The sequence below is a fragment of the Rhinichthys klamathensis genome, unplaced genomic scaffold (genome assembly GCF_029890125.1).
Source record: "Rhinichthys klamathensis goyatoka isolate OS25496 unplaced genomic scaffold, OSU_Roscu_1.1 h1tg000422l_1, whole genome shotgun sequence".
NCBI lineage: Eukaryota > Metazoa > Chordata > Actinopteri > Cypriniformes > Leuciscidae > Rhinichthys > Rhinichthys klamathensis.
The window spans coordinates 1117521-1175485 of record NW_026606920.1 but is presented as its reverse complement, the minus strand read 5'-3'; the positions used below and the strand labels follow the sequence as shown (position 1 = coordinate 1175485).

The 57965-nt window shown below is 39.7% G+C and overlaps 1 protein-coding gene across 5 annotated transcripts; it reads right to left on the bottom strand.

The window, feature by feature from the left end:
* Positions 1-32516: 32516 nt before the first annotated feature.
* Positions 32517-57696, bottom strand: slc12a7a (solute carrier family 12 member 7a). Of its 5 annotated transcripts, none has more exons than XM_056235467.1 (26): positions 57275-57695; positions 51741-51826; positions 51447-51578; positions 51158-51304; positions 49766-49820; positions 49542-49672; positions 49106-49335; positions 47610-47821; positions 47221-47394; positions 43916-44014; positions 43747-43804; positions 43419-43593; positions 43090-43208; positions 41354-41452; positions 40993-41112; positions 40796-40900; positions 40537-40705; positions 38764-38959; positions 38085-38254; positions 37859-37990; positions 37607-37714; positions 37261-37368; positions 35139-35308; positions 35011-35025; positions 33473-33606; positions 32517-33274 (listed from the first exon to the last, which is right to left on the bottom strand). In XM_056235467.1, exons 1-26 carry the CDS (start codon positions 57396-57398, stop codon positions 33183-33185), a joined length of 3360 nt encoding a protein of 1119 aa, XP_056091442.1. In that variant the 5' UTR covers positions 57399-57695; the 3' UTR covers positions 32517-33182. The 5 variants fall into 5 exon arrangements, with proteins under 5 accessions (XP_056091442.1, XP_056091444.1, XP_056091443.1 ...); XM_056235469.1 differs by lacking the exon at positions 57275-57695 and adding an exon at positions 52805-52954; XM_056235468.1 differs by lacking the exon at positions 35011-35025 and having other exon boundaries at positions 57275-57696.
* Positions 57697-57965: the final 269 nt, after the last annotated feature.

The following is a 57965-nucleotide window of genomic DNA, read 5'->3' as shown; positions in this document are numbered from 1 at the left end:
GAACGGAATGAACCCTTTCAACAATCAAACTGACTAGCATGTGTCAGAAACCTTGTAAGATTACAAACAGTGATCATCCAGCTCTCTCTAGTGGTGAATTACAGAAACTCACCACTAAAGATCTACCACGTCACTCAAACAGACTCACTGAAACGACACAAAATGTGTCAGGAAATCCCACAGACATGTATAAATAATGCAAATCGTATGAAGACATAAACAATGCTAAAGATGTGTCACTCATTTTACATCAAAACATATTTCGATGTAGAAACACACATATTCCATAGTTTGAACCCTGCACTGGCTCAAGTATCAGTGTGGTGGTCCGTCATGTCAACTGATTGGTTGTAAGTGCATGTGAGGGTCTTAGTACTGAGGGATTAGCATCAGCGCTAGTGAGAGAACAGGAGCTGACAGTAGTCGGGCTTCAGTAATCAATTAGCAAAATGAAGGAGGCTTTGTGGGTGAACAAAAACAGTGCTTAGCCACATTAAATCAAAATCACACTCCAGAGGCTTTTCAGTAAAATCTGCACTTGTCTGGTTTTTAGTGACTCCATGGGCTTACTCAAGGGCAGTAGCATACTTGATGTCAGACAGCATTTTGTGGCCTGTTGTCTGATTAGTTCAGTTGTTTAAATCTTCATCTCCAACTGTTTAAGAATAGAAACCCCACACTGTAAATTTTGAGATTTTAACGGAAAAATACTGTTAATTGGTTAACAGAAAGTTTCCGTACTATATGCGGTGAATAACTGTGATAGATCTAACCGTACATTTTACAGTTAAACCGTTAAATTTACAGTTACCATTAAATTGACAGTTTTTGGATGTGAAAAAGAACAAATCATTGTATAATTTACAGTGAAAAAACGTAAATTGACATTCCCACAATTCCCTGTGACACTCCACATTTTATGTATTTTTGTTGAAATAACTGTTTCTTCATAGTTTTTCTGTTACATTTAATGTTCTTAAATGAATGTTTATTGCATTTTTAAAATGTTATGCGTGTTACCATGATGGTGTTTAGTGTTTGTGTGAATGAGACTGCGCAGCTTAATTATTATTAACTTTCTAAACTTGTAGAAAAGTTGCTTTTGATGAGTTCAGATTCATCATGTGACTCTAATCACAACTGTGATTGATGGTTGTCAGTGTATTACAATGGTACAAAACAGATATTAGTGTCACGGTTGATCAATTCACCGTCTCTCTCTCGTCCTGCGTGCTGTTGCGTGTGTGTGGGTGTGGCCGCTGATCATCCTTGATTAGCGGCGCCAGCTGGTTCCACTTGTTTGTCCCTTTATATGTCAGTAACTGCTGTCTCATGTTGTCAGATCGTTGTTTGGTATCCCTGGCGTGTTCCTGTTCCTGTTCCCGTGTCTGTCTTCCTGGATCGTGGATTTCCCTGTGTTTCTCGTCGTGTCGGGTTGTTTGTATTCCTTCACCTTCACTGGACCACAGAGCACCTTATTGGGATTACCACCGGATCACAGAGCACCATCGTTGGATCACCGAGCACCATCACCAGTTGTCCACCGAGGTCCCTGCGTCACCTCTCATCCTGCGCTGGTGTCCGCTCGACCATTCCTCTGTGTTGTGTTCCCTGTGTGTTTGTACTTTTCTGACCTTTTGAGATAATAAATAGCGTTCTTTGCAATTGCATCCTGCCTTTGTCGTTCCGTAACAGAACGATCTGACCACATCATGGATGCAGCAAGCGCTACGAGCTGGGATGACTTTGCCGCCATGAGCATCTCGAGAATGGATCAACAACAAGAGTCGATCGCCAACACTGGTCGGACGGTCCAAGCGCTTGTGACGCAGGTGTCCGAGCTCACCCAACAGCTTCAACAACTTAGAGATCCCACTGCGCCGCCCACACCGCCCGTTCAACCCATTCCACCGGAGCCGCATCATCAGCGAGAGCCACGACTTCCCACACCTGAAGGGTATGCAGGTGAACCTGAATATTGCAGAGCTTTCCTGACTCGTTGCTCCATGCATTTTGCCTTACAGCCCCAGACGTTCAGTCAAGAACAATCGAAGGTGGCGTTTGTGATCACTCTGCTCTCTGGCAAAGCGGCTCTTTGGGGAACGGCGGTGTGGGAGAATCAAGACCCATGCTGCGCCTCGTTCCAGGCACTCTCCGAGGAGATGAGGAGGGTTTTCGATCGCGCGGTAGCGGGTAGGGAGGCAGCCAGACTACTCACTGATCTCCGCCAAGGTAACGGCTCGGTGTCGGAATATTCCATCCGGTTCCGCACCCTGGCTGCAGAGTGCCGATGGAACGAGGAGGCGCAGTGGGATAGTTTCCTGCATGGGTTGGCTGACCGTGTCCAACGAGAGATTTACATGCTGGATCTGCCACCTCGACTTAATGGACTCATTGAACTGGCATTGAGAGTGGATGCACGCCTGAGTAGGATGGGTCGCGTCCTACAGAACCAGCCATTTCGTGGCGCGGAGGGTTCGCGCGCTGATTACGTGGACACGGTCAGCCCCGTCTCCGATCCCGAGCCCATGCAGGTGGGTAGAGCTCGGCTTTCCCGGGAGGAGAGAGAACGGCGGAGATCCCAGGGACTGTGTTTATACTGCGGGAAGATGGGGCACTTTATTCACTCGTGCCCAGTAAAAGATCAAGCCCGGTAGTAACAATGAGGCTACTATCGGGTGGGATCTCCGCCAGGAAGACCTCATCACCATCATCATCTACCCTCCTCCCGGTAAGACTTAGGTGGGCAACTCACACGCACGACACTAAGGCTTTACTGGACTCGGGGGCAGAAGGTAATTTTATGGACTCTGGACTGGCACAACGTCTTCACATTCCTGTTTCTACTCTCACGCACAAGATCGCCGTCAATGCTCTCAATGGACAACAACTTCCTAGCATTTCACATACCACTGAACCCATCACTCTCATTACATCTGGCAATCACACTGAGACAATAACATTCCTCCTCATGGACTCTCCACTTACACCCATTGTACTTGGTCACCCGTGGCTCACACAACACAATCCCAGAGTCGATTGGGGTCACAACTCCGTATCTATGTGGAGTAATATGTGTCATGAGTCATGTCTAGTGTCTGCGTGTTCGTCTGTACCAGTCTCTGTGTTCCAGGAGGAGGCGGTGAATTTGTCGAACGTGCCCGAGGAGTACCAGGACCTGAGGGAAGTGTTCAGTAAGTCTCGTGCTGCTTCTCTTCCTCCGCATCGTCCCTATGACTGTGCCATAGATTTAGTGCCAGGTAAGTCTCCGCCTAAGGGCAAATTATATTCACTTTCTGTCCCAGAGAGGGAGGCTATGGAGAAATATATTTCTGATTCTCTGGCATCCAGGTTCATTCGCCCTTCCTCATCTCCTGCGGGGGCGGGGTTCTTTTTTGTGGGGAAGAAGGATGGATCTCTGCGACCGTGTATTGATTACCGGGGGTTGAACAACATCACGGTAAAGAATACTTATCCTTTGCCGTTGATGTCTTCAGCCTTCGAGCGGTTACAGGGAGCATCCATCTTCACAAAACTGGATTTACGTAACGCTTATCATTTGGTTCGCATAAGGAAGGGCGATGAATGGAAGACCGCGTTCAATACCCCTAGGGGGCACTTTGAATACTTGGTCATGCCGTTCGGGCTGTCCAACTCCCCGGCGGTCTTCCAGGCACTCGTCAATGACGTGTTGAGAGATATGGTCGACCAATTCATATATGTTTACCTGGATGACATATTGATTTTTTCATCTTCTCTCCAGGAACACGTTCAGCACGTCAGACGAGTGCTTCAGAGGTTGTTAGAGAATGGGCTTTTTGTCAAGGCGGAGAAATGCATGTTTCATGTACAGTCTGTTCCTTTCCTAGGGTACATCGTCTCGTCTGAGGGAATGCGTATGGATCCTGACAAGGTTAAGGCTGTGATTGATTGGCCAAGTCCAGATTCCCGTAAGGCCCTACAGAGGTTCCTGGGGTTCGCCAATTTTTATCGGCGTTTTATTCGCAACTTCAGCCAACTAGCCGCACCTCTGACTGCCTTGACCTCCCCCAGAACGACGTTCAGGTGGTCCGATACAGCCGAGGCTGTATTCGCTAAACTTAAGAGCCGCTTCGTTTCGGCTCCCATCCTCGTTGCCCCTGATCCATCACGTCAGTTCGTGGTGGAGGTCAACGCGTCAGAGGTGGGGGTAGGAGCAGTTCTTTCCCAACGCTCTTCCACAGACGACAAGATGCACCCTTGCGCGTTTTTGTCCCATCGTTTGTCACCTGCCGAGAGTAACTATGACATTGGTAACAGAGAGCTGTTGGCAGTCAAGTTAGCGCTGGAGGAATGGCGTCACTGGTTAGAAGGGTCAGGGGTCCCTTTTATCGTATGGACCGATCACAAGAATCTAGAGTATATTAGAACCGCCAAAAGACTCAACTCTAGGCAGGCTCGATGGGCACTTTTTTTCGGACGTTTTGACTTTTCTCTTTCGTACCGCCCGGGTTCCAAGAACATCAAACCCGATTCTTTATCTCGTATTTTTGACCAATCCGAACGCCCGTCCACTCCCGAGTGTATTTTACCCGAGACTTTAGTCGTCTCCACTCTTAGATGGGAGGTCGAATCGAAGGTCATGAAGGCCTTAGAAGGGGTAACGCCTCCGCCCGATTGCCCATCGAATCGCTTATTTGTGCCAGAAGAGTGTCGGTCCGACGTTATTCAGTGGGGGCATTGTTCCAGCGTGGCCTGTCATCCAGGAGCTAATCGCACCAGTTTTTTGGTAAGGCAACGATTCTGGTGGCCACTTATGGCTCGTGACATCCGCAGTTTTGTCTTGGCTTGCTCGGTTTGTGCCACTGGTAAATCCTCCAATCGACCCCCAGATGGGTTACTCCAACCGCTGTCTGTCCCTTCGAGACCCTGGTCCCACATTGCGCTAGATTTTATCACCGCCCTCCCGCCCTCCCAGGGCAAGACAGTCGTTTTGACTGTCGTGGACCGGTTCTCGAAGGCGGCTCACTTTATTCCCTTGCCTAAATTACCCTCCGCCAAGGAGACAGCGGTAACTGTCATTGATCACGTCTTTCGCTTACATGGCCTCCCGATGGACGTGGTTTCTGACAGGGGTCCCCAATTTGTGTCCAAATTTTGGCAAGAGTTTTGTAAATTGCTGGGGGCGACTGTCAGTCTTTCTTCGGGGTTCCATCCCCAAAGCAATGGCCAAACCGAGAGAGCCAACCAAGATTTGGAGAGAGTGTTGCGATGTTTGGTTTCCAAGAATCCTTCCTCCTGGAGCCAACAACTTTCTATGGTGGAGTACGCACACAACTCATTACCAGTGTCATCCACGGGCCTCACACCGTTCGAAGCTAGTTTAGGTTACCAGCCACCAGTTTTTGCCAGTACGGAATCCGAGATCGCGGTCCCCTCTGCTCACGCCTTCGTCCAGAGGTGCCGCCACACTTGGACTAGAGCCCGTGAGACTCTTCTCCAAGTGGGGGCGCGCACCAAGGCTAAGGCCGATCGCCACCGGTCGAAGCCTCCGATATACGTCGTTGGTCAAAAAGTGTGGCTTTCTACTAAGAACATTCCTCTCCGATCCGTGTCTAACAAGCTTGCTCCTAAATTTATTGGCCCATTCCCTGTCACCAAGATCATTAGTCCGGTGACAGTCCGACTCAAACTTCCTCCCGCGTACAGGATAATTCATCCCGCCTTCCATGTGTCCAAAATTAAACCTGTGTTTCATGCACCCATTAATCCGCCGGTCCCGGTTCCCCCTCCGCCGCGACTCGTAGATGGGGAACCATCTTATTCGGTTAATCGCATTCTGGACTCGAGAAGGAGGGGACGCGGATTCCAGTACCTGGTGGATTGGGAGGGTTACGGTCCGGAGGAGAGAAGTTGGGTTCCTGCTAGGGACATTCTGGATCACTCCCTGATCGATGATTACAATCGACAGGTAAGTCCGTCGAGGATCGCCAGGAGGCGTTCCTAGGGGAGGGGGTACTGTCACGGTTGATCAATTCACCGTCTCTCTCTCGTCCTGCGTGCTGTTGCGTGTGTGTGGGTGTGGCCGCTGATCATCCTTGATTAGCGGCGCCAGCTGGTTCCACTTGTTTGTCCCTTTATATGTCAGTAACTGCTGTCTCATGTTGTCAGATCGTTGTTTGGTATCCCTGGCGTGTTCCTGTTCCCGTGTCTGTCTTCCTGGATCGTGGATTTCCCTGTGTTTCTCGTCGTGTCGGGTTGTTTGGATTCCTTCACCTTCACTGGACCACAGAGCACCTTATTGGGATTACCACCGGATCACAGAGCACCATCGTTGGATCACCGAGCACCATCACCAGTTGTCCACCGAGGTCCCTGCGTCACCTCTCATCCTGCGCTGGTGTCCGCTCGACCATTCCTCTGTGTTGTGTTCCCTGTGTGTTTGTACTTTTCTGACCTTTTGAGATAATAAATAGCGTTCTTTGCAATTGCATCCTGCCTTTGTCGTTCCGTAACAATTAGTACTTTAATGTATCGGTAAATTAACATTACATCAGATAATGAAATGTTTTTTACTGTAAATTTAAGTTGTCTGTAAAACCTAAAATGTTGCTACCGTATTTTTTTACGGTAAATGTCTGGCAACCACAGCTGATGTTTGAGCTTTTCTCACAACTAACTTCACTTTCTGAGCCTTTTTTGCTATGACTTTTAAGCAACTGGTTTCAATGTGATATTAAGTCAGTTCCTCTCATTTTCACACAGGTGTCCTAACAGAGTAACCAAATCCCCAAAAGTCTCTCTTTGGTTTAATTTTTGTTCTCTCAAAAAAACTCTTGTTTGTGAAGTGCTTTTAAAGTGTACTTTTTAACTCATTCTTTAATAAATGAAAGAAATACTAAAAACACTATAAAATACTAAAAATAAATAAATAAACAAATAAAAAGTAACTTCAGATGTACTGTTTTATAACACAGGCAAATTCAAGCATTAACTGAATCAGAAATAAGTAGCTAATGCATCCACCCACCTAGTACAGTTACAGTAAATTCCTCCTCATAGCCAGTGTAAGCACTGCCCTTTACTCTGAACTTATTTAAGTGAAATAACTTTCACTTAAATAATGTGCCATGAGATGAATCCTTTACCAGGTAAACAGATATTTGGACACCGTCAAAACGGGCACCTCCACACTAAAGTGAGAATCTTGCCAAATAATTTGGTAGTCAAGCCAATCTTTAGCTTGCAGCAATATGTATTTGTGGGTGTTTTCTTTGGTACCATGACATAAGGCACAGCGTGACATCACAGAAAGTAATTTTTTTTAACCAATCAGATTGAGCTTGTGGGTGAGAAGGAGGAACTGTGTCCGAGCAGACAGTGGCCTAGTGTTCTTCACTCTGACTCAGGTCATTATAACCTCCTCACACACCTATAAGAGTAGAAAGAAGCTCAAACTCAATGCTGCTTCTGTGTAAATTATGTTTCCATTACGGCAACATTCCCCACCCGCTTTTTTCTTGTTGTATACATATGCAAGTAAGCACAGCTTGTTGAGAGCAGGAAATGTTCAGTTTTATGCGTGTTTACAGTGACCAATCCATTCCTTTTACATTTAACTGCTTAACTTTCCTTATTAAACTATGAAACATTTCAAATAACACTGAACCACTAGATAACTGTTTGCCATACATGGATGGTGTAGCATCAGAAAGTTACACCTTGTTATACAAATATAAACAGGAGTTCAGCATGAATGTGGCAACAGCAGGACATGTTATACATTATAACTCCCTCTTATGACTGAGTACCAGTGAAGTCTTAACTCACCAGGTATTGTTTTAAAGGGATAGTTCACTTTGAAATTAATTTTTTATATGTTTTAGCTTACCTCAAGGGCATCCAAGATGTAGGTGTCTTTGTTTCCGCAGTAGTTTCAATTTTGATATTTTTAGGTCAAACCGTTCTTGTCTGTCAGCCATATAATGCAGGTCTATGGTCACCACCTCAAAGAGCATGCACAGAGAAGTCCAAATTAAACATGATTTAATGACTCGTAAATGTAAGTACACATTGATGGCCTAAGACACGAAACGAGCGGTTTGTGTGAGAAAACGAACAGTATTATTTATATTGTTTTTACCTCTTGTAACCACAGCCACGTCCAAGTGATCTGAGGGCGCAGGCGCTTCGGTCTGCGCAAGCGCCAGAAAGCTCCGGAAGTGATTTCTCGCACGGTTGCGAAAAAAATTCAACGTTGTCTGTTGATATATCGAAATCGTCTTCCATTGCGATTTCCTGTATATGTCACATGTCTGTCCTGTCTTGTGATGCACATGGGTGTTTTGTTATTTTGGGCCATGTGCTTTTGTCATTGTCTGGTCCCTCCCCCTTGTTATCTGATTATTGGTTTATTTGTCCCACCTGTCCTCCTCGTTACCCTCCTTTGTTTGCCTCCCTATTTAGTCTACCTGTGTTTGCTGTCCTGTGCTCGTTCGTTGTTATTGTTACGTGTGTTAGTCGCGTGGAGTTCTGTGCCTGTCCTGTCCTGCCATGTCTGTGTTGGATTAAGTTCTGAGACCTTGGATTTCTTTTGTTGGTTTGTTTATTTTATGTTTTATCTTTATTAAACCTCTTCATTTCACTCCGCACTTGAGTCCTCTTTTCCATTCTCCACTACCCACAGTGACAGTATATCTAAATATGTTTAGATCTTCACAGTGAAAGGTAACACTTCCGAAATCTCTGTGTAAACAATGAGTGACGTACACGCGCGAGAGATCACTTCCGGCGCTTTCCGGCGCTTGCGCAGACCGAAGCGCCCGCGCCCTCAGATCACTTGGACGTGGCTGTGGTTACAAGAGGTAAAAACGATATAAATACTGTTCGGTTTCTCACACAAACTGCTCGTTTCGTGTCTTAGGCCATCAATGTGTACTTACATTTACGAGTCATTAAATCATGTTTAATTTGGACTTCTCTGTGCATGCTCTTTGAGGTGGTGACCATAGACCTGCATTATATGACTGACAGACAAGAACGGTTTGACCTAAAAATATCAAAATTGAAACTACTGCGGAAACAAAGACACCTACATCTTGAATGCCCTTGAGGTAACCTAAAACATATCAAAAATTAACTTCAAAGTGAACTATCCCTTTAAGGGAGTTTACCATGCTCATTGTAATACAGAGTTCCTAAGGGTCAGTGATAGGCTCGACTCCTGGGCAGAGAATGATAGGAATGTCCAGGCCCCCAAGTTCTGTCCAACCTAAATCTTTCAATCACCCACCTGGAGGTCACAGTTGATTGACAATAGAGGAGGAGGCTCCCCAAAAGTAATTACAAACCTGCATGGAGAAGGAGAGCAAGGCAAAGAATATTCACAGAGAGAGAAAAGGTGGCCCTCAAAAGGTTTTTTGGGTTGGTCACTGATTTAAAATATATTAAATAAATAAACAGCTTCCATGTTTATATATTGAATGGACATAATGTCTTGATCTATATTTGGTTTATTATTCTTTCTTTCTTCTTTGTAAGTTCCTCTGTGGGAGGACAGATGTGAAGTGTAGCACTTTTATGTGATGCTTCATGTTGAAATTAATTCTGGGAAATTGGGTTTGTGACTGGATCAACCGAGACGGATGTTAATTACAGGGTGTTAATATCAAAATGCTAAGTTAACATTAGAGTCTGAAGTGTGCATATGATGGAGACTTTACTATCCCATGAGGCCACAGGAGAGGAATTATGAATGGCAGTGAAATGACGTAACTGACGCTGGTAGGTCGTATGATAATGACAACATGGCGAATGTAGTATGTTCAGATTACATTCATACTACACACACTCATACTATATAGAACATACTTTTTTAGTGGACGTAAAGTAATTACAACTAAAAATACCTACAGTACTCAAGAGAGTATGTGGTTTCGGACGCTGCCAATGACTTGATCTCTTTGAAAAAGTCCGCTAGATAGTGCACACGTGCCGAATGAGTCTCTGCGCTCACAGACAAAGGAGTATTTGAAAGGCTGTGCATGAAATGGAGCGGAACAGGGAAAATTAAGTATATGATGGTTGGGCTTAAGCTTTGAATGTTTAAATATAGTTTAAGTGGAGCAAATTGTAACACTCCTAATGCACAATTTTTATTTTTCATTATTATATTTATTTTGTACTTTTATAACACAAGATTCAGCTTTTCAGTTTTGTAGCTTATTGTGACCAAATAGCTTTTGTTTTTCAGCCCTGCGAGGAAACCTATGCAAAATATATATATAATAGATATATAGATATATAGATATAGATAGCGAGTCTACTCATTGTGACTTCACATTCAAACACACGTATAAACTCACACTTTTCTTAGACTCATTATTATTATATAAAGTAAAATCATTTATTTATTTACTAGCGATTCTACTCCCCATTGAAACACATATACATATACAAACACATATACATATACAAACACAATTGCAAACTCAGACTAACATGCATACCTTTATTTACAGGACTATTAGAAATTAGGTTATTATAAACCAGCACACTGTAGACAAGGAAGAAAGCACAACAGTGGGCAACGGCTATCCATTCAGACCATTCTCAAACTCAGTCTGACCCTTACCCAGACTTCCCTGGGAAAGATGAGTTTGATGGGGTGGGGGGCTGGAGGGGTGATGTGTTTTTTCCATGCTGTGTATTTTCCGATGTGTGTAATATATCACTGTAAGGGCTAAATGGATGTATTGTATATCAGAAAAACTGCAGAGCGGAACTTCCTTGTAAAATGATGATGTCACTTTTAGGGTCAATGTGCTTTTTCAGCATATTACAGTATCTGACTCCTTTGAAAGAAACAAAGGAAAGATGCAACTAATTAACTTCTAAGGTGATCTGTCTGCTGCAGTGTTGTGGCCAGACAGATCCATGAACAGGGCCATTTAAACTCAACAGAGCAAAGTGTGACAAGAATAAGCAACAGACCACAATGAACACATTGGTGACAATCGGTTCAAAACGGACAAAAGCATTATATTTTATATTTCTATAATCACTTGGCTAAAAATGACACATTCTACATGACAGCTTTGCTATATTTAGAGGACTTCCCAGGCAGGTGTTATCACAGCAGGAAAGAGAACAAAGATATTGGGCTATCGTGAGTGTTTGATTAAAGCTGAATTTGATTAATGCTCAATGCTGGTTTTAGGGGGTTCCTTCCTCTCAATGTGAAGAATTCAGAAATACAGTGAAGACCCCCAGCAAATATGATGCTATAAATTATGCCAACAAATCCCAAACAAGCCACGGTAAAAGCATACAGATGACCATCTTTACACAACTTACTGCATCAGCTAGAGGACAAAGCCATGTATAACATGCAGAGTGCAGAAATGAATCAAAGTGCAGCAGCAGCACCAGCCTTCACTTCAACAATCTCTGTATGAAATTGAAGTCAGGCTGAAAAGAATATGTGGACCAGTGAGAAAATGTCAAGAGACCGTTTTACTAGTGGAACAGTGGCTAAAAAGAGTGTCTGATCTCTCCTCAGACAGCTTCACTGCTGAAGCGGAACTTAAAACACAACATTCAAAAGCCTCTCTTTTATTGGCTCAAATTCCACAAATAATATGAAACAACTCAACTCATCTTCATGCGATATCACAGGAAAACGATCAGTAGTTAGTGAATGTTATCTTAACCAAGTTAGTAGTTAGACAATTCCAGACAAATGACACGGATATTCTATATTATTATCTACAAAAATATTCTGCCACTACTATACTAATACATGTAACCCTCATTATAAGGTGAATGGGAGAGATCAACCCATGTACGATATAACAAACTTAATATGAAAAGTTTTTTAATCAATTAAGAACTAAATGTTTTGATTAGAGTGTGTATTAAAGGCACCCAGAAAATTAAACATCTAAATAATATTCAATATAACCAGATTGGAGAAGTACAATTAGCTTTCTAAAATAATGCACAGAATGAGGAACCGCATCTCACACTCTCTTTCTCTCAGTGTTCACTTACTTCAACAAATATTAAACAGATGTTCAGCTGCTTGTTTAAAATGGCTAATTTTCTCACTCATTAATTTTTGTCTTTTTCATCTGAGGATTAAATCAATGATCTGAAACAGTAAAACTATTTTTTGCAGCATCAAATGCAATTTACAATCTATTTTTGTGTCATCCATACTTGAAAGCCACATATTGCCATCGCAATACTTCTATGTCAACATTTTTATTTAACACAAAAGACACAAAACACTAACAATACTTTTTACAGCATTACACTTGTAAATGTTTAATTCTACGCTACAGTTCAAAATGTGGGGACAGTAAGATTATTTTTTCTTTTTTGAAAGAAATTAATACTTTTATTTTGCAAGGACTCATTAAATTGATCAAATGTTTTAGTCAAGACATTTATAATGTTAAAACTATTTCTATTCAAATAAATGCTGTTCTTCTTAACTTTCTATTTATCAAAGAATCCTAAAAATGCATATCAAGGTTTCCACAAAAATATTAAGCAGCACGACTCTTTTCAACATTAATAAGAAATGTTTCTTGAGCATCAAATCAGCATATTAGGATGATTTCTGAAGGATCTGTGACACTGAAGACTGAGGACAACTTTGCCATCACATAAATAAATTATATTTTAAAAAAAATAAAACAAATAGAAAACAATTATTTTAAATAATAACTTTTCACAATATTACTGTCTTTACAGTTTTTTTTTTTTTATCAAATAAATGCAGTCTTGGTGACCATAAGAGACATCACAAAAACCTTACTGACCCCAAACTTTGAATAGTAGCCAATACAATTTTTATTTTATTTTTTTTGACAGTTGCGAACATTGCAATTAGTTGAAGTAATGAAGTTGTCACGGTCATGTCTAGTTTCATTGTCTTGTTTAGTTTCTAGTTATGGTTTTATTTGTCACTTGAGCCGTTTACACGACACCATTTTCAACTAAAACCAGAAAACTTTTTATGTGTTAGCCATTCATTTACACAACAATGGCATTTGGGGATCTGAAAAAAAAACTTTTGAAAACTTTTCAAAGTGCAGGTTTTTGAAAAGGATACCGTTATTGTCTCCGTGTAAACTAACTGTGACGTCGTGCGTTGTCATGCATAATACAGCATTTTAATCGGTTTTGCAGATCAGTATGAACAGGGATCCTTTTGACAACGTTGTCATCTGTACATGAAAAACAAACAAAAAACTTTTCCATTTTTAGTACATTTTCTTTTCATGTAAACATACCCTCTGTTTTGCCTGTTTTCTAGTTCCTTATTAGTCGTCATGTTTTCTGATGAGTACACACCTGCTCCCTGTTCTGTATCTTCCATTGTTTATTTAAATCCTCAGTTCTAATTAATGTGGTGTTGAATGTGTAGCTTCTGATATATCTTCGTGTTCATTAAAAGTTGCTTGTTATTCGTTCATTTTGCGTCACGCATTGTCTGTTGAGCTTAAACTACACACACTCTGAAAGAAGTGATATGATCTAACAATGAGCAATAACATTAACAGGATTAATAAATGTTCAAAAACGGTATTGTGAATTCATGATACTTAATCCAATAACTAATATTAACAAGTAAAACCTTATTATAAAGTGCTGAAAAATGTTTAGACATTTATTACTTAACATTACTGAGGATTTTAAAAGTGCTAGCAATTAAAAGAGATAAAAAGTCAGACTGATAAGGTTCTTCAGGTCAGCGGAGAGCATCTAAAGTTACACGGCTGTTTGGATGATTGCCTTTTGAAGACAGTGAGCTCTTTAACTAACCTGCAGAGAGAGGATATGGAGGATTTACTTTATTCTGATAGTTTATCCCTCAATTTTTGGCCACTCTAGATGTATGAGCACATAATTGTGTTGAAAAAAGTAGGCCGTGATACTATTCCAAGCTTTGGACAGCAATGGAAGCATATGCAAAAATATCTAAAAGAGAGGTCACCTGCCTTCTACGAACAGGTCTATAGGTGCTGTCAGAAACTGACATCAGACATCAGACACCACATAAAACCTGATGACAAGCAGACACACATAGACACTTTGTTTTCTATACGAAATATGATGTTAAATGGTTGGTGGGGCACTGGACTGATACGCAGGGACAGATTATGATGCTGTCGTAACGGACCTGTCTAAAGGCTCTCTGGCGCTCCGACGATTTTTTTGAAGTAATGGGGTAGGGAGATGCGGTGTTGTGCGGCGCTCCGATTTCTTGTTGCGTACGTGTTTAGCTAAGCGGAGCTCTGATTTCTCATCTCAGCTTGTCTGGGCCCTCCTCTGGTCTAGTGCCCTGGGCACGTGCCCGGTAGGCCCGTGCATTAATCCATCTGACCATGATGCACTATAACCTCTGCAAGTGCTTCCATAACACACATACAAAGTTTCTTGTAACTTAAATATTTACAGTACCATTTTTTTGTATTAATCATTAAAATATGGTGTAATCACAATGTCTAGGCGTGGAGAACAGAACAAAACAACTTTTTTTTTTTTTTTTTTTTTGGGTTAAGCAAACATAGATAAATACCTACAAAAAATAATATAACAGAAGCATTTGCTTTATAATACAAATACAATACTGGACAAATACCCAAAAGAGACATCTATCTAGATTTAAAATCACATGCATGTCTAGGAGTTCAATAAAGTTATTGATCTAGGATTTTAAGATCTGAATTTTCAATTTTGCCAAGTGTCCATATGTGAGATTCATTAGAACTAACTGATGTAGCATCTCTTTCTTTCTCACTCACACAAAACACACACACACACCAGCCAAAATGTCCTCACTTTACTCTCTTTGTCTCCGATGGTCCAAAACTCAAACCGGTCCTCACAAAGATTGTACAAGTACACACAAAAACCCACGCACACACACACACTCATTAAAGCTTAAGCATGGCTGGTTTCGTTTGATTGATTATATCTATTCTAAATCATCAGTACAAATTATAAGTAAAATAAATAAATCATATCAAGTATGCATGGTGACCTCAGTCATCATCTTACCTGTCTACAACAAAAGGCCTACAGGTGTTGGATTTGCCAGTTTTTCTGTAAAATCTACCACAGTCTGATTTCCCATTAACACACTGTAAAACTTTGTCAAAAACCTAGAATATACTTCATGTTTGATATATTTGATATATATACTTCATGTCAAATAAATTATTTAATATGACTAAATCCACCAAAATATATATTGTACAACATCATTAAAAGTTATTTTAACGGTCACATGGGGTAAAAATAGTTTAGTAGGCTATAACTACTGTAGGCTATTTACTTTTTACAGACAAAATGCTGAAAAAGTTCAACGCTGTGATCTACATGATAAATGTGCACTTAAATTTGTTTTTTAAAATATATTTAAAAGCATTCACCTACCTTCCATCACATGAAGCGCAGATGAGAGACAACTCAAGGCGAGATGCGCAGCAACGAGCCACGACAGGAGGCTAAACGAATGCAGTGATGTTAAACGCAAATACAATATACATATCTGTTTGCATGATGAATTATATATTCATCCCATCAACTTACCGAAGATTCATTTTCTTCAGAAGTATGAGCATAATATTAGCGCAAGAACGTGGATATCAACACTTCCAGAGTGTTGTCACCCACTCTCTCACTCTCTCACTTCTCTCCTCCTGACTGACTCTCCAGTCTCTCACTTCAGACTGGCTGAACAAAGACTGCCTCAGTCTCCGCACTATACAGCGCTACGGACTGCTGAAATCCGACCCCGAAAATTCTCCAAGAAGCGACGGTCTCCACTCTTTCAAATCCGTTTTAGTGCAGTGACCCCATAAACAGCTCGGCTGTTCAATCCCTTTACAAATATGTTTTTTTTCTTCTTCCAATCATCCTTGGCTGTCAGAACACGCGTCGGCGTCGGTGTTGCTCACGAATTTTCTCATGTGGCACCGCTGAGGAAAATATTAATTGTTTTTTTTTTTTTTTGGAAAAATTGGTGGTGATTATCGACGAAATGCTCAAATCTACAATAAATATCTACAATACTCTTTAGGGAAACAAAACACGCATTTTGTTGCGTTGTCAAGCAACGCCAAAATAGGCCAAACCGGAAATAAAGTTTTTTTTAGGCTGATTAGTCTAGTAGGTAAACTCAATTCCTTGTGGCCTAGTTGTAGTAGGCAATATTTACACTACTATACCGTTCAAAAGTTTGGAGTCTGTAGATTTTCTGCAAAGGAAAGCTGAATTTTCATCATCATCACACAGTATTCAGTGTCACATGATCCTTCAGATATAGGCCTACTACATCGATGCTGAGTTTGTGCTTAAGAAACATTTTTTATTATTATCAATGTTGAAAACAGTTGTGCTGCTTAATATTTTATATCTATACATATGTAGTCTACTTTTTAGGATAATTTGATAAATAGAAAGTTCAAAATAACATTTATTTGAAATAGAAATCTAACATTATAAATGTAGGCCTTTACTGTCCCTTTCGGCTATGCTTTTGGCCTATAATTTAATGCATCCTCCTTGCTGAATAAAAGTATTACTTTCTTTCTAAAATTGATTTTGAACAGTAGTGTATGTTTACATGAACAACAGACCTAATTGCATTTTGTAGATGCTTTTAACAACTTGCATTACATTCAAGATAAACTTTTTTCAATTCATGCATTTCATGAGAATCGAACAATGACCAATGGAGTTTTATTTATTTCACTCATAAATAAAACTGCTATTCCAAAAACCCATTGGAAATTCCCTGGCTCGAAAATGCTAATTCCCTTCAGGGTTTAAGGACTGCCGTTTCTTAGAAACCTTAATTTTTGTATTCATCTTAAACATTTCAAAATGTGGAAGTTACAGAAGTTAATATTTTGAGTTATTGGCCTAAAGTTAATATTTTCCATTAAGATGCAAGAACAAATATCTATTGATTTATCAAACAAGAGTTTAACTAAAGTTAAAATGATTTCCTCTTTATTCCCTGGTGCTTTTAAGACAAGAGTACATACTCAGGGAATCCATGTAGCAACCATACTGAGCAAACTGCTGAGAGACCTACTTAAAAAAACTGTAGATAATGTCCATGAAGGACCACCTAAGCAAAAGTTTTTTTTTAACTTTCACCAGGGGATTTTAAACCCCATACTGTCCCTCAGAGACTTGCAGAGCTGCCTCAAGGCACTCATACCTCTCTCTGCAATGCAAGAAATCAGGGACACAGATCCGGTGTCAGACAAAACATCTTTGGAAGTCCTTGGTCCCGAACAAAAGATCCTGCTCCACAAGAGACCTTCCTATTCTTCACCAGCACACTCTTTTTGTTATCATCACAAGAGTCCTCATCCCGGTACGGTTAAGCTCTCACATTTCAGCCCACAAAAGTCTACACGATAAAGCGTTTTGTTAAGGTGATAAATTAACGGGTGATTATTGTCAACAACTTGCAATTAGCTAGTCTTGAAATGATACTGGTTTTGTGGGAAAGCCTTTGAAATCCTGGAGAATGCAGATGACCTGACATGACCCAGCACTAATAGGAGCACTAACTCATGCTCTGAGAATGAACAATTCCTGTGTTACACATTCAGTTTTATTTGTTCTTAGTTTCGTTTTCATGGAGTTTTAGTTTGTATTCGGTAGTTCCTGTCTACCTTTGTTTCAGTTTCCCACTTCTCATTTGTTGTCGTGGACATTCATTAATCTTCACAGGTGTTAATCATTAGTTCCCTCATTTGCCCTGCTCTGTTCTACTCTTCAGTTGTTGTTTGTGTTATGTGCACTCTGTTACACCTTCTGGATTTACCTGAGTTTATTTCATTGGTTAATCAATCGTATTAGAACCAATTGACTCTTCTTCATCTTTGGACCTTTATCTTTGTAACAGAACAACCAACCTTATAATAGAATATACAACAAAGTTTGCTGCCATGGTTCATATGAGCCACAATTTACTGGATTTCATGGAATCTTTCTGCGATGACGAGACCCTGAAATCATTGTTCTGGATCTGGGTGTACTACCACTACCCAAGCGACCATCAGGTGTCTGAAGAGCAGGAAACAGGTGTCTGTCCCCGATCCAGGACACAGCCAGAACCAAAGCCCAACCTACCACAACCCTCGGTCGCAGAGAATTTGCTAGAGCCTCCCGCAGATGGAGAACGACCACCCGCTGTGATGAGTGAGCCAGAGCCAGAAGAGGAAGGGACAGTGCCGTCCATCGCGCCGGATCCACAGCCCCAGAGTGAGTCTGACTAGGAGTGTGAGCCAGTTACATTAGCAGTGTTGGGGGTAACTCATTACAAGTAAATGGCCACGGACTCCGCAGCTCTGGTTGAGTTGGGCAGATCATTCCACCAGCATGGAACAGACCAGAAAAATTTCAGAGAAAGAGATTTTGTGCCTCTTTGAGATGGCACCACAAGACTGCGTTCACTTGCAGAGTGCAAGTTTCTGGATGGCACGTAAGTCTGAAGTAATGAGTTTAGGTAGGAGGGAGCAGAGCCAGTGGTTGTTCTGTATAGGCAAAAGTCAGTGACTTGAATTTGATGCGAGCGGCAACTGGCAACCAGTGCAATTTTGTGAGGAAAGGAGTGAAGTGTGCTCTCTTCAGCTTGTTAAAGACCTCTCTAGCTGCAGCATTTTGGATCAGTTGCAGAGGTTTGACAGTGCAAGCTGGTAGACCTGCTTGGAGAGCATTACAATAGTCCAGTCTGGATAGAACAAGTGCTTGGACAAGGAGTTGTTTAGCATGCTCTGATAGGAAGGGCCGGCCTGGTCCTCCTAATGTTGTATAAGGAAAATCTGCAGGACCGGGCAGTTCTAGCAATGTGGTCTATAAAGTTCAATTGATCATCTATCACAACTCCAAGGTTCCTGGCTGACCTTGATGGAGTTATGGATGATGGACCTAGCTGAATGGAGAAGTTGTGTAGTGAAGGACTATAGATTGTTTTGTTTTTATTGGTAAAGTGAGTGTTTAACTTTTTTTCTCCTGCATCCTATTCTTCCGTTATCCAGAATGGCAGCAAAGCTGAAAGGTTTGCTTAAGGTGCGCCCTCTACTGTGCACGTGTGAATTTGCATTTCCTTCAGCCTAAAGCTTATGTCCCTTTTGGTGTGAAAGGGTCTTTACATTTGTCAAAAAATATAACCTTTTTGTTATAAAAGAATTGGAACCTGGGAAAAAAGTAACGCAAAAGTAATGTAACGCATTACTTTTCTAAATAAGTAACGCAATTAGTTACTTTTTAAGGGAGTAACGTAATATTGTAATGCATTACTTTCAAAGTAACTTTCCCCAACACTGGACATCAGTGGCAGAGGGAATTCTGGTGGAATTGGACAACGAAGACTGGCTGATGGATTTGGACACGGAGGTACTGCCTCCCACCCGGTATTCTGTTTGTTCTGAATCATTGCTTTTTCAAGACAGCACTGACACCGTTTGGTTGACCTGTTGGGAACTGGAATTACCGTTATTGATTGCGTCAAGCTTACCTCTTACAGCAAAGCTCCTCCAGACCCACCTCTGATGGATGCCTGCAGCCCTTTGTCTTCCCCGGGAACGCCTTGCTGCGACGTGAAGCCTCAGTTCTTGCAACCACCAGCCTCGCCCGAGCAAGAGGATCCTGTGGCTCCGCCTCTGATCCCTTCGCTCTACCTCGGCGCCACCTTCGGCTCCACCAGAGACCCTCGACCTTGCGTCTCCACCGGGTTCCAGTCGTCACTCTACTTCTGCCACGGACTTGCGAACCTTCCACTGTGCTCAGTCTCTCCACCCCTACGACTACAGTGGATTCCTCTTTCCCTCTGGCTCCGCCTCTGTCCTCGGGCACTCTGGCTCCGCCTCAGATGCTCATCGCGTAGATCTCCAGTTCCAGCAGTGTCGCTCAGTATCATCGGCTCTCCGACTGCACCCAGGGATCCATCAGCTCCTTCTCTGTCGGTCGTCGCACGGACGTCTTCGGACCCATCTACACCTTGGATCCTCCCACCCTCGATTCCGCAGTGGGCTGTCTCTGCCATGCTCTGGGTCTTTGTCAGCGGGCATGTTCCATCTTCACAGCCGGGGTTTCGTCGTCCTCATGTCACCATTTCCTCGTCCTCCTCCGAAGCAGTCTCCTTCTCCTCTTTATGTCGCACACATCTTCAGTTGTTTGTTAATTTCGTTTTCATGGACTTTTTTTAGTTTTTATTCGGTAGTTCCTGTCTTCTTTTGTTTCAGTTTCCCGCTTCTCAGTTGTTGTCATGGACATTCATTAATCTTCACAGGAGTTCCCTCATTTGCCCTGTATAGTTGCTCTGTTTTACTTTTCAGTTGTTTGTCATGTGCACTCTGTTATGCCTTCTGGATTTACCTGAGTTTATTATTAATATTATTATTATTATTTTTGGTTGCCCACTGAAGCTAAGCAGGGCTGAGCCTGGTTAGTACCTGGATGGGAGACCTTCTGAGAAAACCAGGTTGCTGCTGGAAGAGGTGTTAGTGAGGCCAGCAGGGGGTGCTCACCCTGTGGTCTGTGTTGGTCCTAACGCCCCAGTATAGTAATGCGGACACTATACTGTCAAAGAGCACCGGATGAGACGTTAAACCGAGGCCCTGACTCTCTGTGGTCACAAAAAATCCCAGGATGTCTTTCGAAAGAGTAGGGGTGTAACCCCGGCATCCTGGCCAAATTTGCCCAGTGGCCTCTGTCCATCATGGCCTCCTAACCATCCCCATATATATATACCAATTGGCTTACTATGTCTCCTCTCCACCAGTAAGCTGGTGTGTGGTGGGCGTTCTGGCGCAATATGGCTGCCTTCGCATCATCCAGGTGGATGCTGCACATTGACATTGGTGGTGGTTGAGCTATGTAAAGCGCTTTGAGTGCCAAGAAAAGCGATATGTAAATGTAATGAATTATTATTATTATTATTATTATTATTAAAACCAGTTGACTCTTCTTCATCTTTGGACCTTTATCTTTGTAACACCCTGTAGATTTTTTTTTTAATGATTTTGTGATATTTTATGATTGTGAAGCTGGAGGATTTGCCTGAAAGATTTGCCTGAAGTTGAGAATAAACTGTTAAGAGCAGCTAAAGTGTTTTGCATTTAGACAATGATATGGACATGGCAGTAAAAAATATTTTTAGAAGTAAACTAAGATTGTTGGAATGGTTTACAAGAAAAAAGTACATGCATGTTTTACTTGCCGTTTTTTTAACTTGTGAAATTTAGCAATTTCTAAGGGAATTTTTTTTGATCAGATCAAAATCAGATCAAAAATCAGATCAAAATCAGATCTGAATTTGATCAGATCAAAATCAGATCAGTATTGAGGGGAACAGTTAATCCACAATATTAAAGTCTTTATTTACCCATATTTTGATTTTCCCAAGTTCAGTGTCTAGCATAAACATTATGTAGATTAGTGGAACAAAATGGGAAAGTCTGGTCTCAGATAGCAGTCAGTTCCTGTATTTGTTATAGAAAACTCTTGTTTTCATTAATGTAAACAAACAAATTCTGATGGATGTGTTTCCCAGCCTCCTGATGACTCAGTATGTTTGATGAGACTAATATGAGATTGTTTAAATATTTTTGATGTTGATATGTTCTCTGATCAACTTCCACATCTTCAAAGTCAGTGTCTCTCATCTAAACATGGGAAACCGATGTTTTCCTTGTTCTCATAAGTCTTTATTGACTAACTAACTATTGAAAGCTTTGACGTGGTTTTCATTTTTTTTTCATTAAATTCATCAGCTTCAGAAATTAATTCAAACTTAAGTCTCATAAATGGATGCCGGGTATTTAGGCATTCAGTGTTGACATTATATTTCATACTCTTAACACACACGTATGTATTGGTGCATATATCATTATGAGGACAATACATTGTATTGTTTTTATACAGTACAAACTGTATATTCTATCCCCCTACTACCTACCCATCACAAAAAAATGTTCTATTTTTACGTTTAATAAAACATTTAGTATGTTTTTTTATACCATTTTAATTTTGAGGACTCAGGAAATGTCCTCATAAACCACGTTTACATTGTACAGTAAGTCTAATACCCATGTCATTATACAAATCATATTTGTGTCCTTATAAATCATATGAACAAGCACACACACACACACACACACACACACACACACACACACACACACACAAATTCTAATTATTGATTAATCCTTTAACACTAAATGTTTGTCGTTTAATAAGACATAATGTCGTGCCTTTATTGGGCTGTTTTTTTAATGAAGAACACATTATGATTTCTGTCAAAGTCTGACAAACACATGCACAACAAGAACGTCTATTAAATAAAATTGTCTTAAAGATTTATCATAATGTTAAATTGGACTCTCATTATTTTAGGTGTCTAGGTTATTCTTTAGATACACTAAACCGCACAAGTATGAGGTCGGTAAGGTTTTTTGTCATAGATTTTCTACAAGGATGCATAAATCTTACCATAAATGTAAAATGTATCACGGTTTCCACAAAAAATAAACCAGCACAACTGTTATCAACATTGATAATAATAATAATAAATGTTTCTTGAGCAGCAAATCGATATATTAGAATGATTTCTGAAGGATCATGTGACACTGAAGACTGGAGCAATGATGCTGAAAATTCAGCTTTTCCATCAAAGGAATATGACAGTTATTTTAATTTGAAATAATGTTTCACAATATTACTGTTTATTTACAGTATATTTAATTAAGTAAATGCAGCTGTAAGACTGGAAAAACTGGAAGAACTGGTTGAGGCTGAAAATTAACATTTGAACTCCCCCTCGTGCACCATTGAGACGAAGGTCTCACCTCACTCAGCCTAATCTACATTTCTCCCCCTCATCCCCCATGCGAAGATCACCAAAAACTCACCCCAGAATCTAAATGGTTTAATGAGAATGATTATCATCGAGTATTATACATGTTTAGTATAATTCGAAATGTCTCAATGCGACTGGTACAAATGTCTCATTTCCAAATAAGTAAAACAAAAGGTAATAAGGTTTTTAAGAGTTTAGGGATAACTGGCACACAAAGGAATGTGGTCTCTAGACTAACGGTCTCCTACCTCCAAAAGGTGTAACTTATGAATGCAAATATCCATTGTTAGCCTATATAATGAAATGCAGCAAGGGGCTCGGGGCCTTTCTGTATCTCAGATCAGCCCGTGAATGCTGAGAGCCGGTGGGACTCTCAGCTTCGTGTAATTCCTAATGTCGGGTTAGTATCTCATTTGATGTTTTGTATTGATTATCTTTGAACTGATTATACATTTACCTGACATAATAAATTGTTACATTTGGTTATTCTAACTGACTTTTGACATTATATTTTCATTAGAGTTAAAAGGAATAGTCAAACTTTCGCTTATATTTAATGATGCACAGATAAAAATGTATGGAGTCAGATGAAATAACGAGAGAATACATATGAGAAAATGTATTGCATTTGTAGCAAATTAGCTCTATGAAATATTAATAATCAATCATAACTTGTTATAATTGATTATGAATATTTGGATCAGTTAATCAGGTTAACTTGATGTAGCTACATTAACATTACAACCAATTACTTGGTTCATCCCATGAACACTCAATATTGGTTATTAATTGATTAATAGAAATGTACATTTCCATGGCATGGGAAATGTCTTACTAAGTACTACTAAAAGCAAGTAGTCAAGATCTATGATGAGTGACTCCAGATATGAGCTTCAGACACGGACAACTTTACGCGTGACATGAACAAGATTTTATTAACTAGACTAAACATTTAAACTACTCTAACATACACATACATACATGCATACAGTTTCCCAAGGGAAAGAGAGCTGAAGCAGAATACAGGAAAGCAAGAAGTTATAGCATTGTTTGATGTTCAGCAGATCAACAGCCTGAGCAAACCATCAGTTTAGTTCCAACACGCCCTTCTTAAAAAGGGGTAAGGATACTTAATGTGTCAAATAATGAGACTAGGTTTGATACTTGCATGTTTTGCCCATTTGAATTAAACTTTCCTGATGCAATTTGTTTAGGCTCCAGTTGATCTTTGCTGATGTGGTCTTGATGAGAGAGAACCAATGGGAGTCAGAGGATCTTTGGTGAATGGAAAGTCAAGGCCGCAGCCTGGCGCAAGCTTGGGGGTCCTTGGGGAACTTCTAGTTCAGCCTCATCTTCACATTAGGACTTCTCAGGAAGGACCAAGAGAGTAAGAGAGCAAGAGGCTAAGAGAGCAAAAGGCTATGGCCCCATCCACACTACTGCCTTTTCGTTTAAAAACGGAGACCTTTTGCTACGTTTGCACCTCCCGTCCACACTAAAACGGCAAAAACGGAGACCCAAAACGGAGAAGTTTAGAAACGCTGCCAATCCGTTTTTCGTTCTGAATCTCCGGAGGGCGTTTTAGTGTAGACGGGTCAAAACGGAGAACTTTAGAAACGATGAAGTAGTAGAGGCTCACGCTCGGCTCTATGATTGGGTGTCATCAGTCATGGCGTATATCTTTGCTAGCAGCTGTTGTACAAGTAAATTATGCATTTTACAACGCTATAACTGCCTACATGCGCCGGAGTCAAGCTATTATTCGAGCGATCTGTGACAATTCCCGTGTGCAGCGGCGGCATTGACCATACACGGAGCGTCGGTTTGAGGTTAACCCAGAGCATGGTGGGATAATTTTATCAATGAAGTTGTGTTTACACCGGGACGCGCATGCCCAGTGTTGGTGAATGGTCACGTGATCCGCGTTTTCAGTCGTTTTAATGTGGACGGAGATCAATTCTAATTACGCAGCTAAAACGCTGGTGTGTGTGGACGGAGATCGTATTCGTTTTAATTATCCGTTTCTAAACTAAAACGCAGTAGTGTGGATGGGGCCTAAGAGAGCTAATCTTGTGATCAGTGATTTTTAAAGCGAAGATGTCACACCCTCTGGAGGTGCGTGAGCCAATACGAAGCAGTAGAGTTGGGGTACTCGAACTCGGACTCGGACTCGAGTCCGGACTCGAGTCCAATTTTGAATGAACTCGGACTTGTCACGCACTTGGATGAATTTGTACTCGGACTTGACACGGACTCGGACATTTTAGACTCGGAAAAATGTCCGAGTCCGGGCACTGGAGGACACAATGCGTCCCAATGTGCATACTATCCATCCTAAATAGTATGTGACATTAGTAATTTTCAATACTATTTAGGGCGTAGTATGCGGGACGCAGCTAATATTATTCAAAAACGAAACGAAACTACTTGTGTTGTTTCCGCGTTGAGCATTGTAACCAATCACAGACATGTATATTAAGTGCATGAACACAGTGGCAAATCAGAGGCGTTTTAGTCAACATGCGGAGAATTCGCTCTAAATGTATGTTCAGAATCAGCACGAGCTTCATCCCTTCGCAAATCCCCTTATAATCAACAAAGTCTAGACGCGATATAAATGAGAGATTCACTGTGCAGTGCGGACAACTTCAGTGTTTATGACGAGAGTTTTAGGGAGAGTGCAGAACGCGGTAAGTAAGTGATGGCTTTAAGGGAGCGCTATTGACAATCTAAATAATAGTTTTGTTTTTCGTGCTTCTAGAGGACCAGTGGTTACGTTCACACAGTAAATTATAAAGAGTGATAAATGCATTTAAATGTGGGAGTGAATCCGCAAAATTGTAGTCATGTGAGTCATGAAATTGCGATGATTGACATAGTAACCATAGCAACATTTTGGCGTCTAATAGTTTTATGATTTTTGTTACATTTACACTTTAGTTTACATACACCTTTCAGAATCTCCAAAATGTAATTTTTATTTTTATTTATAAGAAAGGATCATAAACACATTGTTTCTGTTTAGTACTGCACTGAAAAAGCTTTTTCACATAACTGATGTTTAATAGCCTAGTCCACAAGACAAAATACAAACACAAAATACAAGACAAATTACTTGATTTTTATAGTGTGTGTCATTACCTGAATGATCCACAACTGTTTTTTTTTTGTGTGTGTGTTTTTTTGTTTTTGTAATGGTTGTTCATGAGGAAAAATCCTCCAGCTCCTGCACATTTTTTTGCTTTTCCAGCATCTTCTTCATATTTGACTCCTTACTAGCAGTGACTATGATTGTGAGATCCATCTTTTCGCACTGGTGACAACTGAGGGACTCACACACAACTATTACAAACCCTGCAAACATTTAGTGATGCTCAAGAAGGAAGCATCTGTTAAGAGCCAGGGGGTGTAAACGCATTGTCAGTGTCCTCTTTGCTCCGCAATATATTTTTCACTGTGTGAGAACATGTGAAGTGAGAGCGGAATAGCTTATCGGACGTAGCAACAGTAACTAAGAGGGGCGGGTCTTTGTGAAAGGTCAATTTCAAATCATTTAAATCTTTGTGGACTCGGCCGGACTCGACTCGGACTCGGATGTTAAGGACTCGGACTCAAGTCCGACTCGGCCCTCTTTGGACTCGGACTTGGACTCGGACTCGATTGTTAAGGACTTGGACTTGACTCGGACTCGACAAAGGTGGACTCGGACCCAACTCTACGAAGCAGTCCCTTTGGAGGGAGTTTTTACGACCCATTGTGTTCTAGCAGGGCATTTGAATGTGTAATTTCATTGGGTGTTTAAGAAAAGAATCTTCAAGATTCTTATAATACTAATACGTCACAAAGTTAGCAAAATGTAATGTAAATTAACAAATGGGGGACTGTAACGAAGAGGCAGAGTCGTGCGGATCCATTCGCAGTAACTTTATTAAACAGAAAAGCACACAGAGAGAAAACAGGAAAACCCGGGATACTTGGAAATGTCTGCAGGGCAAAACAAGACTTTGCAATGGACACAGGGATAACTCAGGCTTAAGACAGGTGCGCTAAACAAGATAATAAAACACAGGTGCATAAAATCAACCATGATCAGTGCAGGGTAAAACATAATGGAAATAATAAACTAGGAAGGAGTGCCCCCCAGAGGCTCAAGCGGGCACTCCAGCCGCAGATCATCACATAGCCCCCCCTCAAAGGAGCGGCTTCCAGACGCTCCTAAGAGCTCCGGGGGGAGGTCAACGGGGGCTGGGATGGAGGGCCAGGCCCGTGCAGGGGAACGGGACCAGGAAGTAGCCCAGGCGGGCCTGGGCCGCAGAGCTTGGGCGGACCAGACTCGGCCGGTGACCAGGGCGGAGCAGGACGAGACGAAGGCCAGGGCGGAGCAGGACGAGACGAAGACCAGGGCGGAGCCCCCTCAGGCTTCCCTGGGTGTGAAGACCTCTCGAGCCTCCATGGCAGATAAGACCCCTCGGGAGACCATATCAGCACGACATTCATGGTCCCCTCGTGGAGCCTACTGCCCCCCACAGGCTCTGGGACTGTCTCATGGAGCTTGAGAGACGGGGCCGGCAGGGCGAGGCGCAGAGGCGGGGCCGGCAGGGCGAGGAGTCTGGGTACGCTCACCGGAGCCTGGCGAGCCGAACGAGTCCTCCTTCTCCTCCTGCGACGGCGCGTCACAGGGCTTGATTCACTCGATGCACTTGATTCGGCACTCGATGCACTGGACGATGCACTTTATTCACTGGAAGATGCACTTGTTTCACTGGAAGATGCACTTGACTCGGCGCTTGGCACGCTCGACTCGGGACTCGGTTCACTTGACTCGGGACTCGGTTCACTTGACTCGGGATTCGGTTCACTTGACTCGGGATTCGGTTCACTTGACTCGGGATTCGGTTCACTTGACTCACTTGACTCGGGACTTGACTCACTTGACTCGGGACTTGACTCACTCGACTCGGCGGCACTTGACTCACTCGACTCGGCGGCACTTGACTCACTTGACTCGGCTGGCACGCGCTCAGACTCAGTAGAAAACTCTTGAGGCAGGAATATAACGGAGCTTACGTGAAGTGTTAGAACGTCGGGATTCACATGTTGCGTGGATACGGCGGACCCTTTACGAAGCGCTGGTTCAACTGGGCTTTCATGTAGCGCAAACTCGGCTGTACAGCGGTTGAACCTGCTGTACAGCGCTCAGACCTGCATTGGCTGACTGGGAGGCATACAAGGCTGCTGGATCCTGTTGTGGCGAAGTCTTCTGTAACGAAGAGGCTGAGTCGTGCGGATCCATTCGCAGTAACTTTATTAAACAGAAAAGCACACAGTGAGAAAACAGGCAAAGATCAGGGAACCAGGAAAACCAGGGATACTTGGAAATGTCTGCAGGGCAAAACAAGACTTCGCAATGGACACAGGGATAACTCAGGCTTAAGACAGGTGCGCTAAACAAGATAATAAAACACAGGTGCATAAAATCAACCATGATCAGTTCAGGGTAAAACATAATGGGAATAATAAACTAGGAAGGAGTGCCCCCCAGAGGCTCAAGCGGGCACTCCAGCCGCAGATCATCACAGGGACGAAGATTGGAGTTTATAGAGACCAAATATGCCACACATATGATTTTGGTTAACCATAGTATGCAAAGTCTGAAACATTAACCCATTAGAGTTTACAAGAAAACATAGGCCAAACAACATAAAGGAAAATAATGAGATGGGAAAGTTAGATACATGTATATGCATTTCTCAAGTGGATATACGTATATAGAATAGGCTTAACAGGGTTAATTTCTCCTTCTCAGCGAGAATTAAGTGAGTCGCCACAACTCTCTGGAAATTCGTTTGGGGTCGTAAAACTTGTTATCAGTCTTAATGTGTCCTGTTAACAGGACACCAGATTCTGCCAGTGGGTAGGCTTCATTTGTGATGTTAGTTTTGGGGGAAGTTCCACAGACCTTTGTTGGGAGAGTGAGATTGCTGGATTATTCATGATTTGTGTGTGTCTGATTGGTCCAGATGCTACACATTTAATCAAAAATACTTTGCCATGAGAAAAGACAGTAACACGCAGAGACCTTCACCCGCTGATCGGATGCCTCCATTGGGCCGATCGAGCCGGGCCTTACACAGCCTTGGTGAACATAATACACTTCTTTCAAAAACATTTAAAAAATCCTACCGACCCCAAACTTTTTAGCAGTAGTGTGAAGTCAGTTGCAATTCATATAATGGACTCTAATGGAAACATTAAGTTATTGGTAACACTTTACAATAAGGTTCATTAGTTATGCATGAACTAATAATGAACTGCACTTATACAGCATTTATTCATCTTTGTTAATGTTTATTTCAACATTTACTAATACTTTATTAAAATCTTGTTAACATTAGTTATGTGAACTAACACGAACAAACAATGAACAGCTGTATTTTTATTAAGTAAAGTTATCAAAGAATAATAAATACCGTAACAAATGTATTGCTCATTGTTAGTTCATGTTAGTTAATACATTAACTAATGTTAACTAATGAAACTTATTGTAAAGTGTCACCAAGTCATTTTATTTTCATGCTCCATAACTGCTCTGATGATGTGTAACTCCAAGGAAGCCTTTAGAAACACTGGGATGCTGTTGTGCTGCATAAAGAGCAACATGGTCAGCTAGCTATAGGCTTTGCTGGTGAACCAAATCTAGTCCATCATCAGCGCCAAACCAGCACAAACCCTTCTGGCCCTCTAAGCTGATTTTTTATTTTTTCAGCATTGGATCTGAACATTAAGAGATGTTGTGTACCTTGCACTGTTTACTGCTATAGTAACAAAATAATATCATAAGTTCAGAAGAGGGAACAGACTCTGCATTCACAGGGCTGGAAGCACTGACACAGTGTGACTCGAGAGGAATTTCATTTCGTGGGATGTGACTGTATTAGCTGCATGAGGGCTGCGTAGGGCACCACGGGCACTGGTGAGGATGTCAATTACACAAAATACTGACCTCACGCTTTTCAGCATGCACCATTTATTACAGCAGTCAAGAGTCTGTAATCACAGAGGAGACCTTGTGTCTTTACTGTGAATTAATCTGAAAGAGTGGTCTTAAATTAAAAATTAAGTCAAGACATCAATTGGTGAATGTTGTTCATTGATTGAATCAGAGCTGTTGAGGAATATATCATACCAAAGAATGTAAATGTTTTTTTTGTTGTTGTAAAGTTGTTCGAAAAGCGGTCACAATAGGGAAGCGTTTCTAATGGTGGCATCAGTTTTTCGATTAAGTTATTTCTTAGTCAGAGTACTTATTTTGAATAAGTAATTACTTCACGACCGCTAAAAACTAAAAACGTATGTTTTATATAGGCTTGTATTAGTGTGTAGTATGAGTGTAATCTGGACGTACTACATTTCCCATGTTGTCATTATCATGTGACCTACCAGCGTCAGTTACGTCTCCTCACTGCCATTCACAAATCATCTCCCGTGGCCTCATGGGATAGTAAAGTGTCCATCGTATGCACACTTCAGAATCTCGCCGGAAGTAAGTCATCCGGGTAGGCCTACATTTTGCCTACTCTTTTATGAGTACTGTGAATTCAGATATACTTTTGTCACATACTGTTTTTTAGGGGTGTGCAAAAAAAATCGATTCACATTTGAATCGCGATTCAATCTTTACCGATTCAGAATCGATTCATAGAATTCCAAAAATCGATTCATTTTTTTTATGGCGTGGACGGGCGGAGTGGCAATCGGGTGAGTCGGGACTTTTACCGGTGGTCCAGTAGTGTTTCGAGGCTGCGAGGGCCGGTCTGATAAATAGTTACATTGCAAGTTCTAAACCGCACTCGTATAGTTTTTTCTCTCTCTCATCAAAACCGAATATGTTCATCACGTTTGTGTGCATTGTATTTTGTGATTTCACCGGAGTCTCCACAACGGCAATAGATTGAAGCGCGCGTCCGAGTGAAGACTGCGCGAGCCACACAGACTGTATCCATGACACTGATAGCAGCGGCAACGAGCGCTCAGCTTGATTTAAAAAACAACAGATCTCTTATTTAATAGCGAATTAAATGAATGCTCTGCTAGTTAACTGGAGATACCCGCAAATTACGCCTATGAACGACTTCACTGGATCTAAACAAATCAATCTAACTAGATGCTACCAGTAGCGGTGGCTTTTTAAAATCTATTTAAAATATTTTCGCAAGGGTTATGACAATAGTATATATTTTTAGGAAATTCAATGTGCCCAGTCGAGTTCACATTTCAACAGTCAACCTGGTAGCTGTAGTACTCCTTACACCACATTTAGCATAATTGTTTGTTTGATCTGACTACAGCACTTTAAACCTAAATGTAAAAGCTTTTTATTTAAGTTTTATTTTAAACTTGAATTAAATGTATTTGAAAGCTGGCCAAAGCTTGGCACTTTGCACTTTTTAGTTGCAAAAGTTTTTATTTTTGTATGAAGACATATAAAGTAATATCAAACTACATTTAATTAGTTTGATATTACTTAGTTCTAGTTTGCTCTGTTAGATCTTTTATTTTTAAGACTATTCCACCTACATTTTACCCTAGCATGAAAGAGATGGATTGTTATTATGTTCTGACTTTGTGGACTAGGAGAAAAAAGACATTAATGCTACAGCTAGTGTGTTGACCCTGGTCAAATCTTTAGGATCTTCAGTGTGACATTCACTTGACACCTATACAATTGCTCATTCTCAAGAACATCAAAGAAACGAGGGGAAAGGCACAGAAAATGTGCTAAGATTCCCCTTTCTTTCTTTTTCTTTCTTTCTTTCTTTCTTTCTTTCTTTCTTTCTTTCTTTCTTTCTTTCTTTCTTTCTTTCTTTCTTTCTTTCTTTCTTTCTTTCTTTCTTTCTTTCTTTCTTTTCACCATTTAACTTGATTATTTTGAAATTTTGAACCCTTTGCATGTTCTTGCTGAATACCGCATGAATTAAGAAAGCTCATGTTAAAGATATAACTACCCCATGAAGGCACAGTGAGATACGGATAGCTCGGGATACTGTGTCGTTTTGTACTGGGGTGCACTAGGACTATCTCTATGACTGCAAGCTGTTGAAATAAGTCATTTCAAACCACATGACAAGAAAACTTGCCAAAGGAATTAACTGAAAATAGAGCCTCGTGTGAAACACAAGAAGCATATAAAGCAAGAAGTTAGGGTTTTACAGGGTAAGGTAAAGGGATTAGTTATTCCCTAAAAGTATATTCTTCCATGGTCAGTATTCTTAGACAATATTTTGTGGTTACAATAAATCTTTGATACGGTGTCCAGGACTGCACCCACAGAAAACTAAATATAAAACATATCAAGTATTTCAGTCCTGTCTGTTCAATAGTACTGTCAGCAGAGATGTCACTGTCAAAACAGTGCATCACAATGGGAGTATTTAATGGTTTGTGTTCATCCCCCTCTACTGGAGAGGTGGGTGTGCATTGTATATCAGGCCTGTCTGCAAGAGTTGATTGGAAGGTCCATGTTTGTTGATAAAAAAAAAAAAAAACATTTTCAGAAATTATTCAGCAACACATAGCCTACATTATTTTTTTTTTTATTTACACTTTTTCCGACAAGGAGTGTATTCATGTAAGAGAGTATATGAACTTTGAATTTACCTTTATGACAGACACTTGTGAAAGCCTTTTTAATATAAAATATGTAAAAAAAACATTCATATAAATTATACATATTTGTTTTGAGAAAAATATTGCCAGTGTCATGAAATGAATAGCAAACAATTTAGGGGAAAAAAGTAGTATTAAAACTATGAAATATTCAATACTGACAGATTTAAGGTTTGGCTAATGATAAAATCACTGTAAGCAACACTGATATGAAAACTCAGCAGAAGAATGCGATGAGATGAAAAACTACATATTTAACACATATAAATTACAAATACAAACACTTTAATGATTCAAACACTGTCCCTTAGAGTTACATATCTCAGCAATAAGACAGCTGATGCCACTCTCAAGTCTAATTGGATACATCTAGGTCTTTGGCCTGTCTCTATTTAAATGATTAATATGGATCACATATTACAGCATCCGTTTACACCTGGTATTAAAATGCGTTTTCGTCGATCTGATCACAATTGGACAGCGCTAAATGAGACGGAAATGAGAAGAATCCTCAAATGTGCTGTGCTGGCCTGCAGCTGGAGTGGGACTTCCTGTCATGAGCCCATTTGTACAGTATCTGCAGCTCTGGACAGCTTCTCCTGACAGAAATGCTCTCCTCGGTGTATGTTCCTGCATGATGCTACGAGTAAATGGTGATGACCTCCCTGCCACCACCTCGGACCAGCAGCACCCGCTCCAATCCATCTGTGAGGACCTCCAGGAACTCCATGTCTGAACTCAGAGTGAAGGAAAAGTGTGGAGAACTGCAACTGCTCTGCTGTATATGAAGGTGACATTTAAAGAATAACTCTCAGTCTGAAAGAAAATGACAGACTATGTTATCATGATTCTTTCCATTACCCTTCAGCTATATAACAGCCCGTTTCAGTAGATGTGCCACTGTCTGCATTTCAGCTGATGAAAGGATACAGTTCTCATCCCCGCCCTGGTTTTTGGGTGGTCCTGGCATGTTCAGCAGCACCAGTTGGGCTCCCTGGGATTTGTTAACTACAACCTCATTCAGTTTCACTGCAGTGTGCATTCTTCTCACATTAGTCTGATCCCTGTGAAAAATTCAGTCATTCACATTTAGCATCAAAACTTAGTTTTTAAGACTTTAGACTTTGATAAATATGAGAAATCGTATATAAAGTGTACACTTTATATATGAAAAGACCAATAACAACTCGATATGGAAATAAATATAAGAAAGAAAGAAAGAAAATATTGGTATATGTCATTTAAATATTTTTTACAAGCACCATCATTTAAAAGTTTAGGGTCAGTAAGATTTTTAAATGTTTTTGTAAGAAGTCTCTTATCCTCACTAAAGCTGCATTTATTTGATCAACAATACAGTGAAAAAAGTAATATAATAAAATTTAAAATAACTGTTTTCTATTTTAGTATATTTTAACATTTTATTGATTCCTGTGATGGCAAAGAGGTCCACTTCAGTGTCACATGATCCTTCAGAAATCATTCTAATATGCCGATTTGCCATTCAAGAAACATTTATTATTATTATCAATAGTTGTGTTGCTTAATATTGGTTGTGGAAACTGGTGATTTTATTCTTCTGGATTCTTTGATTAATTGAAAGTTTTTGTTTGAAATATATATTTTTTGCAACATTATAAAAGTGTTGTTACTTTTTATCAATTCAATTCATCCTTGTTAAATAAAAGTATTCATTTCTTAAAATTAGTAATAATATTAAGCCTACTGACCCCAAACTTTAGAATTTTAGTGTATGTTTGTAGTTAGTAGTGTATGTCTGAAGAAATCATTGGTAAAGTTCCTTTAGCAGAGATTCATACTTGTTTGTTTATGATATCAGTGAGCATATTTCTTTGTGTTTCCTTAAAAATGGTTTCAAATATGATGGGTATTCAGTGCTAGGAATGATTGATAACCTCATTGATAGAGATGTGGAGAAGTATTAGACTTTAGAATTCTCCAAGGCCAGTTTTTACAAAGGAATATATGAAGCAACCATCTACTCCTAAATGAGTGAAATGTAAAATAAATGTACAATTCATCTAAATGTTAATATTAAACATGAATTAATAACCAAAAACATCTCAACAGCAAAAAAAACCAACAACATAAAAATGTGTTATTCTTATCATTAATCCAATGAAATGGACTTAGCACTAAAACTAATGAATACCATAATGATAGCTGACTAACTGTAGATGTTATCTCTAAGCACAAAGTTAGTGTTGATACACATGCAGACAGAAACATCTCTGTCACGACTCTTCATGCTGACACATGCCGTGGCTATGACTCACACTGACTTAAGCAGGCCACACACAGAGACACACACCAAACTCATGCTGCATGTTTAGTGTGACACACATGCAACACATCCTGTTTACATCTACTACTGTAATACAGACCAGACAATTAATGCAGACCCTTTAAGCACATCAACCATTTGCATAAGAGTCAAAGGAACTTACAGATTCTCCCACTCTCTGGAAGGACAAAACAAAATATCTTGGTGTGAAAAAAACTAAACCATTTAATTATGAAACATGATAAAACCGTTCAGATAAACTGCAAAAATGGACTTGATCTATGAACTCACGGTTTCATATTGAAGATGTCCCGCACAGTCATGTTGGCCTCCCGAAGGCGGTTGCGCTCACTAATCAGCTTCTCTTTGGTCCAGGTCATATGGACCCGGTCGGACGTGGGTGTGGGCTTGTCGTTCTGAACGGCATGTGATTTAGTGTTCCTGTCATGAATCAGCTGAGGCTGAAAGAGCAAGACACACTGTTTACAACAATAAACTGCATTAACATAAGGTGAAAATGCTGCTGGAAAAGCAGGTTAACAGGACCTAGATAGACAAACTTTGTTAAAAGACTGTGCTGAAAAGATCAGCTTGGGCCAATGTGAATTTCCATGGTGGTCCAGGCTGGTTTATGCTGGTTGCAGATCAAGGTGGTTGACAAAGTAAGTTTTGCTCAATAAGCAATCAGTATTTAAAACCAGTTGTGCTGATCTTTTCAGCAGGGGAATGAGTGTTGCAGGAAGGTTGCGATACCCACAAACACAAGTTATGGATTAGTAACCAGACTGAGAGTCACTGTCAGTTAAGACCAAACACTCTGTACATAATATACAAGTAAATAAATGTATACACTACTAATCAAAAGTTTTGGGGTCATTAGGATCTATTTGAAAGAAATTAATACTTTTATTTGACAAGGATGCATTTAATTGATCAGAAATTACAGTAAAAACAAGTCTTTCAAATAAATGCTGTTCTGTTGAACTTACTATTAATCAAAGAAGAATAATAATAAAAAGTTCACAGTTTCCACAAAAATATTAAGCAGCACAACTGTAATAACAAGAAATGTTTCTTGAGCAGCAAATCAGCATATTTGAAGATTGGAGTACTGGCTGCTGATAGTTCAGCTTTGCTATCACAGGGATAAATCACATTTTAAAATTTGTTCAAATAGAAAACAGTTATTTTAAATTGTAATTATATTTTACAATAATCAAGCGTAGCGTCAGTTCTGGCAGGTCACGTTAGTCAAGCTTGCATCAGCTGACTCTCAGCTGATCCACATCTACCTATAGGAATACGACGCCTATCACTGTATACATATATAAGCTCCTTCAGTATTATCAGCAGCTATATCGCGCTTCTCAGGAGCTTATTCCCCTCCATCCCCAGCTCCTCCTCTCGTCAGTCAGGATTTGACATTCTGATTACCCCTGAATCAGACTAAAATTCTCTAATTATGCTGTACTTTAAAATCCTGAATTAATGATATCTGCAATACATTCATGTTGGTTCTGTTCTGTTTACCCTAAGGGGGGTTATTGCTGCTCTCCCAGCTCTTATACATACTAGGGATCTCGCACAGAACGGAACCATACTGCCAATCCTAACTGTATGCTATTGTCAATCTTATTTGACGATAGTGGTCCTGACAGAATGACTGTTTTACTGTATTTTTGATCAAATAAATGGAGCTCTGGTGAGCATAAGAGACTTCTTTCAAAAACTTTACAAAAAATCTAACCGACCCCAAACTTTTGAATGGTAGTGTAGTTCGATTATAACAAAGCAGTAATAGAGCTGCACGTTGAGCTTCACTCAAAATTCAGAAGACGAGAGACTCTCTTAACTCATGCTCTATAATGACATGCAGACATGCTGTAAACAAATAAAATCTTGACATTTTCAGGGCCACAGTCATTTTCATTGCCCTGCTTTGCTTGTTGCTAAATAATAAGGAATTTTCAAATATATGAGGTGAAAACCATAGCAGAATTATAGTTGCAAAAGGCATCTCCTGATGAAAGCTGTGGCTCTGTCATGTCTCACAATGTGAATGGATTATCACTTTTGGGGCTGGTGCCAGAAGCCATTTCCCAATCTGGAACAGAGCTGCGTTTTAACACACAAAAAAACCCTGATGTACAAATCCTAGTCTCTCGAACAAGAGAACCTGTGATGTCAGTGGGCAGAAATTCCACAGCTCCCAAATCGGTGGAAACACAAGTAATCTCTGAGCAAGTACCAACCCTAGTTGAGCACCGGCTCCAGCTCAGGCACCAGCCCCGGTAAAAAAGAGGTGGTTTGGATGGAGCACTTCAGCAGAGTTATACAGGATGGTTATCTAATGGTAGTAGCCTTGACAGAGAGTGAAAATAGGTGATCGGTAAGAGGTAAACCCCTGAGCTACCTCGTCCAGAATTACAGTTGGCACTTGTGACTTATTCTTGTGAGATGTTTTCTGGCCGCAGGGCTTCCTCCTGATGGAATTCCGGGATTCATCTGAGATGCTTTGAATCTGGCAGTCGCCACAGAGCAAACAATCCAAAATTGTTAAGTAGGAGGAAGAGGCTTTATGTAAAACAGTGCTCTAACTTACTCTAATGCAAGTAATGCCTTAACTTATAAAACTTAAATCTAAAACGTATGATTCTGTGTGAAGTGTATTGAGTGCAACCATAATGATTTATGTCCCGCATAGTCCCATAATAACCTGACAACAATGCCAAAAGAACAGATTGCTCGAGAAATATTACCTCTCTCTCCCGCTCTGTCTTAGAAAGCTGCATCTGCTTCAGCATCTGAGAGCGTTGTTCCATCACAAGGGTCTTCTCATAGGTGAAGGCCGAGATATCGCCTGCATGCTACAGAGATAATGACATAGTGGCCAGTGAAGTCATACCTAAAAGTGCAATTCCAGTATACCTTGCAAACATTCCATCATTATAATATAATATAATAATTAAAACTTTATTAAAACATGATAATGTGTCAAAATTGTATCCCACCATTTCCACAACTTCCACCTTCGCTTCAAGACGCAAGTGGTACAAGAACGTCTGCAGGTCTTTCTTCATCTGGATGCTGTTGTCATCCATCTGAGCCACTGTGAAGATCCTCATCTTACACTTTCTCCAAACCTACATGATTTCAGGGCAGGGAAAAGCACTGTGTGAAATCTATAGTTGAATAAAAGAGCAGCGCTGCTGTATCAGACATTCTGTCGCCTTCTACCTTGTGCTGGCGGAGCAGGAACGGAAGAAGCATGAGTAGACCACCATCATGGACAATCCACCAGACATCAATGGTACCCTCAGCTAACCGGTCCTGGTTTGTGGGAAATGTATCAATGTTTTTCGCCACTAACAGGGCCTGGTGGGCAGCTGTTGTCTCTCTGATGGTTTCTTTTGGGGGGAAAAATTAAATAATTTTTACTATTTTGTCAAACTGATTGATATTTCATGCAATGTTTTTACACCATTGTGAACATAATATTTCACAAACTGATCTGGAATTATTTGAATTACTCCTCTTTAACCAGCTTTTTTTTTTCTCTGTACTTTGAGACCTAAAGCCTTCAACAGTTCGCTCATAATAAAGCTCAGCTACCGTCTCAACTCTTATAATCATCATCAATAATCCCTGACCTCATTGCCTTAAGCCAGGGGTAGGCAAGTTCGTTCCTAGAGAGCCGCTATCCTGCAGAGTTTGGCTCCAACACTGAAAAAACCTCTCCTGCCTATAGCTTAAGTAATCCTGAAGACATTGATTAGCTTGTTCAGGTGTGTTTGATTAGGGTTGGAACTAAATTCTGCAGGACAGCGGCTCTCTAGGACCGAACTTGCCTACCCCTGCCTTAAGCTGATTATCTGACTTTCTAGCAGCTTAGTATCAGAAAATGTCAAGTGCGCACCAATGAAGTTCTTCCAGGAGAGGGAGCTCTCTGACTGTTTCCAATTGGCGGGCCAGGCCACCAGCACAGCATTGTGTTTCATGCCACCCAGGCCTGCGGACTGGATCAGGTGAGAGAAACCATCCCGCTGATTAGAGGACACCACCACATGACAGAAACCCTTAGTTTTATCTTTTGCCATGGCTGCTTTGATATTCTGTGAAGTACAAAAACATGGACATATGTTAATAAAACTCAATCTATAATACATTTTAATACAAATGTGAATTCAATAAAATGTACTGACTACCAAGCATGGGAGCTGACTGAGTGCATATGCTGTCAGAAAGGCATATGCATAAGCATATGTCTAGTTTAATTACTACTAATCTCCAGAACTTTGTTTAACATAAAGACAACATTGACTACAGGTAGATTAAAAATGACTGGAAGGTCAGGATTCTAAAGGGGAATTTGTTTTTGTGACTGTCATGCAATGTCACCATAAGCCATAAACTTATTACAAGGACTTTCACTCTTGTGCAATCCAGTGGGTTAGGTTAGGCTCAAGGGCACAATGGTCACGGCTTGCTTCTTGCAGAGTTTGAGACAGAAACCTTCTGGTAACCAGCACTGAGTATCAAAATGTTTCATAAACTGTGTTAATCTTTGATGTGATACTATAGCCCTAAATTGGTGAAAACTTTGGCAACATATAATTGTAAGACTGGAAAAACTGGAAGCATCCTAATCTACATTTCTTTCCCTCATCCCCCACTCGAAGATCATCAAAAACTCACCCAAGAATCTAAATGGTTTCATGTGATTATCGAGTATTATACATGTTTAGTGTCATTTGAAATGTCTCAGGGTGACTAGTACAAATGTCTCAATCCCAAAGAGTAAAACAAAAGGTAATAAGGTTTTTAAGAGTTTAGAGATAACTGACACACAAAGGAAGGTAGGCAAATGGTCTCCTATTCTCAAAAGGTGTAACCTCTGAATGAAACTTTCCATTGTTAGCACGTTTCCATGTGAAAGAGGTTCTGTCTATATACTGAAATGCAGCAAAAGGATCGGGGCCTTCTGTACTTCAGATTATCCTGTGAGGCTGAGAGCGGCCGAGACTCTGAGCTTAATGTATTTCTTAATGTCGGGTTTGCATCTCTTCTCTTTATTCCATTTACCTGACATAATTAATTGTTACATTTGATTATTCTAACTGACTTTGACATTATTTTCATTAAAGAGTTAAAAAGAATAGTCAAACATTCGCTCACATTTAATGATGCACAGATATCATTAAAACCTTTTCATTTATGGAGTCAGATGAAATAACGAGAGAATACATATGAGAAAATGTATTGCATTTAATCAAATTACTTTGCCATGCGGAAAGACAGTAACACGCAGAGACCTTCCCCGCTGATCGGATGCCTCCATTGGGCCGATTTAGCCGGGCCTTACATAATATTGTCAGCATTTTTTAATGTACAAATGTAGTTATCTGACATGCATGTGACTTTTTCTGCCCCGTGAAAAAAAATCCCAAATGATTATTATTATTTGTCTTATGGTTGTAAGCTACCCTAAAGAGCAAGGTGACAAAACTATGCAGAAAATTAAAAGAATGTAAGAATTCTTTTATTTTCCCCCATTTGCTGAAAATAGTGGTACAGAAATTACACACTTAATTGGATGACAGAATCATCTCTGTATTTGACAATCATCTCTGTATTTGACAACTATCAAGTTGTCAAATGCAGAGGTTTGGCTTCAAGCTTATGCCTTCACCTGTTCAGAGAGCTTAGCATCTGCCCCACGAGCCATGTAGGTGCCCTCCAGCACTGAGCAAACGATAGTCAGGCCTTTCCCAGCCTTCAGCTGTGAGGTAAAGGAAAGCAGACGTGGATGTTTTACCCCCAGGTCAGAGTCCAACTTTAGGAGCACCAGCAGCTGAGGTCTGGAAGATGAGTTAAATGATATTTGCCTTAGATTTTTTTCAAATATGATGATTATTATATAGCGCTGAAGATGTGCTGGGAATGCTTGCCTCCAGTTCTTTGTGTGAGGTGGCGCCTCTTCCAGTTTTATTAAGGCATAACGAGCTGCGTTAAGGGATAATCCTCGAATCCCATCTCCCCATTCCTTCTCTGCCCTGAGGGGTGTTGGGGAAATGAAATCATCTCTTGAGTTAACATAGAACATTTAACCTAAAAAAAACAGTAAATCTGATGGACACTTGCTTACCCTCTGTATTCAATGTACTTGTAGATGCATCCAGCAATCAGTATGACAAACAAAGCATAGAACCAAGATGAGACAAACATGAGGGAGAGACTCAGGCTCATCCCAAGGAAAGAGAGGGACCTGCAGACATCCAATGGTGCATATAATGGTAGTTAATACAAGCAAACATTAACTCTAACGGCTCCATTCTACCTCAATTCACATGTAGATGGAACTAATAACCATTACACTACAGCTATTTGGTTAATGAAAAACCCATGTCCATGTAACAGCATGACATTGTTATCATGTAGGAAAACAGAATGTGCACTTCTAACAAAGCTGTTCATTGTTCCTTTGGAAATCATTAAGTGTGACTTGCCAGTGGTAGAACTTGAATCTTGGCCTCCAATTTGGGGTGCGTAGAAGTGTTTGGACAGCACAGGCCAGGTTTACAAAGAGGTAACACATCAAGAAAAACCTATAAAGTAGAAATTGAAACCAAGGTTATTATAGTTAAATAAAACTAAAACCATAAAAAACTTGAATTAAAATAAATATTAGCTGAAATAAAATAAAATTAAAAACACATATTTTACTTAAGCTAGTTGCCAAGGAAACATTTCTTATTTTCATTTCGTATAACTTGATGTACTAAAACAACCAAAACTAAAATAAAAATTCATGAAAACTATATAGACATTAAAAAAATAACAAGGTGAACAAAAATTTAAATGAAACCGGAAAAAAACGATTCAACTATTAAATGAAACTATAATAGTTTCTTAATGATACTAAAACACGGAATTCACAAACTGAGTAGCAAAACTGCATGTAATGGCCACAGTTATAGTGCAGGCACAATTACTGTACAGAATTTCACTGACACACATTTTTATAAAATATATTAAATTACGCATTTTAAAATAAAAATCCCTTACAATGAATGGTAAGTCTGTTCATCAAAACATAATTTTGACACAAATCTCTATTTGCCTGAAAGCTAAAATGATATTTGTGTAATCAACGCTGAGGATTTTTTTTCTTCTGCCCTGGTCGGGCCAATGGTTAGAATTTGTACTTGCCCTGCCAAAAATTTACTAGCCCTACCACAAAAAAAGTTATATAAAGTAATAATCAAATTACGACCAACAGCACAAATAATTACAATAGAACAAAGATGTAATGAAATAAACAGTGCTTTTCAGGTTTTTTTTTAGGTAGGTCTAACAATAGTTTTAAGGTAGAGAAATTGAATAATCAAATGTAAAATAACTTCACTGAATAAATTAAATACAGATTAATCCTGTTATATTCTGTAATATACTGTTACACATGTGTTTTACTTCTCAACTGTTTATGTTCACTTAAGACATAACCGACAATGTTACGAGGATACTCACCAATACGGGCATGTTGACATATTTTTGTGTGAATATGTCCATTCAAGTGCACGAAGACATAAAAGAGAACTCAATTCAGTATCCATGCGCTGAGAGGCGGCTTTCTGGGCATGAGCTTCGGATGTGTGTTGCGCACAAAACTTCACACAGCGAGTACCGAATTGAGTTCTCTTTCGTGTCCTTCTTGCATTTGAATATTTAAATTAGCTTACTAGACTTAAAAACACATGCAAATGATAAACTTTTGTGACGATGCAGCACTGCCCGATCGGGACAGTTGACCCCCCCACACCACACACACACACACACACACTCTTGTACATCTATCTTTATGAGGACATTCATTGACACAATGCAATCTCTAGCCGCTTACCCTAACCTTACTCATCACAACTAAGTGCTTAACCCGAACCCTTACCCTAAACCTACCCTTAACCCAATTATAACCTTATCCCTGAAACCAAGTCTTGACCCTCAAACAGGCCTTTAAAGGGGTCTCAGAAAGTGAGGACCGGCCAAAATGTCCTCACTTTACTCTCTTTGTCCTCACTCCAATGGTCTAAAACTCAAACTGGTCCTCACAAAGATAGTCGTACAAGTACACACACACACACACACACACACACACACACACACACACACACACACACACAGATTCCGCCTGGCCCTAGTTATATCACAAAGTAAAAGGTGAAAGCAAGGGGAACACACTCACATTGACAGGATGGGAGCAACATCATCTAGGGAAGCGATGAGGATCCCAATCTCACAGATGGCTGCAGTTAGGAGTAAGGCCCAGGTTGGCTCACCGTTAGCTTTACTATGACCAAACACCTGCCAGTGAGACATAGGTCATGTAAGTTACATCACAGGATTATAGTCAAGAAGACTATTCTCTCAACTGTGTTGCACACTTTCTTTTCTTTCTTTGTATATATTTTTTGTGAGCGAGAACATTTCAAACAAACACCTGTGCCTTAAGACATGTAAAGGTGCGTTCAACTAATACAACATCACAAAAAGAAAGCCAGGGCATGTTGTTACCTTTAAGAATGGCATGATGCCATCTCGAGCTATAGCCTGAAGGATCCTGGGAGCACCAGTGAGGCTCTGTAGGCCCGCCCCACAACATGAGAAAAACGAGCCAATCACAATCACCCATGAAGAAGGCCAAGCTAGTGTTGAAACAACTAGAGTGTTCTTAACTGAGTCTCCATACCTATTATGAAACCAAGCATGCAAAAAAATTAAAACACGAAGAATGTATTACATGCGAAAACTGTGACTGCAGGTCTTATCCGAATGGATTTATTACATTTTTGTAACCCGATGTTATTATATATTATTATTATCATTACCAAATAGCACTTACTTGTCTCGCAACACCACACCTTCAATACATGCTCCAAATAACACCACACAAGAAACGTCTGTTTAGCATAATTAAGGGGTTAATCTAGTTAAATAGTAAATGATAAAATTGTTTATAAAATGGACCGTTTAAAATTTTAAAATTTATTTTTTTTGCAGCAAAAAGATACAGATTAAGGAGGTGGTTGCAATAGCCAGAATGGTGCCAGTGGGAATGGACCTCTGAGGGTCTCTAAGATCTCCAGACCTGTTCGATCCAGCCATGATTCCTGTGAAAATCAGAGAAAAACATTTGATATGTTTCATAATACTTTTAAAACACCCTTTCCACAATCAAAAATGGTGAAGAAATTAATTTAACTACATTTTTTCAGTAGGGTTTTTAAACCACATAGTTTTTAAACCACATAGTATTTTAAGTAGCGAAGCTATTTTACTTATTTTAGTTAGCCACTTAGTGTTGACAGATTCTATAACGTCACATTTATTCCTTGAAAATATTTCAGCAATTCCTGCCAGAGATGCCCAACTAATGAATCACTTCCTTTCAAAGGATCAGCCAAGGAATCTTGAAATAAGTTTGCGATTCAGTCTGAATCTTTGTAGATCATTCATATTGGTTTCTAACTCTGTGAAAAGTTCTACTTTTGAAACAAATAGAGTGCTCGATGAACTGGATATTTTCCCACAATCCTTTTAAACTAAAACTACAGATGCATCCTATCGTTTGTACGCGGTGAAGATCTTTGTTATGTTTAACACCTGCGTACACTTTGAGGACAACTCTGAGCTGCAGGTAAATGTGATTTGCAGCCAATAGAGTATAAAAACACAAAAAATCCCCACAAGTACAAAGCTGTGTTCCCTTTCGAATGGGAACTTGCACCGCCTCCTAAGACGCTACTGGGGAACACCTCAGAATGACTGGTGTCTGAAGACCTTGTTTAATAGCAAAAATTGTATTGGCCATGACGTCACTAGTAGTGCGACCGTGAGGTATAAAAGGGTCTAGAGAACACGTCATCCTCTTTTTCGTCTTCAGGGACTGCTTTGTTTGAAGTATTTTAAGCGAAATGGCATGTGACAAGCGTTTCAATAAGTGTGTGGATCTGTGTCCTAGGTTTTTGACACCTGATGACACACGCCTTTGTGCATTGTTTGTTTGGGTGAAGAGCACGCACGCTCAGTCCTCGAGGGGGCTGTTTGCATGCATTGTGAACGTTTCCCTTTGAGAAAGCTCTGCTTTGGTTTGTCTCTCTTCTCGAGGGAAGAGGGACAGGCATCTGTACTCCACAGCTCAGGCCCTGCTCACACTGAGGCGGAGATGGAGCTCGCTGAAGAGTTCGAGAGAGGTGTAAATCTCTCGCGGGCTGACCACTCTGCTGAGGCCAATAGTCCATAGAGCTTTTAACAGACAGCAGTAATGGTCTAGAAGGCTACTCAGAGCCTCCTCTACTACTGTCTTTCTGGCACTGAGTGTTGCTAGGCTTCCTCTAGTTATAGAGAGTAATTTTGTTGAGGCCTCCGTTCTCCAGAGCCCTGGATAGCAGTGCTATTAGTATTTACATAATTCAGGCTCTCCTTTGAGAGTTCCTAAAACAATATGGAACTATCATATCGTAGGTATGAGCGTTGTTAGGCTTCCTCTCATTTAGAGAGTCATCATACTGAGGCCTCCGCTCCCCAGAGCTACGCGTAGAGCAGGGGTATTCAATTAAATTTCCAAGAGGTCCGGTCTCTAAATTTCTTTCCAGCGGAGGTCCAATATGGAAATATGGAATAAACACAACGTCTAAAGGTGCCACATGTTAACTTAGTTGTTACAAACCTGGTTTAGTTAAACGATCTGAGAAAATAATTGTATTTGCTGCATTTTTGTTTTCTGCAGTGTTTTAGAAAAATTATCTATTTTTCTGTTCATCATGTTTCTGTTGTTGTTAAAATAACCACGTCATCTGTAGCTCTTAATGCAGTGTATATACGTCTTTATTGGGAGAAAGCAACGCACATGGAGCGGAAAGGGCTTGAATGAAACGCTTTTAAATCCACAGAGCTACTATGCTCTGTAGGTCCTGGAGACCCCTTTTTTTTCGGGATGAGCATTAGCTCCCCATTTTCACTCCCCTCGTTTGGATGGTCAGTATGTTGAATCTTGCTCCCCAGGATAGGTCTCTGGAATCCATTGTAGGATGGTTATTGTCATTTTGCAATACCTTCTCATTGGATGCCTCTTATAAAGGCAAATTATAAAGATTCTGTTAAGAAAAACAGAGAAGCCTAGTTGTAGACTAACAAGGTTAAGAAAACAGAACAAATTAGCCCCCCCCCCTGGCGGTTCTGGTGGTTGACATTTAGGTCCCCCTTGAAAGTGACAGGCCAGGGTCCCTATGTTCTTGGCCATATTCCCTTAAAGGATGGTTCCAAGCCTCTGAGCTCGGCCATGGGTCAAGTCCTTCCATTTGACTTTGTGTAGGTACTTCCTCAATGAGGCGTGTAGCTTGGGCAGAGGCTGTAGGGTTGTGTCACCAACAGCAAATGCTGGTGTATACCTTTGGGGAATTTACCTCTGGCATTTCAGACCATTGAGTTAATTTTCTTGCACTTAATCACAGCTAATTCTGCATGCATTCCCCTCAGCATGGCGGCGTGGGCATTTGTTCCCCGGTTGTGTATTAGGACGCAGTGCAAATTCACATTCGAAAGGGAATGTCTCGGGTTACAAATGTAACCTTGGTTCTGTGAGAAGGGGAACGAGACACTACGTCTCTTTGCCATACTTCTGGACTGCCTGCATGGTCCCTTCAGACGAAGAAGCGAATGACATGTTCTCTAGGCTCCATTTTATACCTCATGGTCGCACTAGTAGCGATGTCATGGCTGTCGCCGGCCAATACAATTGCCGCGATTAAACAAGTGCTTCGGACACCAGTCATGCTGAGGCGTTCCCCAGTAGCGTCTTAGGACGCAGTGTCTCGTTCCCCTTCTCAGGGAACCAAGGTTACATTTGTAACCAGAGACATTTTGAGACATGAAGATTACACATTTAAGATATTTCTACCTACACAAAAACATGTATTAGATCAAAAAATAACCTCAAAATGAAAGTTCATAATTCAAACACATATTATTTCTTTTTTCCATGTGTAGCAAAATAATTTTTAGTCACATAGGCCTTCTGGTCATTTTCCCATGCTCCATGTGACCGTATAATTCGTTGAACTCATGAACCAGGTCAACTGAACTGATTTATAGAAACGATCTGTGGTCACCACTATTATGGGGCTTTTTGTCATTTTGGAAATTGAAAATCATAGTCCACACGCATCTACTGAAAATGGCCAGTAGGCTACTACAAAAATGTGCCTTTCTACAGAAGAAGGCCATAAAGGTTTGGCATTACATGGTAAAGGTGAGTAGATAAAATACATTTCCGTTTTCTATTTCTATTTCTTTCTCTTTTTTAAGTAAACTATACCTGTAACTGAGGGGAAGTAGATTCCAACCAGAAGGGTGAAGAAGGTGGCGATGTCATTAAAGACATAAGGCATTGAAATGTTCTTGTCCATGTTATCTGAAGCAGATTCTGATTTTGGTTCCTTCTTCTCCACTATCGCCATGTATTGTCCATAGTGTCCCCCCCACATGTTCTCTAGGAAGGAGAAACAGTAATACTTAGCAAATAACACTTGATTACCACTGAGTTACCTAAGTGAAGTCTTATGTTTGAGAAAATGAATCATCTGATAAAACAAATCAGCTGACTTTGCTTAATTTTGTTATCATTAAATGGGGTGGTGTATAACTACTTGTTTGAGTAAAATAAGATGTGTATAGTTTGCTGTGTATTTGTATTTGAGAAATCACCTGATATGGCCGTGCTGAGCAAGCCAGGAACAGCCTGAATCTCTGTCAAATTGTGAAGGGTGAAGTACTCATCACATGTTGCATTTCCTAAGTCACCTTTGCAAAAAAGATTCCACAGTTCGGTAGGGCGGGTTACATTGTCGATGACCTCCGTCTTTAGACACTTGTCAAAATCATAATTTTTCAAGAGGCGGTTGCCTAGTAGACAGATTCTGTTGATGCACAAGAGAGCATAGGCTAATTAATTGTGTAATTAAATTTGCTCCATAACATCTCATATAGGCTATCTTAAAATTGTAAACACCTTTATCATATTTCAATCGAATACTAAGGCATAGGCATTTCTAGATTTTATTTTGTTTTTTTGTTTTTTTATGGGTTAGGTTTTTGTTGTAACGTCACGCCTCGCTGACCTCAACATCAAACATGGACCTCGAGCGAATGAATGTGGAAGTTTAGAATCGGATATCATTTGACAAATTTCTCAAGTTCCAAAAGGAAAACCATAAAAGGCCTGTCCAGTCAAGCCTCACGGACGTCACGAGAATACGAGGTAGGCTAGGCTACTGTAGGCCTATGTGTTTTTAGTTTTGTTTTTAACTCAACAGCACCACTGAGGCTCCTGTGCGAGAGAGCGCGCACAAACGGCGAGAAATGCTCTGATTGGCTGTTTTGTGATTGATTGCGTTGCGTCGCTCTCAGTGTAGTAGATGGACAAATTGCTTGTAAACTTATCGCGTATTCGCGTCACTTTTGGTTAGGACACACACAACATAACAATTTTGCTTAAGCAATTTCCACTGCGCAGATTTTATTTTTTTCTATGTAAATATACGCTTGACAAACGTACGTATTTGACTCAATGCTATTTAGCGTCTCGTAGCTACATCAAACAAGTTCAACTTTTAAAAACGCCTCCGGAGACTGCGTTCCTGGTTCTTCTTTACCATTCAGCTGCGCTGGATGCGGTCATGCGTCTCGGCTTTTTAAAGTGTAAACAACACCAAAAACTGAAATCCTACAAATTACAATGCCCTTCAAGTGGGAGTCGGAAATATCGAAATTGCGCGTTCCAAGAACACCAAGCGAAGTCGTATTTACGAGCGGGAAACTCAGAATTCTAAGATGAACGATTTGCCAAGTTGAGACGTTGATATGGGTTTGTCGATTTGAAACCGGATGGAAACACTAATCTATATTGATAATGTCATAATCTCTTTTTATTTAGAGAGTGTGCGCAAAGCAAGTCTGTAGCAAATTGATCTTCTTTCACAGTATGCTTATTGCAAATTGATATTTTTCATCATTTTGAATTCAGTTATTTTTATATTTGGGTTATTGTTCAACATGTTTTTTCTATTTCTATGTAGTTTTGTTCCTATTTCTATGTAATATTTCTGGCTTGAATGTGAGACTTAATTTGTACTTGAAGACAACATAACGTTTTCCACCATTGTGTTTAAATGTCCATGTAAAAAAATCACAGCATTACTCACTTAAAATTGGGAGGCTTGATTGCGCTTTGGATGACGCCTGCATAAATGGCCATAATTGACAGCACCACACAGGACAGGAAGATCAAGGCCAGTTTGTTGACATATTTCACTCCAACAAACACTACCAGGGTCATGATAGCTAAACAGCATGTGCCATAAATACGCATGTTATTTTGCATCCAATATGACTCCTGCGCTTTAAACACATTGGCAGTGGGCATGATGTATGTCTGTAGCAGGGTATAAAAGGAAAGAGAAAAGTTTTTAAATTAATCAGATTTTTGAGGTTATGTAACTTGGGCAAGGAAAGGGTAAGTTGATCAAATCAGCTGACTCGAGTTAGCTCAGTGCTGACACAAACTCTTCTGCGGTGCCAAATGAGCACTGTATTTGCTCACAAGAAATTTTTAGTGTTGGTGCATAAGTTTTGACTCACCAAAAAAATTTCCATGGTTCCTAATATGTACATAGAACCTGCAAATGTGGTGCCCAGGTAGAAACACAGACCCACTGCTCCTCCAAACTCTGGGCCTAATGCTCTGGAAATCATGTAGTATGAGCCACCAGCTAAAGTGGGAAGAGAATCAAGTTGACTTGAAACAAATATGGAGTAAATAAAAATAATATATACAAGAGTGACATAACAGATTGAAATCCTACCAGGCACTACACCATTAGTCGCAATGGCACTCATTGAAATTGCAGTCAGCATGGTCTATGGATGAAGAAAAAGACTGATGTAAAACAAAACTTATATATGCTTGCTTGCAGGGTAATTATACTTTTTAGTTTAGTTTTTATTTCTATTTTACTCACAATTTGGTTTAATTTTTGTTAGGTTTCACTATCATCATCAGTTTAAATTATTTCAGGGCTTTCTAGTTTCAGATTTTGTTTTAGTATTTTAGGGCTAATGTTAAGTTAATGTAAGTACATTTTTCAGCAGGGTCTGATAATATTGCTATTCTATGTAACTTTTCACTCTAGTGGTTATTTAAAACAAAACTTCATCTTGCAGAAGAACATTGTTATATTATTACATCATTATAGTTTTATCAAAGTTTATTTGGGTAAAGACATGATTAAAGATGTATATTTTACACTCACATTAATAACATTTTGTTCATTTTTATAAAAAAAGTTACATAGTATATAGCTTTAATGCAGACTAGTAGCAATTATTTAAATTACGTTAAGTCTTAATTATTAATTAAGTTTAATAGGATACAAAAACTCAAAATGAAATTAATTTGTGATCATTTATATTTTTATAAAATTAGCTTTAGTTTATCACTGTCATGTTAATCTTCAATTTTAAAAACCCAACACCAGGCTTTGAGCAGGCCAGTAAAATTCTTCCACACACCAGACCCTGCTAGCCATATTAATCTAGATCTGTATTTGAGTCATGCTGGAACTGTTGCCACAATGTTTGAAGCACATAGTTCTATAGAATGTGTGCGTTAATCAAGATTTGTCTTCACTTGAAGAGGAAGTGTTGACATTCTTTGGGCCATGTCACATTTTTCCTTTTGTGTGTGAGACAAAATGGCATTAAAGCAATGATTGAAGAAATGCCTTCATGTGTCTTTTCACACATACTCTAGGTCTGGGGTTTTCAAAGTCAAAAACAGTGGGCCTCCCTTCGGACACAAAGTACATGATGCTGCCCTGAAACACACACACATAATTTCCATACCACAGCAAACCTAGCCTAATATGTAAATACTACAGTTTTATCAGGCTGCTGTCACTTTAAGACCAAAAGCACTTATCTAATTTTTCACATCAGTTTTCTTTCCCAACTGTTTACGTTCACTTATGACATAACCAACGGTTTTCATCTGAAGACTCGCCAAGATGGGCATTTTGACACATAAGTGTGTGTGTATTTCACTGTTCAAGCACCACACCTCCCCTGACATGCCATTGGCTCGCACCCCCCTGGGGAGGTCCACCCCACACTTTGAACTTTGAAAACCCCTGCTCTAGGTAAACCAGGTTAGTGAGTCCAAAAAAAGATCTTTTAAATTGTCAATGGGAAAAACTCACACAAGAACAGCACATAAAGATGACAGCAAGGGCCTCCAAGATTCCCGCGGTACCCACTATCCACGTGAGCCGCAGGAACAGAATTACACCCAGAATGTTCTGCATGCAGGGCAGGAACACTCCTATAAATGTTCCCATCTGAGGGCCCTTCAAACAGATTGACACACAAAGCAAAACAATTTAAGCTATGTAGGGCAAACTGAAATTCCAGCAAAATGTCTGTTGAAGCTGAATTCAATGTGTGTTTGAGTCTCCTATCATCTCAGTGTGAGTCTGGTTGGAGACTCACCTTCACGGCGACTCTCTGAATCCCATCCTCACTCTCAGCCTCCTCATGCTCGATGACCCCCTGGGTTATGTTAGTGTAGTTGGCAAGTTTGTTGAGAAGGGATGACACCATCGGAGTGCTGTCCATCTCGTCCTGTGAGTAAAGACATGGAGGAGCTAAATAGTTTAATACATACAGCAGTGTGTTGTAATTTAGTAACAAAATATAAATTAATCTCATAAGTTGAAGCATTTCATTTGAATATAAAGTGCTCCAGCAGTGATAGAGGTGTATGGGTTTCAAGCAGTTTGTTACCTCATAGAGAGCCATATTCTTGCCGTAGATGCTGTCATCATGATCTGTACTAATTAAGGAGCTGGTTTCCCTGAGGGTATCCTCACCTGGCAAATGACAGGAAACATATATTTTAGTTTAGAGAGAGGTTGATTTTCAGCGTAAAGGCTAGAATATGCTATAAGACTAGCATAATCGCTGAAGAGATTTTAAAACATTAGGCAGAATGCACTTGGTGACTTATGGTTACTGTGAAAAACTGGCGATCATAGAACTATGTGATTTTCTCTGAAATCTGTCGACTCAAACTGCTCAAAAACTTGCTCTGACTTTCAGCAACTAAATTAGACTCCTTTAAACTGCAAATCTGTGCAAAAATCTGTGCAAAAGACATGAAATGTAGGCCTACAAGTACCAAAAACAATAAAACTGAAAGTGTTAACGGTATTTGACAAGACATGTTTATTCTTGTCTTGGAAAAAAACAAAACCAGCATATTTTCACATAACTCTTCATCTGTTTTTAGTCAAGAAATAAAATTAAAACCTTTAATTTATTAGATGCTGTTGAAACAAATCAGGGTCAATCTTTGAAATAACTTTAAATAATAAGTGTTTAATGCCACTGACACTGTTTATTATGCCATGATTGTTTGCATTCACCAAGCCTAAATGTGAGAAACAAGCATTACATTTTTTTCAACTAAAAGACATGAGAGAAGGTAAAATACAAACAGATCATCAAGATAATTTTTGTCCATCCAGTATGATATGTTTAACAACTGTATGATCACGCAGAACTCTTTTAATATATTTTAATCTGTTTATATCTAAACCTAAACCCTCATAGCAGCAAATTTGTGAGCTGTACACGTCTACCGCACATGTGAATACCTTTGCCTGAAGATAAGAAACATAATGTGGCTGTAAAAATGAAATTGAAGGAAATGATTTTCCATTATATACAATTCCAAACGCTCAACAAAACACTAATTAACACTAACTAAAGTTGATTTAAAATTTTAAGCTTACTTGTACCATTGTAATGATCTTTTGATGATTCATATCAATGAGATTTAAACTCACCTATCGTCTCTGCATTCAACTCTGATTCACACTCCATGCTGAGAGGGAGACAAAGGCGTGAATGTGTCTGATAGACTAGTGAGAACCTTTTTACATAGTCTCAGTTTGATTAAAACAGGAGACACTATGCCTCAGCAAAATGCTGTACAGTCTCCTCTGACGCAAAGCTGTCTTTTGAACAGCACTACTGCAGCTGCAGTCTGTCTGTGTTCCAGCAGTTGTCCAAGTCTTGTACTTCTCGTGTCTCATTGTCTCACTCTCTCTCTCTTCTTTGCTCATTATATGGCTCTAGTAGGCTACATGCTGTATGGTGACATCAGCCTCTCCCTGCCCTCCAGTTTGTTTAGTCCTTTCTGAGGTTTAATTGCAACATCAGACTGACTGGTGGCACTGAGCGCAAGTATTATAACTATTACGCTTAACCTTAACGAATGCAAACCCCACCCCACCACACTATAAGCTCAACCCCAACTTGTGACGTATGGTTATTATTGGAGAAATGACTTGTGAGCAACTCGAGTAGGGGAGGGGAATTTCAGTTAAAACCCAGTTAGTAGGCTGAATTAGAATATGTTCAGAAAGAAACCTTGAAATCCAGTTAATCAGCATGCTAGATATCATTTGTGTTATTCCAGAAACATTTGTAGAATGAGAGGAAGACTCTCAAGTGTCTCAACATTTAAATATTTGATTGATGAGCATTTAAAGATTTCTATTTAATTAAAAACAAGCTGTAAAAAATATTTATATTTAGTTGTTTATAAGAAAGCAGATTTTTAAAATATCTACAGTATTTAATTTCAGTATTCCATTTTCACATCTTTTTCCACAGTGAGAACAGAACAATAATAGCGAAGATTCATAAAAGGCTTTCAAGGCTTATATCCTTTTCCTGTGAATTCCTTCCGTGTGGGTTGTAAGTTGTGTTTATAATCCTCTGTGCAGCTAGTTTTGTATATGAATGATGAAATCCCAAAGGGACTAATTTGTGATGTTTTGGAAAAGCTCATATATTTGTCAAGACCGGAATTGAAACGTATTACAGATTCAGCCAAATCCAGTTTTGAAAACAATGCAGGGTATACACTACAGTTCAAAAGTTTGGGGTCGTTAAGATTTTTAAATGTTTCTTAACAAGGCTGCATGTATTTTGATCAATACAGTGAAAAATAACTGTTTTCTATTTTTTCATATTATTATAAATGTAATTTATTCCTGCAATAGCAAAGCTGAATTTTCAGCATAATTATTCCAGTCTTCTGTCACATACCTTCAGAAATCATTCTGATATGCTCATTTCATGTTTAAGAAACATTTCTTCTTATTATCAATGTTGATAGTTGTGCTGCTTAATAATTTTGTGGAAATCTTGATACACTTTCAGGATTCTTTGATGAATAGAAAGTTCAAAACAGCATTTATTTGAAATATAAATGTTTGTTATGATGAATGTCTTTACTGTCACTTTTGATCAATTTAATGCATCCTTGCTGAATTAAAGTTTTCATTTCTTTAAAAAATAATCTTACTGACCCCATCCTATCTTTAACCCTGCAAAGTCTGAAATATGAAATAGTCAGAAATCTATATTTTTTTATGGAGCAGTTTATTGAACCTTAAGAAGGAATACACACAAAAAAGTTATACAGTGAGAATATGCTCACACTTGAGGAGGACAAAAAAACTAGTTTTATTCAGAGGACCAAACTGAGCAAAAATATGCAATTTGGTGCTGATGTTATTTTTATTGCCAAATGTTAGATGAAATTCTGATTGCTTGTAATGTAAGTATCAGTTGGCACTATTTTTGGAATACAATGCAATATAATGATAATTTTTTGCATTACAATGAGTCTTGAGAAATGTACAAATAAACGTTCCTCAAAAGCCTTATGTGTCATATTTTTGATGCATACATTTTAACATGATGTTTCTAAAAAAACAATGAATGGACAGTCAAATAAACCTTGCTTCAAAAGTTGCTTCAGTCCAGTATGGCTGGTATAAAGAAGCACATGATGTAGGAAATACTATAACAACTGTCTTTAATCACACTTAGGAAATGACAGGAGAATCAGCTAACACACTTAACTCACAGACGACACATGCAGAACAAAGAACAAGGAGAACTCAGGGCTTATATACAAACTTGGTAATCAAAAACAGAACCGGTGCGGGGAACTAATTAACCACCTTGGAGACTAACTAGTGAACTAATGACCGAGAACATCTGAGAACAAAACAAAGTTTTGTATAAGTATTGTATAAGTACCAAAGTATAAACAAGTCCTACTGTCTAAGTACAGGACGGAAGAATATCCTTAAATGTGGAAAGGGTACTAAATTGACGATTCTTCTTTCCTTGTCTTGGAATCATCAGAATGGTTGTGAGTTAATATTGTTGATTGTATGGTCACTGAAAAAGTTCAACATAAATATGTGTCAATTGTCTTCTTGATTGTACTGCTCAAATGTATAAAAGGCCGTCAATAGCTTAAGCTTCTGCTACTCCTTTTGAGCATCCTATTCACATTTTTATTTATTTACTTACTTATTCATTGCGCATGTATCCTTCTTTAGTTTTGCCTACTGTGCTGAACCTTGTTACTATATAGAACTTTGTGGAACCCAGATGCTCAAATAAAGAAAGGAAGAAAGAAAGAAACAAACTGAACAGAAACAACATACACGCTACAATGACCTGAAGGTGAACATTTTTACTATTGTGTTAAAAGGCCTTTTACATGTTAAAAACATATGAACTGTCAATCAGACGGTAGAAAGCATGTAGAAGATTGTGTACAACAGGTTTTTCAGCAGTTATGTCCATGTTGATGATATACAGGCCTTAGAAATTGAATTAAAGAGCTCTGCAATTGCATTCTTACTAGTAAGAACTGAATTAGAGAGCTCTCTTAATGTAATTCTTACTAGTAAAAACTGATTTAGAGAGCTATCTAATTCAATTCTTACTAGTAAGAATGCAATTGCAGAGCTCTGTAATTAAATTATAGTAAGTAGAAATTACTAAAGTTACTAGTAAGAATCGAATCAGAGAGCTCTCTAATTATAATTGCTACTAGTACGAATTGAATTGTAAAGCTCTATAATTTAATTCTTACTAGTAAAAATGAAATTACGATGAGTAAGGAGGGGTACAATTTAAGCTAAAACGGCTTGCCATAGTACCTTTGAGATTATTTGATGGATTTAGTTTTAATTAATTAATTTAGTTTTAATGTTTTATTTTGATAAAATTTGATGAATTAAACAGCTTGTAAACATACTATATCACTAGAGGAAATTAAACATAAAAGTATTATGCGATCATTTAAGTCATACAGAGCCTTTTTGGCTTTTGGCTTCAAAAGGCTTTATAGGGTTAATGAGGGTTACATTATCAACTGATAACGCAATCTATACAAAACCCCTTCACAGCCACGAGAAGGTATTTTCGCAAGCTCAGTTTCATTTAAAAAAGGAAACGGCACAATTAAACTTATTTTTGTCATGGAATGTTTTAAATAGGTCACTTTATAGGAAGAGGACAAATTCCATAATGATGAGCCACAAGCTCTGCTACACGCCCATGTACACACATAAAAAGAAAACATCTGGATTATGCAATTCTTATGTGAATGTAAATGGATAACTATAAACTTAAAGATGTTTACACCTGTTCCAATTGTGTGCCAAAAACAGAATATAAAGGATCATTGACCAATTGGCTGTTGGCACCAGACCACAACTTCTGAGAAACCGAATGCGACTTAAAATACCTGATGAATAAACTGACTCTCATTTAGCTCTGATTTAAATTCTGTCGTCATTTGCACCCTCATCAAACCCGTCTCACTTTCTTCTGTGGAACATAAAATATCATTTTCACAATGTCTCAAGGTTTTTATTGATTTATTTTTGTCCATACAATCAAAGTCAGAGCACACCAAAACTGTTAGATTACCAATATTCTTAAAATATATTTTTGTTGTGCTCCAACATGAGGATTGACATGAGGATGAATAAATGATGACAGAACTTTCAATCTCTTTAACTTTGAATGGAATCCACAAAAGAAAGAAGTTCAGAATATCCAGAATAGAAGAATAATACAAACAGGACTCTATAGTAGTACAACGTGGCTTTAAGGTCTCTTTTGCTATGCACAAAAAAGTGGTGGAACAGTGTGTAGCAATTTATCTAAAGATAAAAACTGAAAAGACGTCAGAGTAAGAGAGAAACAGGAAAGTGGAAAAGGGGCAACAGGAAACTGCCACTTGTTTACACTCCATGAGGATATGATTTCACAAACACACGGCAGTAAACAAGGCTCACATTTGCTTTTGAGGATGCACTTACAAATACACTTGTGTTTAAAAAACCAAGCCTTTAACAGGAAGCCTTTAAAAGTTCTGCTCTTCTGTTTGCACGTGTCTAGGCAGGATTTTTTTCCCCCCAGAAAGCTCTCACCTGAGTAGGGTTCTGCTACCATATCTGGCTCCTCCTTGTCCTCTTCTTTCAGTATATCTCCATCATAGTCTGGATCTGATAATGGGGTATCCTCCACTGGCACCACTGTAAAGTTGGTGGGCATTTTCCCCTCACACCATGTGCTCTGTGTTTTGTTTTTTGAGTCTTTTTCTCTCTGTCTCACCCCAAGTCTCCTGGGCTCGGCAGAGTTCGAAGTTCTCTGACTTCTTCACAACTGTTGTTCAGACGCGGCAGCCCATGTGATCTCTTTCTTCCAAATAAGGAGCATTACACAACTCCTCCCTCAGGGCGACAGGCCGTTCTGTCCTGCCACAGAGCTCTGAGCTGGTGCTTCCTGTTTTGTGTTAACTGCCCTTCTCATTGTACCTGTGAAGGCTGGGAGGGAGGTGATTGTTTGCCGTGTCAGAGTCATCTGAGACTGCACAAAGTGATGGGAACAAAAGGCTTAACACAATGTGGCATTCCTCAACCCCAGCCCAATTCCCTACCCCACCCCCTCCTGACGTTCCTAGCCTCAAAGGAAACGTGCGACAATCCCTCCATTCAGGAACCTTTAGGACTGGAGAGGAGTTAATGCTGAAAATAACTGTTCCTGAAAAGACTACTGCAACTGCATGAATTTTAGGTGGACACTATCCCTTTGCACAACAAATTTGAATGTCGATCAGTC

Bases quoted from the DNA above. Each gene is read 5' to 3' on its own strand.
- slc12a7a (XM_056235467.1), bottom strand. From the start codon at position 57,398: ATGCCCACCAACTTTACAGTGGTGCCAGTGGAGGATACCCCATTATCA. The intron at 44,015-47,220 runs GTATAGTTTACT...TGATTTTCACAG, and splicing joins CTACTTCCCCTCAGTTACAG to GAATCATGGCTGGATCGAAC. The intron at 35,309-37,260 runs GTAGCTCAGGGG...TTGCTCTTTCAG, and splicing joins CAACTGTAATTCTGGACGAG to CCTCAGCTGATTCATGACAG.